At 43.6% G+C, this 72,089-nt stretch overlaps 2 protein-coding genes across 2 annotated transcripts; both read right to left on the minus strand.

Moving 5' to 3' along the window:
* Positions 1-7,661: 7,661 nt before the first annotated feature.
* On the minus strand, positions 7,662-20,056 carry ccdc3b (coiled-coil domain containing 3b; the record flags this gene model as incomplete). Its single annotated transcript, XM_084440959.1, has 3 exons — positions 7,662-7,952; positions 13,177-13,351; positions 19,701-20,056. 3 exons carry the CDS (start codon positions 20,054-20,056, stop codon positions 7,662-7,664), a joined length of 822 nt encoding a protein of 273 aa, XP_084297085.1.
* Positions 20,057-30,215: 10,159 nt separating this feature from the next.
* LOC311311465 (protein FAM107B) lies at positions 30,216-42,376 on the minus strand. The gene is made up of 4 exons (XM_084441190.1): positions 42,177-42,376; positions 36,716-36,929; positions 32,310-32,469; positions 30,216-32,144 (listed from the first exon to the last, which is right to left on the minus strand). Exons 1-4 carry the CDS (start codon positions 42,250-42,252, stop codon positions 32,028-32,030), a joined length of 567 nt encoding a protein of 188 aa, XP_084297316.1. The 5' UTR covers positions 42,253-42,376; the 3' UTR covers positions 30,216-32,027.
* Between the last annotated feature and the right edge of the window lie 29,713 nt (positions 42,377-72,089).

Genomic DNA, 72,089 nt, shown 5'->3' on the forward strand with positions numbered 1-72,089 from the left:
CTGGTTCTTTAGAGATTTTTTACTTTCCTGACACTGATACAGTCAGGGGGGGGGGGCAGGGGGGCAGCGTCATATTTGTGCAAACTCAACATAGAAAGACAGAGAGCCATCCCTCTTAATCCTCATAATGAAATGTCCGAGACCATTCAGTTGGTGTGACAGGTGTTATTTAAAAAGGGAAGGGGATGAGTCCTGAGAAAACAGTATATAATCTTCCTCTGCTGGACAGAACTGACCTCTCCCTCCACCCACGGATCTGTGGTTTACTGCTACAATTACAGTACTGTCTGTATGTGTGTGTGTGTGTGTGTGTGTGTGTGTTGTTTGAGCCACAGTGACAGTTTTTCACTATTTGAGTGCTATGGTCATGAGAAACCTCCTCTTTGTCCTGCTCAGCTCAGGGCAACTTTTGGCTCAGAGTATGAAGAGTATTGTTTGTTTTTTCTGGTATGGTATAGTAATCACCATCACCAGTGAACTTCAGGAATGATAGCAGTCTCGGAGGGAAAAGACACGCTCTCTATTCCTTATTGAAACAGACACGCAATTATGGAAATCTCTGAGTCCTCAGTAGAGCACAGCTGCTCAAGCACAGAGGAGAAAACCATTCGGAGCTGAGCATGTCCTGGTGCTGCATTACATCAAGTTAACCAGTTTTATTGGCATACAATGCTGTAAAAATAAATCAATCAATCAACCAATCAACCAATCAATCAATCAATAAATCAATCAATCAATCAATCAATCAATCAATCAATCAATCAATCAATCAATCAATCAATCAATCAATCAATAAACAAATAAATAATAGCTTGTGATCTATCACTGCTCCAGCTATTATACAAGGTACAAAACATTCATCATCATACTGTTAAGTCTCGTAGTTGTCCAAGCTGCCTGTCAACACTTAAGAAGGAATGTAGGAAAATCACAATGGCATGCTAAAGACTGACACACACTCCATATCTGCTGGGTTTTGATTACTGGAGTGAGTAATTAAAAACATAAAGGAGCTGGGATCCTTGGTTCTCTACAAGCATACATGTATCTGTGTAATCAGGATCAGATGGGGCCCAACCCACACTGGAGAGCTTTCATGTTCAGATGACAAGTGTCACAAGTTAAGTGAGTGACTGACAGTGATTGACCGACTTAACAAATTAATGGACAAATGTTAAGCATGGTGTGATAAACCATGGTTTAAGATGCTATTGAGGATTATTTCTTTCTTCTTCTTCTTCTTCTTCTTCTTCTTCTTCTTCGATTATTACTTCTTTCTAGTTCTAGGTTGATGAGTTGTAGTCAATCTTTGAATAAATGTTCCAAATGCACAATTTTAATTGTAAGCTTTCAGGTATGTCTAACCTCCAGAGAACTGGAAACAAAGAAATACAAGGTGTGCTACAGAAACACATACACCAACCTCAAAAATGACATCATCATCAACCTCTCCCAAACAGCCTTATCTATGTATTGCCGATCCTCTTGAAAAAGGGGGTTCCCTCCCATCCCCCAGAACAGGCACACCTTCCACAGGAACCATCATTTATGACCATATATCTTTGCATGGCATGATCGAGGCGCGAACACCTACAGCACAGTGATGAACACGTTACATAATCAAATGTCTATCAGTTTTATTCACTTTGAGTTTGCTCTCTGGGGCACAACTGCCAGTTGTGTATCCACAGAAACCACATGGTGTTTATCATCACAGAAATCAAGATGATTCAACAATCAAACTCTAACAAGTTTCTTTTTTCCCAATGAAACATAAAAACAACAGCATCCAAGAAAAACAGAAATAAAGTAAGACAAATAAACCAATTCTATAATTAACTTTAATCCACCGGGAAGGACCACCACAACGGTCTTACTGTCCAACATCTGTTTTGCAGCTTGTGAGTGCGCGTAGGGTTTGTGTTAAAAAGGCAGCGTGTATATCATCTTTGGCCTGCATCCACAGGACTATGACAGATTCCTGCAGGCAAAGATGTCTGATGTAGTGCTCTCAGAAAGAAGGGAGGAGGAAAAAGAGAGGGAGAAGGACAAGAGGAGCGGGAATGAAGAGAAGGATACTCTGTAATTGTTTCTCCCTGTCTAAAAATGTCAACCGAGACTCGCTGGGGGATCCCACACAGAGCAAGAGGCCATGAACGTCCCTGACACTCACCCCGACTCGCAGTCTCAGAGGTAGTGATATGTTTTTGTGATTGTGCTAAGTTTTCGTGACTGGGGGATGGTTAGTCTCTGTGAAATCTCTCCTACACTTCCCCCTCCCTCTAACTCTCATTCTTTCTCTTTTATGAAACATAGCACCATATGGAAAAGATTGGACAGAGTTCAGTCTTGGAAATCATGTTGAAAAGTTAATAGAGGACAGTCTGCCAAGAGTATTTCACATTTGAAATGATCCTTTTCTCCCTCACTATGCCCAACTCTGTTCAAATCCCTTTGACGAGGAGGTCAATATACATGTTTTAATGTTGCTTTGTACTCGCTCCGATTCAAAAGTTGGTTGATATCACTCACTTATTTGTATCACACTGAAGATCTATTAAATATCACAAAGCATTTATCATCAACAATCTTACATAGTCTGCAGGAAATGTCTTGTGTGTGGTTTTGGATTTTTGAGTCGTGTCTGGAAAAAAACAAGCCAGTTCTTAAAGGTTTTGACGTTGGTGTCCTTTGACGTCTATTTAGCCCTTATGTGACCCCAGAGATATGCTGTCGCTCCTCTAATCTGGGGTCACGTATATAAGGATATAGAAAAGGGTGACCGGGCTATTCCAAATGGCGAATTTCAAATCTGACCACCGCTCACCATGCATTCCTGTAGATGTCTTTTGTCATGTCGGGGCCTTGTCGGGTCGTTTATAGGTTAAATAACCACTGTTATAGCCTATTTTTCACTCACTGTTCCTTCGTTTTGGGGTTTTCTGCTTCTTCTTCTTCTACTCTCTACCGGAAATAGCGCGCGCTCCGTGCGATACGTCACAGTGCTGCCACCAATCGGTAACGTCTATTTTGAAACACCATGGCCATAGATAAAAGGCCATTAAGAAAACTACACCCAATCATGGGAACAAACATTTGGAGTTGCCTACAGGCAATGTGAAAACCTAGAGGTGATATGGAGTTAGACACTAACTGAGGTTCGGGAGGAGAAAAGACAACACCACCACCGTTCCAATCTAGCGAGAAGCACTAGGCCACGCCTTGCCAATCAACTCAACTAGACACACCTGTTACCACCATGCCGGCGAGGTAGTTTCCTGCCCGTTATCCACAGTAACCTGCCTCATCTACTCTTCTCTCACTGTGTTCGGAATCGCTCCCTATTCACTATATAGTGCACTATATAGGGCGTCAGCCATTTTGTTTGTAGTGTCCGAATTCTCCACAGAATTTTCGTTCCCTATATAGTCCACTATTTATTACCCACAATTCACCTTGGTTTGCAGGGAACAGTGCATGTACCCTATATTTTCTCCGTTCCCTAAGTAGTTCACTACATGGTGAACCCTATATAGGGAATAGGGAGTGAGGGAACGAGGGAGCGATTCCGAACACAGCTTCTCTCTTGTTCATGTGCTTGCATCCCACACCCTCCCCATCTCCTCCGCTGCTCTCGAGCTCCTCTATCTGCCATCCAGGTACCATGCAGGGATCCAGGTACCACGCAGGGATCCAGGTACCACGCAGGGGTCTGCCGCGCACCTCGAGGCCCGGCCGATAACCCGAAGGACTCATCTGTCTCACCCAGAGTCTCATGCCTGGAGATACTCATCACATTCATTCATTAACACATCATGTAACTTTCATTGTCAATCTGTTCATTATTGTCATCTGTTCATTCCGTCCATCCCAGTAAACTTCCTTAAACGTTTCCAGTCGTTGTTCTCTTTTGAACTTGTGAAGTATCACTTTGTAAACATGGAATCACAATGAAGATTGGCCAAGCCACTACAATAGCTATATTACAGGAAATATTTTTAGTTTCAATACTCCAGGTTTGACACCACACAAATCTACTCCCAATGGTGTTGTAGAGAGGCACATGGTGTTTTCACAGCCTGGTCCAACATGGAACTAATTCTTCTTGATCTGTGTGTTGAAAGCTCCCTGGCTGACACTGCTGCCATGTCTGTGCAGTATATCAACCCTGTCTCTTGCAGCTCGTTGGCACTAGGAGGTGATAATCAGTGGATTTATCTTGTTTTTTTTGCGTGGCTGTAGCGCACCATAAATAGCATTTGTCGGGTTATCATTCCCTCCCCCCCCTTACTCCGTTGAATGTTGACCTGCATTTCTCTGTTGGCACAACAAGAGGTTGTAGTCTCAGCACACCAAAATAAATAAGGACACCAAAATCAACCTGCCAATGTCCACTGCACAAGTAGAGTAGCGGTGGAAGCATCGGACTCCCACCCGGGAGATCAGGGTTCAAGGCCCTGGTGGGGATGATTTTGGGAAACCATACCCTCTGCTAGCCTGTGGGTTTATTCCTACTTTTACTTTCGGCCTTTCCGTCCCTCTCCCTCCCTCCTTTCACTCTCCTTTTCCCTTTTTTGGAAGTATGGGAGAGATTCCATAGGAAAAAAAACACTATGACATCCCACACTTTCAAGTTCCTCGGTAGTGTAGTGGATTAAGCATCCGACGATCAGGAGAATGCTCGTTTTTGACAACCTGGACCTTATTTACGGCATATTATAAGACGTTTCACTCACCGAGATAACTTTGGTGTAATTCGGAGGCCTGTAGAAGAAATTTAAAATCCAGCGCGAGCCAAGTATATCCATGTAATGGCGGCGGACGGGGCACTGAGAATGCAGCTTCTAAAAAATCTATTTTCGGCCGCGAAACGGTTGTTTTCATCAATCTGTCTTTATGAATCGCTAGTTGTGCTTACATAGAGCGTAGGCCTGTTGTGGTTTTTCACATGCCTCTGTAATATGATCTTTAGAAACGTCTTTAGAAACGAAATAGCTTCCCCACTTGCTCCAGCACGCATGCGCACAGCGCGCAAGCGTTGGTTGCCTGTGTTTTAGTACTGCACATACTGTTATCCTCGACTATCTACTCCCATACTTTCTGTGTGGCTATGTATGTTGTCTGTATGCTGCTGAAAGAAATGGAATTTCCCCCTTGGGGATAAATAAAGGCTATCATATCGTATCGTATCACAGCTATTTCAGTGGCATGACTATCTTCCGTCCTACCAGTCCTGAACAGAAACAAGCCAGCCACGCACATAAGCCAGGCTGGACCTGGCCTGGTTCTTTCTTTATCTGTGTTTTCTTCCCAAATCTCAACATATGAGAGAAGTGATGGTTTGGCTCACTGAATAAGGGATGTTGAGCTCCCATGCTTTAGAACAGGTCCATGGAGACGGAGCGCCAGATACTAAAAGGCTCCAGATTTTGGGCTGATGATAATAAGTCTTTCTATTACATTGATCTCCTCAGTGGCCTTTAATCTTCAGAAGTCGACTACCATTTTTAATGTCATGACACAAAACAATGTCTTGTCAATGTCAAAGTGATTTATATATAGTAATGAGAAAGTGTAGTAAGGAGACATATTAGAAAAAAAAAGTATTTTCATGATTTATCATATGAATGTTACAGTTAAAGAAAACCAGATGCTTCATTGTTTGAATAGAACGTAATACATGAAAGCCCAATACAGCTCTTTTGATAACACTTATGGAGACTTGGGAATTCTCTCAATCGTGAAACAGAGAAACATTACTGTACCACATCATGCTTTATTGGCCAGTGGTTGTACATACTGAGTGCTCAGCACCCTGTTTTAAAATTAAAAAACTACATTTTCACTCAGTAACACTGTATACAACCTCCCATAAAAAGATGGAATCCGAAAAACAAATATGAAAACCCTTGTGATAAAGTTATTCTTTGCAAATAAAAGCCATTTAATCAGTCAATGAAAAACAGCTGGATATTTAACATGTACTACTTTCAAACTTTAAAACATCCCTGGCCTCATTGAGAAATGTTTACAGAATGCCTGTTAAAATTGGACAAACAGCCTCTTTAACTTTAATAGCAATCATATGTACAACAATCTACAGTACATAGGGGGTGTCTCTCTTATAAACTTTGTTTGCCACGGCCAACCTCTATGCCATGTTTACAATGCTGGTGCCAGGTGTTTGGTTGCCAATAAGTGCTGAGTCAGAGTGAAGCTATGCTACGGCAACATGTCAGTTGTGTTGAATACTGTATATTACAATCAGTACAATGTGCCCTAAATCTACTGGCTCGCCATGTTTCCATCCACTTGTCAATCGAATTGTGTGAGGATCGCTAAAAATATGAATGCGAATAAAGCCGGTGAACGTGCGTCTCCATCTAGAGCTTTAAATCGGATAAAGCATTTATCACAAAAGACTTTTATCGAACAAGAGAAAATCCGATGAGATCGACAGTACAAACTTTTTGTCGATTTTCATGACTTTTAATCGAATTTTACTGTTTCCATAAGGCATTTTTTATTATTATAAATTAATTATTATTAATTCGCATAAAACGTGTGGATGGAAACATGGCTACTTTTACCTTTTATGTTTAGTCAGAAGCTTAAGACTGGGGCAGAGAGATGATTAGAGGACAGTCAGTAGATGCTCTTTGCGGCATAGTCAGGGCTGATAGTTCAGCCAGAAGAGGCATCTTCCCAGTTAAGTAGCTATGGTATGCAGAGTCCAGGGTGGTGTACCTTGGCATGGTATAGTCAGCACTGCCTAGGGGGCAACAGAGCATGTATTTCTAACTTGGATTTGCCATAGGTACCCCACATAAGGTGTTAGACACCATGGCAGCATTTCACCTGGCATGAAGAGTACAGTAGCATCTAACAGCACATGATGGGAAAAACCCTGCCAACAGGAGGGGTTAGCCTGTGCTTGTTTTGTGTTTGAGAGATGTTTGTTATAATGACAGGATGAGGCAGTGACCTGCCGGCAAAACTCACACCTCACTACATGCTTGTAAAGTATTTTTATGGTCTGCAGAGGAGAGAGAGGCTAGATAATGTAGAAAGCAGGATGGGATAGGTTTGACAGGACAGTGACAGACAGGGTGGCTTGCTACCATATTGCAACGAATGCCTTTTGGTAATGAGAACAGATTTGCCTTAGCCGTGAGTCAGAATAAGGCATGATGGTTGCCTGAATTTGAGGTTGGAAATCACATTCGATCCATTCCAAGCCAACATTCTTGTGAAACTTTCCTGCTTCTCTTTCTGTGGTAGCAACAGGATGGAACACTGTGGTTACGACAATAAGGCTTTCTGTCACTTTGACGTTGGACTGTATTGTAGGGAGTCACAGAACATGAGTCAATCTGTGAAATGAATGAATTGATTAGAAAGATAGAGAGACATTCTATACAGCATGATAGTAAATGATTAGTGAGTAAAGTCAGGACGACAATATAACATCAATGCATACTTCAGAATATAAAACATTCCTTTCTGCAGTGCACAGGTACGTTTGTAACCCCAAATATGTGAAAAACGATTACACTTCTTGAACGTCTGACATGATACACGATCGTAAGTTCTCCCCCGTCTTTTCACACCTTGCTGTGTATAAAAACGGGTGGCGGGTGAGAAAAGGCTGTTTTGGGGTCTCAGTTCTTTAGCTTCTTAGTCAGGATCTTTTTGCCGGGGGCTCTCTTCTGATCCTGGGTGGTGTCCTGGTGGGGGTGTGCCTGTGGGGGCTCCGGGTCCTGGAGCTGTTTGAGGCTGAGGGTCTGCTGGTCCTTGGTCTCGCGTTTGGCCTGGCGTAGGAGGCGTTTCATGGTCTTCACCTTGTCCCGCAGGTGGCTGTTGGCCTTCTCCAGAGATCGCACCTTCTGGGAGAGAGTCTTCACTCGTTCCTCCTCCTCAAACAGGGCCTTCTGCACCGTCGAGCACAGCAGCTGGAGGGGCAGGCAGGAAGCAGGAAGTGAGTTCACAGGAAGTGAGAAAAACACATATGTTGCTTTGGATAAAATAAGTGTAAAGTAATGTAGCTAAAACCTGCAGCTGCATTGTTTGTTGTCTTTTTGAATTTGGGCCATATATTATTATGCTGTGTAAAGAAATAGACCTTTCCTATTTAGGCGGCAAGTTCCGCCCCGCCTAGTTACTGTTGCTATGCCCCACAAGCTAAGTTGATAAAATGTCTACTGAACAGCACATGGGCTACCTGGTTATTCTCTCAAGGATTTCTGACAATATTGCTGCATGTTATAACCCATTTATTCAAAACTTGGCTGAAGCACTTTGGATTTAACCTTTGGATGCTTTGTTCACTGATGACTGATCCAGCCTTCATAATATGCAATCAATCTCTTATCTTTCATTTAGTTCAAAAGCAGGGGTTTAAACTGTTACTGAAAATCAATTTATTTCCCCTTGGAGGCATATGCCAATCCGATAAGGATTTAATTTAGCCTGATCTGTTCTCAGCTGCAATAGAAGGGAAGCAGAAGCCAAAACCATTTCCATTTAGTGGTACAGTGGAAAATACAAAATATAAAGTTTTTAGCTCTAACATATGCCATGAATTTAAGGTGCTAAAGATAACATTATTATGTAGATGTCTTTTATTTTTGACATGGAGATTGAAAAGGGCAAATACATCTGCTGGGAATGAGGTAAAACTTTTTGGACATAGTAGTTAAAAATTACCCCCATTCATTATCAATGGGAGGAATTTAAACGGACATATCTTGACACGGGAAGGTCACATAGACACGGGGTTTGGACTGGTCTAAAAATATCAGGGGTGGTTCCCCTGTGTCACTGGGGCGGAGGCAATAAGACGCTGCCTCAGACAGAAATGCATAGCAATGTGCCATCATGGATATTTAAAGACGGCCTCATCAGCAATTTATGGTTAGCAGTTATAGAACAGGGAATGGGTAACTAACCTGTTTACGTATGGTATGAAACCATTCAGGCAGTTTGGTTTAGCCATAGACTACAGAACACAACCTGTATGATATTTAATTTGTTTTAGATGAGAATTTGAACCACACATTCAGGGTTCTGGAGTGCAGCGTTTCCTTGGCCAGACCAGCAGAAGCAACGGCTCGTATGTCTTTCGAGTATTCTTTCTTTTTTTTTATAGGGAGCCACAAGAGGATGGATTCTTTTTTTTCTTTACCAGCAAACGTGCCTGTGGCATGAGGAATAAGCGAGAGAAGGGGAAAATACAAAACGTCATTAATAAAGATGCTAATCTGACAGGAGTGGTCTTCTTACAGAGAAGGAGCCTAAAGATGTGAAAATATGAAGTGCCTGGTACAAAGATTGCTTAGGACTATAGGCTAAGAGTAGAAGGTGCGTTGGTGCGTTGATGCCTACTGTATGGTCCTTACATGACCTAAGTGTTATGTTCATGTATCCACAAAGCAGTGCTCAATAACCTGAAAACATTAAAGGAGTAGTAAAGGGAAAAATCATGTTTAGCCCTGTTTTAAGGTTACTTATGATCATATACAATGGTTCAGATCAAAACGTTGACAAAACTAGCACTTTTGAGAAAGTCTGATAATTGCTCTACCACCGTTTAGGTCATACAATGGATGTGGGTGGGCACTGTGAAAAATAATTCAAAAACATGTTAAACTCTTGTATATGATCATAAGTAACCTTAAAACAGGGCTAAACATGATTTTTTTTCCCTTTACTACTCCTTTAATCAGACCATGAAATGAGCAAGTTGGGTCTTAGTCAGCTCATCAAATGAGTGTAGTTCACCAACTCTGCTACACTCTAGGAAAATGTACTGGGAAAGTAGGTCTTCGCAGGGGATGGAAGGGCAGACACAACACAGGGTACCCGGTTAAATAAGGCTCAAATCTGTAGAAAGAGCCCTCCATTTTAAATTGGCAACAGATGACAGTGAATGTGTATCCCTTTCTTAAAGCATGGCTTTCCAATGCTTCCACATGGGATGGAGTGAAGCAGTGTTGTAAGTTCACTGTCATCTGATAGGACTGTGGAGAGGTAGGAGGAAATGCTGAAAATGTGGTGGCTGCTGCCAGCCTGCCATCACTGGTCAGTCCATTATTTTGGCAGATATTCACCTCAGAATATTTCCAGTTCCAGTGTGGTTACAGTTCATACATATAACCCTCACCCTGTGCATCATGGGACAGGCTCTTCTATGAACAGAGGGGACAGGGTGGCGGAGTTATGTGACAAAGACCGTGGTTTAGGGTCCTGCAGTCCTTTCCAGCTCCATGCTTTTGACATATGAATTATTTTACAGAAAACTGAAATGAGAGTTGTTTGTTATTTGTTTTTAATCAATAAAGCAAACAAATTAGAAAACAAAAAGGCCAGTTATTAAAGGATTGAAACTTTGTATTGGAACGAAATAGCTTGCATGACTCAGCAGCAAACTGTCAACATGTTGGACAGATATATATCAAGTGGTCCCAGAGCTATTGAAAAGAAAAGGTTTAAAAATGACAATTAAAATTCATGTTAAATCATTTGAGATTAAATCGGACAAAATAAAAGGTGTATCTCCTGCAGACAAGGTCCCTGAACAATATGAGTCTTTTTGGGGTGTTTTGGTCACGTGGTTCCAGAGCTATTGAAAAGAAAAGGTCTAAAATCTAAGATAAAAATTATACCATAAAAAAAAAAGCATACCCCCCTACAGTGTCAGAGGTCCACCCCCACAGTCTCACACTGGGGGCAGTAGTTTGGTTTGAGAGTACAGCTGTTTTGCAAAAAGAAAAAAAAACTAGACAAGATGTGAATTTCAAAATATGAGGGGGACATGTTTACAATGACAGCAGGAAATAGAAGTTGAATACTGAAATTCTGTTACACACCGCAGATCAGTCTGGATATCCAAACGTTCTAACTGAAACAACTCAAACCAAGATTGGTTCATGCCAATCACAACCATTTATCTAATATGGGGTGGGTTTAAGATGACGGAACAGAGGAGCGCCAAGGCATTTTCGCCAACAACCAAGATGGCAGCAGCTGATGTTGAATCTGCAATCGCAACCGTATTAAACAAACTGAATGGTGTATTTTCTCTAAAAGAAGAACAAAGATCTGCACTTAAAGCTAAGAAAGATGTGTTTGCAGTACTTCCGGGTCTGGCGAAACCAGGCTAGCACGCTGCTGCTTGTTTACATTTTCTGTCGCTCAGTGCTACGTCACACGTTTCTTTGCTCTGATTGGTTGTAGGTCTATCCAATTGCGTCCAGAGGCATTGTGATCCATACCCATTGGTAACGCCTCTTGGGAATCGGAAAGCAACTGAGTTTCCAGACCCTTCGTATTTTTGTGAATTGGGTCTCATGAAGCCAGGCTAAATGCCGACACCAATGCTGCAGAAACATTTGTAAACAAACAAGGTGACAGATACAGTTATACTGTTATACAGATCCAGTTCTACTACTCTCGTTACTCCTGATCAGACAGCTCTGGAGAAACACAGTCAAAACATGAAACTTGATGATTCCCAGCATGTCTTGGAATTTTCTTTGAGAGAAAACAGATGAGTCTGAGATGAGGCGTTCCCCCCTGGGCATACTGCATGGGTAAAGTCTGGTTAAACCAAGGAGATTGCCAGCTAATCATTCCAGTACGAGAGAAGTAATAATTACCATGTGTTTACCATGTGAGGACTCGGCTCTGTCACTCTGCAGAAGGCAGTCATTCATCCTGCCTGTGTGTGTGTGATGACAGGGTAGAACTGATTCATACTGCGTGCACCTCAGCCGACTGCAGCTCGGCACTCCACTCATTCTTTGCCGTAATAGCCTAATAGTAGTGTAATCATAGAAATTATGTCAAGCATTGCCGTGGCTTTAGCTCTGATTGCAGATCTGAGAGGAGACCTGGTCATTATTGGAAACATAAACCCATTCGCTCCCCTTCACCATGACAGACAGCTTTTATGTGAAGTCCGCACATGATTGAAAACAGAGAAAACTGTAAATCACCAGTTCAATAAATTAGCACATAAACATGGTTATGCCATATGATTAACTTCTATAAAGGGAATGGGCAGGCCTGCAGGATGAGAACACAGCTAGTGATCCTGCAAATGGACACGGTGGCTCCCAGATGAACCGTGGTGAGGTTAACAAGAAATATGCAGACTTCCGTGTCAGCTGGAGAGTTCTTCCAATGTCTCAGTATGTAAAGAAGCATTAAGCGATTTTACAGTGAGTGTTAGGTATCAACCAATCTGAACTATCTTTTATCCCTAAGGAGGTCTGCCCAGAGTCCCTGACCAAATACTTTAAACTCCACCACCCAAATATTCTGGTCCCCTAAACCACCAAGAACATATCACACTTAAAAAGCTTCTCTTCGGTACTGCTTTGAAGACTGTGGTTAGCCCTGACCAGAAAACCAAATACTTTCAGGATGTCATATAATTTCAACGCTTGTGAAGTATTGTGATCCAATTCGTTGCAGTAAACAAAGTTTCCTGATTGGGGCTCAGGGCATGTTAAGTTAAAGGGGAAAGCTGTTTACTTTGATAACGTGGCCCCCTACAGTACCGGTTTCCTGGTGCGTCCGAACAATCTGTGGGCAGGTTGCAGTATTTCTTCCATCATCTTATATAGCCTCCAGAATAATATCTATTTTTAACAAATGGCCATTGTTCCCCTTTAAGTATACAGTATTCTGATACACTGCCGTTGAGTTAAATCTATCTGTCCAACACTGATTCCTGGGTATTAGGACTGTGCAATTCAGCAGAAAGGTGTTGCCTGTTCACCCTTTAGTAAACAGTTTTACCCTATACAAAACCGTTATATACTAAAGCCTAAGCAATAAACCACGAGAGGCCATGGGTTACAGTGATTTTAGAACAGCTAGGCGTTATTGGCGACGTGAAGCCGAGTGCCTAAAACCTCCCTAGCTGTTCTAAAATCACTATAAACCATGGCCTCAGGTTTATTGCTTTTATACTAGAATATGTGAGTAACAGTACTAACCAGTCTGCCCAATCAGAATCTGGGGGGTAAATCCAAGTTAGTCATGACTGACTTGGTCATGACTTCATGACTTACTGTACAAAGTCCTACTGTATAACATCATCACCTATCACCTCTCTACTGTCTTTCAAGCTCTGGTTCTGGCGGTTCTGGTGGATGTGACTAGGCTCACCCGGCTGTCCTCTTGGGCCTCCCACTCCGGTGTGTAGGAGTGGACCTGGGTCCCGCTGGAGCAGTTGGAGAACTGGAAGAGGCTGGCGAACATACGGTGGTTCTCTGGAAGATCAGGGAAGATGGCGTCCTGGAAGTTCACTCCATGGGGGATGATGCTGTAGTTCTCATCCATTCTGTGGAGGAGAGATAGAGATAGAAATATTGACTTAAAGGGGATGGCAGGCACGCATGTAAGAGAGAGAGAGAGAGAGAGAGAGAGAGAGAGAGAGAGAAAGAGAGAGAGAGATAAGTACTCTGCTCAGAGCTAGGGAAATACCCACTGTATTAAACATTGAGTCCAAAATATTATCACTCCCTTAGAATGAAATTTGACATATCAACGGCATCCTAGACAACCAAGGATGGTTTTGTGAAAGTGTTGTGGTCCAATATTTAATTTGGATTCATAATTTAGAGCTATCCTCAATATACTTATTTTTTCTCCACTCCTGTCCTCTCCAGTTCATATTAGTTTTAGGGGTTTGAATCCTGTCACTCATCACCACACACACACACACACACACACACACACACACCACACACACACACACACACACACACACACACACACACACACACACACACACACACACACACACACACACACACACACACACACACACACTTCCCTCGGGGGGGAGGGGGATAAAGGAGTTCCTTAGAGTGACTCAGAGTGGTAAGTGAAGTATTAATACAACACCATGGCTACTCTGGCATAAAAGAAGAAGAAACAACATACTTGTTTGGACTGTCTTGTTAAATGAAGCCCTCCTTTCCTCACTTTGAGCTTTGGCTACTCTCAAAAGCCAACCTGGTGAAAAGTTGACTTGTTTTTTATATATATATTATTTTTTTTAACTCACATTCATGGTTGCTTTCCTCAGTAGCATACGTAATGGCCTGGGGACTTTTAAAGTCATCATCAAGCCTATACTTCAGTGAGGGGAGAAAGGAAAGCAAAGTTGTTCCATGGATGTTTCCTAAAACATGATAATAGGAAACTGGTCTACTGTTACAGCTCTGACTTGAATTTCATCTTTGGAAATTAAACAGCTGGAAGGAAAATTGTGTGTTCATTTCAAGTCCAAATAGATTGTTTGTTAACCTGATTATCAAGAGCCTGACAGCTGTGTCATTCCCATGGCTGACAGCATGGCCTCTCTTGATATTGTAACTACTGGAGAAATAAAGGCAATTTAACTTAATCAGGCTGATGCAGTAGTGGTGATAGGAGGAACACATACAAGCAGTACTACAATATTTTTGTGTTTGTGAAGAAGAAACTCAATCTTCAGGACAGATTCCTCCACACCTTCAGTCTGAATGTGATTAGGTGTGCAATGTTACAATGCCATAATTGCCTTATCACAAGTTGGTTGAGACAGAAAAAAGATTGGCACCCATTCTCCAGGTATGAAATCAAATTAACTTCAACTAAAGATCAGTGAGGTGAAATGACATCCACCTGTACTGGGAATGTGACAGAGGGAGAAGTTCTGCTTCTGAAAGCCCATGCATCTGGACTCCATCTTCTCTCCCTAGAGGGACATCAAAAGCTTGATTATTATTTCTCTGTCCATCAAAACGCCAGTCAGCGACTAAGTGTGTGTATGGTTATGGGTGAGGAAGAGAGGTTTGTGCGTAAGAGTGTATGATTGTGTAGGCATGTATCTGGACAGTCTGTGTCCGTGCATATGTTTACATGTTTTGTCTGACCCGGACAGGCTGAGACAGTCAAAACAGTGTGTGTGTGTGTGTGTGTGGGGGGACTGATACTGTTGATGGACTATAGCAGCCATGGAATATAAGCAGAGGTGTCAGAGGGTCGATGCTGAGAACTGTGGGTAGAGACAGAGGGAAGGTACCCCCTCATGTTCTAACGGGTTTAATTGGAGTCAAATGACCTCACGCGCAACAAACTAACAGACTTTTCCACACAGACCCAACACACTCATAACAGACAAGGGTATAATGTTATTATATTTATTTATTATTATTATTATTATTATTATTATTTATACTATTTATTATTTATTTTGTGTGTGTGTGTGTGTGCACTGTGTGTATGTTTGTGACAACTTTAGTCACTGGAAATGGGACCAATGTCACCCTCAAAAGACGATACAAATGAGGCAATGCTTTTAAATAATCCAATCATCCCTAAATAGACATGGTTCATTCAATATTCTCATACTACACTGTAGATGTTGCTTTGTGGATGGTTTCTTGACACATTCACATTTCATGTACTTGTACTCTCTCTTTTTGTCTTTCTTAACATATGCATGCACTGATGGATGATGTAGCCAGAACTCCACTCTCTCCTCACAAGTCTAGCATGGAAGTCCTGGGACATTTCGCCCCTATTGGATTACAACCCGACATATAAACCAATCAAATAGTCATAGATGGCACAGTATACGTCAACCAACGCTAGTAAATGCAGTTTAATGGCTGATGTTTCCACTGGGTGTCTGATTTCTTCTAAGCTCTCACAGCTTCCATCTCACTTAACAGACACATAACTTAAGTCTGAACCACTCACCCCTTTTTGTTGCACATACAGGCCTACCTAATCCAAGCCTGTATGCTGGTGTCTCTCTCCTAAGCCAGCCATGACTTGCCTTGACTCTCTTACACTGCTTAGCTTAAGCTGTTTACAAGTCAATAACACTGCAGTTATGTGTATTATCCTTTGTTTTTAAAACCTAATGGCTTCCAGAGAGGTTTCACCACAGAGTCTGCAGGCTCTCAGACCTGCTTTCCACAACTCCACTCAAATTCCTCAAACTCCCTTACCACCCATCCAGAAAACCCGTCTAGCTCTCCATAGGAAGGCTGGTCGTCTTCCGTCCTAACCTTGTTTAGTCAAGAGCATGTTGCTTTAATTAATGTTTCCATGCAGCCTCTCTCCCAGTTATTTTGCTTTCTTGTGATGCTTTTACTGGTGAAATTTGCCCTCGCCAAAATGGAACCAGCTGGCTGGTTGGTTCATGGTTCAGCCAAATGCCAAACAGTCATGGAATGAGATAAACAATGAGGGAACTGCTGGGATGTGCAAGATACCTGAGCCAAACACCCAGAATGGAGATGGAGAGCCTGATCCCTGCCTGAGCCAAGGTCTTCCAATGCCCCTATGGATGTTCTAAGTCTCTCTAAACCTTCCTGATGGACATTTAAATTGCGCATGGAGAAATCAAACCAATAACTCTACATGTAAACAGCATATTTCAACCCAGTCTGGTGCAGACTACAGTAGCTAGCTCTTGACAGAGTGGAGAGGGGGTCCACCTGTCTTGGCGGCTCTTAAAGCTCTCCAGCACACCTCCGCTGCACGAAGATTTATTGACTGAACTTGTGGAGACACCCTTGTGATTTAAGAATGAATCGCTGTCATGACCCCTTCACTTCATCTGCCTAGATGAAAGCAAAAAGATGAACAATAAAGTCTTCACTAAGACACAAACCTCAAAGCCGTGAACACACGCTGACAGGTCTCGCAACGAGCCATGGGCTAGCCAACATGTGGCAAAGACAGGCAGACCGCTCAGACGTGCAGTACATTCTGGGACCTGTGGGAGTTCACCAAATGTTAAACTACCCTTCATCCTGTCCTGGGCACCAGTACTTGTGATTGATTTAAAGAGGCTGTTTCTGTTCCAGACAGTGTTGTTTAGGGGAGCTTTTACAGGAAATGGGAGCCCACTGGAGACACTGATGGAAACTTTTCAGCACTTGGTTGCTGATTCAGCGCCTGAGAGCCAGAGCACTGCAGAACTATGAGAACAATATCTCTTGGAATGGTAGACTCATCTGTTCAGGGTTTACAACTAGGGTTAAGGAAGGCTACAGACAGGACTAACACACACAAAGACATCTAACCACCCCCCGCCTTCTCATTCTGACAGAAAGTTGTCATGACATGCGTCAGTGGAGGGCAATGAAGTTTTTCATGTAACTTTGAGTAAATGCAAACAACAGGACGCTGCATTGGACTGTCCTTGTTTATTTGACTCTTCATTGCAGCCGTAAAGCCTTGCATGAGCATGTCTGCAACTTAACTTAAAGGTGTAGTAAAGGGAAAATGCATGTTTAGCCCTGTTTTAAGGTTACTTATGATCATATACAATGGTTCAGATCAAAACGTTGACAAAACTAGCACTTTTGAGAAAGTCTGATAATTGCTCTACCACCGTTTTGGTCATACAATGGATGTGGGTGGGCATCTTGAAAAATCTTTCAAAAACATGTTAAACGTGTCAAAGACAAGAAACTCACCGAGGTGTTAGTTGGCGTTCTGACATATAATTCGCCATAAAGTAAGATTCTAATTCAACTGGAAAGGCTTTTTAAAGCACATACGTGTGTAAACTTCCGCAAACTAGGTAGCCTAGCAACATAAACAATAACAATAGCTACCGTAAGTAGTTCCGCTTCCTGAATCCCCTCTGCGGATTGATCTACACATCTACAACGGTCGCATCAATACAAGTCAATGGATTTCATAAAATGATCAATAAAACCCTACAGGATTAATACTTTGCGGCAAATTTGATGTCAGAACACCAACGGACACCAATTAACCCCTCGGTGAGCTTCTTGTCTTTGAAATCGAGAGTTTAACATGTTTTTGAAAGATTTTTCAAGGTGCCCATCCACATCCATTGTATGACCAAAACGGTGGTAGAGCAATTATCAGACTTTCTCAAAAGTGCTAGTTTTGTCAACGTTTTGATCTGAACCATTGTATAAGATCATAAGTAACCTCAAAACAGGGCTAAACATGCATTTTCCCTTTACTGCTCCTTTAATAAGGCTCCTATGTGACACTTAACAGGTCATGTCCTATGATACTCCTGGAGCTGACGGCAGTGTTATTGCTGGCATGTTTGGAGTTGCAGGATGAAGACACTATGACCTAGGGGCATTCTATAAACTGACACTTGTTACATTATGACAGACTCGGGGGAACTCCCTCTTCCCAAAGTCTAAGTTTTCAATCTTCCCAAAGACTTATATTTCTGTATGTGTAGTAACACACAAGCAAGCTTGGTTCATCAAACCACCGCCATTGAGTGTGTGAGTTGTCTGATAGAAGGGGGCCCCCATGAAAAACAATTTGAGCTGCAGTCATCCAATCAGCCCATCAACAAAGCAACCTACACCCCCTATAAACACACAAACGCATGCACGCACACATGCGCGCACACACATCTGAACACACTGTGATTGTTATTGATCTTGGCACTAGACCCGCATGTGAGATAGCTCCAAGCTGGAATTCTTTTGAAAGACCCCCTTTGAATGACTGAGCACTTATCTGTTCTAGATGCTGAAAATGTGAGGAACACAGGAGTACCTGACATTTTAGTGAAACATGCCAGCACTAGTTCATTTCTCGGAGCAGAGGGCTGTGGTGTCACACAGCAGCTCATTGTAGGGGAAACAAAAGACCCTGCTGTTTCATGGTTGGTGTGGTGATAGCACCCTGAGTGCAAACTCCCAGCTTTGAGGATCTCCCAGCTTTGGCCTCGAGCCGTTTGGGAACAGCCAGCCATAATATAATTATAATTACATGGCCTTTAATTAATGTTTTCCCCCTCTCTGACTGTTCCTCTGTATTTCCATGAGAAGTCAGTATTGACCTGCCAATCATGTTCATCTGTGGAGAAATAACTTCTTGTCCACGCTATTACATGTTCTTACACATGTGACCGTGATGATATAGTATAATTTGAAATTCTCCATCTTGTGTTCCCAGCATGTCAGGGCATGTGACAGGTGTGGGGTCTTGAAGCTAATCGATGCTGCTCAACTGCTTATCTGTACAGGGTGGGTATTGTTCCATCAATACTGTCCTGTCTTTGCACTGTCCTGTCTCATCACTCCACCCTGTCCAATGTTGTCTCCATGTTATGCACCACGGTCCAAAAGCAAATTCCTAGTGCGTTGAAAAACTGCATAAAACAAATTCTGATTCTGATCAATACAATCTGAAACAAATCTGCTTGCTTCAATCTGTTATTTTTCATCTGTCATGAGAAACTATGTGGGGAATCTGCCCCAACTGACAGGTGGTTGACAAGGTAGGGATCGAACCATGACTTTCCATATGGGAACCTAAGCACCTACCACAAGACCCAAATCCCAAAGAGGATGCTCCTGCTACCTGACGAACCTTCTGATATGTGTCAGAAGAAAGGCAGGTGTCTAGGGTAGATATAAGTGACCTGGTGCTACAGTATCTGGGCTTTCAGTCAGCTGATTGAAGGGGAGGAAAATAAGCATCTAAAGATACAAAACACACACACACGCACACACACACACACACACACACACACACACACACACACACACACACACACCTTACACCAGCATTTTTATTTAGAACACATCGGCGTGACGGTGTCCATATATTTGCGTCTTGGTTGATATTTTAATCCTGATAAACACCCAGACTCACCTGCTGTCCCTGTCCCTTACCTGAGGAAGAAGTAGTAGGAGTTGTTCTCCGTGACGCTGTAGGAGTAACAGGGGAAGTACCCCAGTCCGGTGACATTGAACCGGGATCCAGCGGGAACCTCCAGCATGCTGCCCCACGCCTGATCGCATTGCAGCTCGATCTCGGCTGAAAAAAAGAGGTCAGTATCGTATTGCCATGGCAAGTAGTTGTAAACACTGTACGCGTCCTTGTGCAATGCGAGCACCTTTGCGAAAACTATTATCTCCGCGAGTTCTGCGCGGCACGCCTCTGTCTGCGGTCTCCAGTCGTGGGGTAGCTGGCATCCCCAAAGTCCGTTTACGCAGGTCGCCAGAATCAATGCCCAAAATAAAGCCATGGCAAGCGACTGCGTGTATCAGTGGCAGTCACTATGAAGACGCAATTCCAGAAAAGTGAAATTAGTACAGTAGGTTCCTCAACTAACTGTAACAGAACTGCATTCCGTTTGCACGCAAATGCGCATCATCAAAGTTGAGCAAAATTCCGTTGAGTGAGTTTCCTTAGGAAATAATTGCGTGGACTTGACATATAATCACACGCAATGGAAACAAAAACAGTAGGCTACAGCATCTCATTGAGTCAATTCTCTTTTGTCCAATTGTCAGTTTTCCAGCATCTCCCTCCTATGCGCTCTACAGCCTGTGGTCTGAGATTACGCGCGTTCTCCAGCATCCCTCCGTCTGTGGGCAGAGCTGAACTACATTGTCGACGTCTTCCACTTTCGGCAGACACAGGATTCAGAGGACAAGCTTCTTCACTACAGCTTTCTTTTTTAAATACTCAAAGATTCATCATAGAAACCAAACATTCACCTTAACAGCTTTCTTTTTTAAATACTCAAAGATTCATCATAGAAACCAAACATATAATCCTACTGTATGACATCTATGATACCCCAGATATCAGAAAAAAACAATCGAGCCAACAACAGGGAGATAGTCATTAAATATTTATTTACTTCAAAATAAAAAAGGGACGGTGCAGACCCAGAGGCACTCGTCCACTTAATTGCTGTAGCAAGCAGTTTCTCCAAACCACCATGGCTGTAAGAAACAAACCATCCTCCCTTTATGTGATAGTGGTTGTACAGTATGTTCTCTAGTCTATATAGGTTTTTATTTGTTAAGACATACATTATTTGATACCAAGTTTCACCCAGCAGATTTGGTAGTGTGTGGTAGGCCTAATGACCACTGAGTCAGTGAGTTGTACTGTACAGTAGGTGTACTGTATATAGGCCAACTGTACTGTGTGTGCGTGTGTGTGTGTGTCTGTGTGTGACGAGAAAGTGTGCCAGGAACAAGTAAAATGAAGCGTGTCAGAATTGTAATTCCCTGATTCAGATACAGATTTCTTGTCACATGTAGTTGGTACAGTGTACCAGTGTACCAGTGTACCAGTGTACCAGTTTGATCCCAGCTCCCGGCATTGTGCTGAAGTGTCCTTGAGCAAAACATTGAACCCCAAAATCTCTCACGTGTGGCCCGGTGGTGCAGAACCTAGTACTGTTGCTGCACAGCGAGGTCTGTGGGCCTTTCTGTGCTGAGTTGGCATGTTCTCTCTGTGTTCTCTGTTTCCTCCCAAAGAACCATGAACAATGGCTGCCCACTGCTCCTGGCTGCCCCTGGAGGACGATGGTTTGGATAGGAGAAATGCAGGGAACAATTTCCACCGGAGACGCCCGCTTACTGTGTGCAATATGTGTGTCACGTGTGGCCAAATAAAGACCCCCCTCCCTTGGGTCCTGTAATTTGAAGGGAAAAAAAAGAACAGTGAAATGTTGCTGTCAGCTCTATGATTTGCTCTAAAGATTAAAAGTAATTACAAATACACCATTTTTAAGGGGGTGGGGTGCACTGTCAGTACAAATAGGGCATGGGAGTTTGTGAATGTCCTTGAGTGGCCCAGCCAGAGACCAGACTTGAACATGCAGCGACGCTCCCCATCTAACCTGACAGAGCTTGAGAGGATCTGCAGAAAACATTGGGAGAAATACCCCAAATACAGGTGTGCCAAGCTTGTAATGTCATAGTCAAGAAGACTTGAGGCTGTAATCGCTGCCGAAGGTGTTTCGACAAAGTACTGAGTAAATGGTCTGATTGCTTACTGTATGTAAACATGATTTTTCAGTTTTTTTTATTTTTTATTATATATTTTTTATACATTTGGAACCCAAAAAACACTTTTTTGTCACTATGGTGTGCCCACCCACATCCATTGTATGACCAAAACGGTGGTAGAGCAATTATCAGACTTTCTCAAAAGTGCTAGTTTTGTCAACGTTTTGATCTGAACCATGATCGTAACCTTAAAACAAGGCTAAACATTTTCCCTTTACTACTCCTTTAAGAACAAAGCGCTTTACAATGGCCTCTCATTCACCCATTCACACATACATTCACACACCAATGGCGACAGCTGCCATGCATGGAGCTAGCTTGGGAGCAATTTGGGGTTCAGTGTTTTGCCCAAGGACACTTCGACATGTGGACAGGAGGAGCCAGGATTCGAACCACTGACCCTATGATCATTGGACGACCCGCTCATCCTCCTGAGCCACAGACGCCCTTATCCTACCCTGTACCATTACATTCCATTACATTCCAGTCATTCAGCAGACGCTAAAGCCATTTAAAGTAATTCCATTTAATGTAGGTAGTCAGTGTACTACTTGCCAGTACTCACAAGTGCAACTCCTTTCTAAATAAGTGACTAAGAGCATAATCTAGTGCTAAAGTCAAAGTGCAAGAGTAGCAAAATATAAAAACAATAGGTACTTAAGAGGAAGGATCCGGGTAGTACTTCTTGAAGAGGTGAGTTTTGAGCCTGCGGCGAAAGATGGGCAGTGACTCTGTGTCCTGACGTCAGGGGGCAGTTCATTCCACCAGGACAGAAAAGAGAAACAAGAAACTTTTCAAACTGTAAATACATAATTGAACGTTTGTCGTCCCACCTGAGGAAATTTGAGGGTAGTTAATAAAAAGGCCTCTGTCCAATTTGCAGTAGTCCACAAATTGGGAGGGAGTTGCAGTAGTCGGCAGTAGTAGATGATAAGAGCCTGGATGAGCACCTGTGTCATTTCATCAATGAGAAAAGTGCAAATCCTCCTGATGCTGTAGAGCAGGAATCTGAGTGTGTAACGGATGTGATATGTGCTGAGATTGACAACTGTCAATACGGTCACACCCAGATTTTTCGCAGTCTGAATTGGTATCACCACTGTGTCGTTAATGGTGATGGCCAGGTTGCGGTGCAGGCAGCCCTTCCCCAGGAGGAACAGCAGCTCAGTCTTGTCCAGGTTGAGCTTGAGGTGGTGTGCCACCATCCACTCGGAGATGTGTGCCACCGCTTGTGTGTCAGAGGAGGGAAATGACAGGGACAGCTGGGTGTCATCAGCATAACAGTGGTAGGAGAAGCCAAGTGATTGAAGGACAGAAGCAGAGATGTAGTGTAGAGGGAAAAAAGAAGAGGACCCAGGACTGACCCCTGTGGAACCCCCGTAGTCAGACTACATGGTTCTGACACATACCCTCTCCATGTCACCTGGTAGGAGCGACCTGTCAGGTAGGGGCTGGTGGTCAGAGTAGTGACACAGTATTGCCCTCATTCTCATACTCGGCCTATACGGTAGGCTATGTGTATTTAGTTGCACTTAATCTATTTCACTGTTATCACACACAGATCACAAACCATTTATCTGCGAAACACTAGCAGTAGACTGTGGTTGAAAACGGAGTTAGTTACACTAAGGCAGAATTAGGTCCCTTTCCAGAAGTTCATACTATAAACGGAAAGCCCTGCACTTACAGTAGGCCTGTACAGTATAATAAACAAACAAACAAACAAAACAAAAAATATACTTTTGTCTAGCACTGTGATTGCTGGTGACACTTCTTATGTAAGGTTTTACCGGGATGTGCAGTTGTTTCACTTTAGCCAATTTTACTTAGTAAGTCGCTTTAGATAAAAACATCTGCTTAATTATTAAAACGTAAATGTCTGTTGATCAACTCGCCATGAGTTCCCCTCTCCTCGCTTCCTCCCCTCCTCCTTTCTCTGTCTGAAAGATAGATTTGTTTTTAGTAACACAAGGTCAGAGGCTAAGTATAAATCTCCTAAATGTTTCAGGCCTTTCCCCCCAGGCTAGGCCTTTGGACCTGAACATGTTGATTCATGCTACTGTAGCTTTCTTGTACCCACTTGCTTTGCAAATGTTCTTCGCAGTAAGCCTGTATACAGAACATCATATCCCTCATAATCCCGGGTGCATTACAGACCTTGTTGTAGAGCTCTGTAAGTCTGTGATCTACTCTGAATGTGTAATCAGAATAAAAGGCATTGTAGTCCTTTCATCATAGAGTAGAGGATAAGGCCTCTACCAGAAGGTGGCAGTTGTAGACCGTGCTTGAGTTTCTTCAATGCAAACTGGTGAAGTGACTGATTCCACCTTCAACTGATATCAAATGTCTTTGATAGGCTAGGTCAAAATCTCTTTAGATAGTCATGAGGTAGACATAGCTTATACACTTACATATGATAGACCTAAATCCAACTTTACAGGTAAGCTAAATCTCCCGGCCCTCCATGTGTTTTTTCAGTGGCAGTGATATAAGTGACATAAGTTCCCTCCTCCTCAACCCTCTGCAAACACTCTAAAATAAGATTCCTGCTGTTCACATTTGCCTGGCACAGGGTAGTCGCTTATGTCTTTGATCAGCCACACAGCTCATATCCGGATACCCAAATACCTGTGACTAGCATAGCCTACATTGTGAAGTCTATTGTCATTGTAGGAGAAATACAGCATATTCCTACTCACATATTTCACATACCGCAGAATGCCAGTGGTTCACTAATGTTTTCCTCAGGATGTCATTTGGTGAAACCAAATAGGAGAAATAGCTCTTCATTAGGTTTCGGGCCTATTAATGTTTGTACTGTAGTAGTCAGTGAGTAGGTTAGGTCTAAGGGGCGGCTGTAGCTCAGTTGGTAGAGCGGGTCGTTCAGTGATCGAAGGGTCAGTGGTTTGAATCCCAGCTCCAACTGTCGAAGTGTCCTTGAGCAAGACACCTAACCCCAAATTGCTCCCAATGAGCAGGTTAGCACCTTGCATGGCAGCTACTGCCATTGGTGTGTGAATGGGTGAATTTAGGCTATAAATGAATCAGTATCTATCATTTAGCTTTTTCCTCACTCATACTATATGTAGCCTACATGTGTTTCAGCAGGAGGGTATTTACAAATACGTAGTAGCCTGTCTGCAAATAAGACTCGGTAACATCAACTAATGTAGGTGGGTCTAAAAACATGTTCCCTAGAGTTCGACTAGCTGTGTTCGGAATCGCTCCCTCGTTCCCTCACTCCCTATTCCCTATATAGGGTTCACCATGTAGTGAACTACCTAGGGAACAGAGAAAATGTAGGGTACATGCACTGTTCCCTGCAAATCAAGGTAAATTGTGGGTAATAAATAGTGGACTATATAGGGAATGAAAATTCCGTGGAGAATTCGGACACTACAAACAAAATGGCTGACGCCCTATACAGTATAGTGCACTATATAGTGAATAGGGAGCGATTCCGAACACAGCTTTAGGAGGGGAAGAGATTACCAAGTGGAGGGTGGTTCAGTCAGGAGTCTTAGTGCATATGTAGAAGTGTTCTGCCCCCTAGAGGACAAGCGAAACAGGATCAGGAACAGCCTTTTGTAGAGGCACAGATGATAGGCCCACATTGCCTCTACCCGGCCTACCATAGGCCTAACTGTTCCCGTTAAGCCCCTAATGACACAACCCCTCCAGCCTCTTTAGAACAAAATAACAACAAATTATAGAATAATTTGGCAGCAGAACAGAATAAACACAAACGAGGCCAGCAACATTAGTATCGACTTACATTTATTTGCCATTTTAACCTGCATGGGACTAACATAGACTCACCATAAACTGTGAATGGAATGAGCAGTTTATTCTAGAAAACCAAAGCACCTTTCATGTGTCCTTTTCTCCCCTTCTGTCCTGGATGTGTTTTTTCGTTCAGACTGCAACCTTCTCCCTCTCCGTTCCCTACGCTTCTGAACTTGGTCCATTTCCTGGCTCACTAAAGCTTTTGCTGTGTTCGGAATTGCTCCCTATTCACTATATAGTGCACTATATAGGGCGTCAGACATTTTGTTTGTAGTGTCCGAATTCTCCACGGAATTTTCGTTCCCTATATAGTCCACTATTTCTTTCCCACAATTCACCTTGATTTGCAGGGAACAGTGCATGTACCCTACATTTTCTCCGTTCCCTAGGTAGTTCACTACATGGTGAACCCTATATAGGGAATAGGGAGTGAGGGAACGAGGGAGCGATTCCGAACAGTCTCTCCCACAGTATATCTGACAGACTCCCATACCTCGCTCTGAGGCATCACCTACCCTGCAGCATCTCTAAAGGGATGGAAGGTAGCCTAGCTACAATGCTCCAGGGCCAGGTGTAGGCTATTTACTGTATAATAGTTCTACACTTTAGTAGATGGTCTCTTCAATGAAATAATAAACATCCATGTTGTGTGTTTATACCAGATGAGTGCAGCCCAGTAAAAAAAAGTCCCAACATTTGTTTGCAGTATGCATTTTAATGGAATATTTACACTTGTCATATTTACTACATTTCAAAGTAGATTTTCAACCAAAACACACTGTACCCTGTCACTCAGTCTCTTTTTTCCCTTATCATAATTTCATGGATGTTCCAGAACATTTTCATGCATCTAGTAGAGGTTAACTTTAGAGACTTTGTATTGGCAATTATCTGGAATTGACTCATTAAAATTTGACTATATGATTTATTGAGACATTTTTACTTCAACATCATATATATATATACAGTATATATACTGTAAGGTACAGTACTACGCCTACAGTATGTGATTTTATGTGACAATGCTACAATGATACATTTGTTAATAGTTGTAAAAGGCATGGAGCACCATTCTTACAAAACACAAAGGTGCATGTGAGCAGTAAGCAGATGTAAACTGGTCTTTACAGGATTATGACAAAAGTAAAAACTTGTTAATGTTATCAAGTGTTTTGAAACCATAGAGAGACAAATAGACTACATATATTCCAAAAGGCATTCGACTTTCAGCAGTTGGATAAAAAAAAAACACAACAACAACAACAACAACAACTCAGTAACGTGTAAGATGATGATAATATTTAATCACTTAAGTCTTTTTCTTTCTGATTGAATATTACCCAGGTTTCTCCTGCTCTCCATCTTCTTCAGTACTCAGGCCGAGACATGATGCTCGGTGGGCTACATTCCAGAACCTTCCTCCAGCATCCCTCCAGCAGGACTCTGATGGCAACACACAGAAAATGGCACATTTCACCATTTGTCATATAGACTTGGACTTAATCTGACTTGAATTTAACTTACCAGGTTCACATCTGGCTCGGCAAAACCTTTTAGCTGCATCTGTGAACTGTCCTCCTGTGAATGACATAGGTCTTTCAAACTACATTCCAAGTTGCCCACAAACAGCATCAATCTAAATACTCTGTATCCCAACTGTGTGACTTCCACCCTTTGAGCAGTCAGCCACAGTTGCTCACATTCAGAGGTAGTAACAGCCCTCATGGTAGTAATGTGATCTTTCTAACAAGTCACAAAGTAACAAAGTCAGTGTTAATGGACTGACCTGTCTTTTGTGTGAGGCCCTGAGCTCTGCTGCATGTCAGAGCCCAGGGCCCCACGGCCCTAGGAGATTATATTACATACTTTGTCCCCGTGGAAAACAGCACAGTCCTCAGGCTGAAACTGCTGTGTTGGATGTTGCTTTTATTTGTCCAGGTTAGTCTTAATGAGATGCAATCTCTTTTTGAGGGGAGACCTAGTTTTTCAAGGCTGAGGCTGAGAAACTGAACTAGAACTTGCCACACAGTGTCAACACAGATTGCGTTTTTCCTAGACAATGAACACAGAATTCTTCTGGAAACTGGATACTTGTTGTTACTTGCAGTTAACTACGACCTTCAACTGAATTCACCTCAAAATACTGCTTTCATGAAAATCAAAATATAGTTTTGTTCTGACTTTAGATTTAAATCAAAGCCTCTCTCTCATAAAGGATGATGTCAATGTGTTGATCCTGGGCGAAATCACACAAATTATTATCCCCACCACACCACAGATGTATGCCCGTGTGTGGCACGGTGAACTCACATAGTCAGAGTTGACCTCTAGCATCTCCTCCATCTCACTGTCCTCCATACTGCACCCTGCAGGGGAGCACTCAGCAGAACGCTTCTCCAGGGCCGGTCTGAGGAAGGCTGCTGCTGTGGACTTCTTCAGCAGAGCTAGCGAACACATGAAAACACTGCCTCAGCTCTGTGCTAACATGATGCCTTTGTTGTTGTGGTTGTTTTGTTTTGTCTTGTCTTTGTGTTGCGTGTAAAATGTTGTCTGACTGTAATACATGTTGTAATTGTATGTGGTTAATGTTACGACTTCAAAAAATTAAATAAAATATCAATTAATATAACATGATGCTTACATTACTGAAGTTGATAGCTGGCTTGCTCACTTGTTTCTGTGCCACTAGTGTGGAGGTTTATGAGTAAGACATTGCTGAGCATGTATAGAGAATACGGGATGCCTCACCTGCCTCACAGATGTAGGTTGTGATGAGCGCCATAGCCAGCAGCCGCACAGCCGTATCCACCCCCATCGTCTCTCACACACTCCTGTGTTATGCTCCTGAAAGCCCTAGCGATGTGTATGCTACCTGAGAAAAACACCACGCCCCCTAGCCATCGCAACAACAATGTCCATGTAGGGAGAGAGCGTACAGGTGTGTGTGTGTGTGTGTGTGTGTGTGTGTGTGTGCACATCCGTATGTGTGTGTGTGTGTGTGTGTGGTGTTTATTCTCTACACAAATGGAATGGGGCCAAGAAGAATGCTCTAATTACCAAACTGTGTCGTCTATTCACCTGGTGGATGAGCTGGGAGCAACTTAGTATTCATGTCAAATTAAACTATTTAATGAGAGGAGAATTATAAACAATCCTAAGATGCCACCACCACCAAACAGACAAACTGATGAGCAGTTGGGCAGATGTGGAGTGATAAAAAGGTAATAGTGTACAATATCGGAGATTTGGTATGAAGGACAATTTAAGGTGGAGGTCATTATACATGTAGAGTAACTTCTAAAACCTTAATGATACTGTAGGTTGCAAGGATGCTACTTTGTCTTGAATACTGGGGGAATTATCAAGAAATTAAATTAACTGGAAACAGCTATTTGACAACCATTTCCCCCCAAAATCAAGAAATCTTTCACATGCCCCCTGATCCCGTAGAAGGGCCTGGATCTTGGAATAAATGAACATAGACCCCCAGTTACAAGGGGAGTCCACAGTGACATCAAAAGAGGACATCATTTTATCCATAATTTTTATCAGTGATGAAGACAGCTCAATTTGATGTTTCAGAAGTCATATGAGGTGACGACAACATCACTGACCTTGAGGAAGATCTGTTTTGTTCAACTGTAAACGTATGTCCGGTTAGTATTCAGTTCAGGTTCACCGAGGCTACACCAACAATCATTTGGGCCCTGTTAACTAGAGCACTAAAAACCAGATCCTGGAGATTCCTTTGGATTAGGCCCACAGAGGAGTGATGGAGTGGTTGGCAGACAATGGCTCTGCTTGTGATGCAGGGTGTAGCATTACTCTACCTCCATAATTAAGGGGCCAAAGAAGTTAGCGAGGGCAAGGAGTAATATGTCTCGCACTGCCCTACCAAACTCAACAAAACACTCCTGCTCTGTCTCCTCTCCCTGACCACTAGTACCACAAGCTGACCTCTGGATTTCACAGTCATCATCATTAGAGGGCATTAGAAAATGGCTGCCTCCACCCATACGGTTTGTTTTGAATTGTTCCCAAGGGCAAAATTCTCATTAAATTGAAAACCAAGGAGGATGGATGTTAAGGATTTTATACTGTCCATTCCAAACCAACTAGGAATCTCATATAGTCATTACCAATTTGGGTTTAAGGAGCCTGAGTTAGAGGGAACTGAGTTTAACTCTCACTCTGTACCCCACATTTGAATGTGCGTTTACCTGTTCAGGTGTCAACTGACCAGATTTCCATGCCCTGACCCTGTTGCTAAGAGTTCCACTCTCTGGTTTGTAACATTCCATGGGAAGTGGCGCTGCATTGACTCCACTATGTTCTCTCTCCCTGGCAGAGAGCTCTCCCTGGCTCTGTCTAAATGAACTCAATAGAGGCGCCTTAACTCGATACGCTATAGCAAACCCACTGGTGCGTGCTCAGGGATGGAACATTGTTTTCTGGAAGCTTCTGGAAGCTTCCGCCACTGTGCTAGAAGGCTGAGACAGGGATGTATCCCTCTCTCCTCATCAATAGAGGTGAATGAATAATGTTTGACAAGTCAGACCTTTTCCAGATCGAAATAAAAGCACAGGGTAGTAGTGTTAGTCCTTTATTTTATTTTGTAGAAAGTAATGTAACCTTGTTCCAGTTCTGTGTACACCATTGTCTGTATTGTAATGTGATATACAAATGTTCATCATAACCATGATGGTGTAATTGTAGAAACCATTTAGATAATTATAGAATATTTTAGCCATTTTATGTAATGCCAACAATACTGAATGAGTAAAAATAAAGAATAAGAATGAACATATGTTTTTTTGTGTGTCTAGTTTTAAATCAATATAAATCATCTTAAGTGGCTTCAGGATTCAGTAAAGGCAAAAGGTTTTGTAATATCTTGTCCAGAAAGCAGTGGTCATTTCTACTTTTATCAGGATAAAACCATATAAAACTGAATGCTATCATGAAATCATTAATAATATGAATTCATAACCGTCAGAAACATTACATGTATTTTTGACCTGATTTCAATTTCTAAAGTATAATTTAATCACTTTGAAATTAAATGGTTCAAAACCATTCAACTCATTGCATTTGACTGTGTATAGACAATATACACTATAGGTAACTAGAGAGAGCGTTCATATACAGTAGTTATAAGTATATGAGAGCATACATAACTATTAACTGTATCTTATTGTAATTCCATGTCTCTGAAACATACTGTACACACAGGCACACTCACAAGCCTTTCAAACAGTGCTAGAACATATACTGTAGATCAATTAAGTTTTGATTTACAATCATCACGTGATTACATGATCCATGGTTGGTAACATAATTTGTTCTGATGGCATATTGTTTATAATGAAGGCACTGATAAGAACAGGGTCTTTCTCAACGAGGAAACACATAAGCAGATCAAGTAGACTTAGAAATATGCCATTAGCGGAAGGCAAATCCTGAACAGTTACCCTTGTAGAAGTTCAAACGTTTTCACATTAGCTTCAGTGAATATGTACATGGAAGGATAACATTGATTGGTTGACACATTTTTGACATACACTGGCTAAAAACAAAACCCCTCGGTTTTAGAAGAATTAGCTTCTACAGACACTGAAGCTCTGAGCTTTAGCCCTATCGAAAAAGGAATATAATATAATATATAATATAATACTGACTCTTTTAAACACAGTAACACATTTCAGCTCACACTCCTGCAGGGCAAAAATGTGGATCTCTCAATGCCATACTGTGAAAGTGAAACATTCAGCGCAAAGATGAATCTTAACAACCAGCAAAGTGTTTTAGCTCAAGAACTTGACAGACACATTTACAGAACACCTGCGTGTCCCCGTCACAGTTCACGAGCTCGCTCCCTCTCTCTCTCTCTCTCTCTCTCTTTCTCTCTCTCTCTCTCCCTCTCTCCTACTGCTTTGGCCTTGTGCCTCTTGGACCGGAGATAGCATCTCACTACAAATGTCATGAAATAAGTAGCCGTTCACACACATGCTCTCACACTGGGCCTGCTTGTTGTACTTCAGCCAGTGTGTGTATTCTGACATACAGCTAATCTTTCGGGGATTGAAACGGGACCACTGATGATACAGTAGCATTTTATCAGGTCATCATTTAGTAAATAGCTGCCAAATCCCCCTCTTTCTCACCTTCTCTGTCCGAATGTCCGGCAGCCACCGTGCAGTCTATCCTCCTCTCTCCTCTTCTTCTGTGAGAGTGCAGGCGTTGGATTGTGGCCTGCAAGGCAGTCCTCATAGCAGGGAGAAGGGCCGTGCTATGAGGACTGAGTTGTGTTTCCACTGCAGCACAGCGGCAGTGTGTGTCCACTAATACACATCATAAACTCCAGCAGATCCCAGCGAGTCAGATCTTGGGTGGGTTTCGTCGCTACACTTCTTTCTCGCCGTTACCATGAAAGGACGTCCGTCTCAAGTTCTCCTTGACCTTGACGAACTCCGGCGCTCTCTCCGTCTCGTCCTCCAGCCTCTCCTGCTCTTTCTCCAGCTGGATATAAAACCGAAGAAAGGTTCGACCATTGTGTAAGAAGAAATGGCATGTCTGATGGATAGCTATGGTTGCTTAGTATATAACCTTTGTGTACACATACTGTATCAACATTCATAGACTGACTTTGTGACTGCTAAGGTGGACTGCTGTCTCATACTGTACCTCTTCCAATTTCTTGTGCCTCTTGAGGAGCTCCTGCTCCAGAGGAGAGACCTTCTTCCTGGCCTCTTCCTCCTCTTTCTTCTGTTTGATCATCTGCTCTCTCTTCCTGGCCTCCAGAACGCGCTGCAGCTCGGGTTTAGCCTCCGCGCTTACCCCACCCCTGGTGACAGAACAATGATCAGCCATCAAACACTGAGATTCATTTAAAACATTGACCCAAGACAGTTTGGGAAAGACATGGTGTGAAGGAAAGAGAGGTCAGAGAAAAGAGCCTATCAAACTATGTTTCAGGGAAGAGTTGTGACTTTTTTCTCAATGTTACTTGGTCTCCAGCAGGGGGCAATCTTGACATATTTATTGTCAACAAATTTATGATTTTTGGTCCTGCTTTGTTAAATTATAAAAACTAATTTCACTATAGAAACAAATTATACTTTGAAATAATTATGACACAGTAGCTAGTTAGATAAACAACACTGTAACTGCATTACATATTCGAATAATAATAAGATGGACATCTACCGAGTCTGATCTTGGCCAGTTGTCTCTCTCTCTATGGTGAAGCTAATTCTCCACCTTCATGGAAACATATTGACTGATTTGATTTGAAAAAAATAAATAAAAGAAAGCACACTGCTGAAGCTTCTCTATTTACCAGAAGTGTGGTGGCGATTGGAGTGAGCAAGATACGTTCTTGTCCTATAATTTTGAGATCAATTCCTCTGGCACCTCAAATGACTGCCTGGCTCATTCATTCTTGATCTAAAATAACACGTCCTACGTTCTAACATTAAGAGTTCTATACTAAGCAATTTTATAATTCACTAGCTCCTCTTGTCTCTCCTTCTCCCTTTCTCACGGTATCCCTTTCCTCACCTCTTTGTGTGACTGTTAATTGAAATAACTCGTTCTTTGAAGATGTGCAGTCACAGCCTTCTATAGCGTGGGATGGAGAGGGGGGGGGGGCTGTGGGAGGTGTGATTATGGGATGGAGAGATGTGGGAGGTGTACTTAGTGATTGGTTTAATTTAGTCTGTGTCCATCACATCAGCACAGAGGAATGAACACAACAAACATGGAGTCAATTACAGATTTTGTCACCTTCAGGAACCCCCCCACACACACCTCCTCCAACACTGAGACAAACACACACACACACACACACACACACACTGGAGTGCCAGTGGAGAGGAGTTTGTATTAGCTGTGTGAAATCGGGAACACACTACATACAAATCGCCGCATCCATCCAGCATGACCTGATACCCACAAGGCGAAGACAAGAATAGAATTGTTCTGGAGTTGACATCTGAACCCACTTTATTACTGTTGTTCCTCATGTCCATAAGTGACCCTGGGACCACGGAATCCGTACTTAAGGAAATCCATAGATAGGCTCCTGTTTCCCTTCAACCCACAGAGTCTGGTGAGCTGGAAGGACATCTGAATCCCACCACATTTTCTCCCCTCCCTCTACTAGATGTTATTGTCCATGTTTTTGTCCTACTCACTCTTAGGTTGCCTTCCCTTCTCCACCTCAGATTACAGACATCAATGCCAGTCAGTGGCTGGAAAAGCCATATCTCAAGAGAGGGGAGAAAGAGGGAGGAACAGCACGAGAGAGAGAGAGAGAGAGAGAGGGAGAGAGAGAGAGAGGGAGAGAGTGACTACTCAATCTGGGAGACTGTGTTCAGTCTTGATGACCCAATTCTTGAACTCCCATCACTGTGTTGAAGCTTATCTCCCAAGTGCTGTTAGCCCCCCCCCCCCCCTCTCTCTCTCTCTCTCTCTCTCTCTCTCTCTCTTCTCTCTCTCTCTCTTCTCTCTCTCTCTCTCTCCCTCTCTCTCTCTCTCTCCCTCTCTCTCTCTCTCTCTCTCTCTCTCCCTCTCTCTCTCTCTCTCTCTCTCTCTATCTCTCTCCCTCTCTCTCTCTCTCTCTCTCTCTCACTCTCTCTCTCTCTCTCTCTCTCTCTCTCTCTCTCTCTCTCTCTCCCTCTCTCTCTCTCTCTCCAGTGCTCAACACAGATTGCCTCCCCTGGGCATTGACTCTCACAGCCGAGTCTCTCTCTGTTCCAATCTCACTGCCAGCCCAGCAGATAGTAGATGCTTAATTACAGGCATGGCACCCTGCCACCTTACCTCTGAGAATCTGTCTAATGGTAAGCAAAAGTTGTGTGTGTGTGTGTGTGTGTGTGTGTGTGTGTGTGTGTGTGTGTGATGCATACATTATGGGCAATAAAGTGATGTGATCATGGTCTGGCATGCCCTCAATCTGGTGCTTTGTATAATATAATATTAGTATAATATTCAAGATCAACACTGGCAGGATACAGTGAGCCGAGGGTAAGGGCGATGACTGATAGCATACTATAGACCTGGCAGTATCCATTCTCCCCACTTCAAGAACTGCTCAATTTCATTGTACTGCTTCTCTGTCTGTTTCTGATCGATACTGAGATGTGGACATATTCAATAAAGTTCAGATTACAGGAGAGAGGGTGCAAAAGATGTGAGTTCCTATTTCGTAACAGATACTTTTACAGTGTCGGCTATCATTGATTTCTGGAGCTGGGAACCATGACTAATCGGTCTGGCGCTACTGAATTAATAACATTTGCCTGTACATCCAGAAAAAAAAGTTCAGTTCTAGTTTTGATTTAAAAAGTGCCTTTTCTGCTTTTCTATAGGCCTAGCAGTGAAATGGCAAGACTGGAGGGACATAACTCCTGGCCCCGCAGTGGTGGAATGAACTGCCCACTGATATCAGGACAGCAGAGTCGCTGCCCATCTTTCGTCGCAGGCTCAGAACTCATCTCTTCAAGAAGTACTACAACAATCCTCCCGCCTAAGCACTTATTGTATTATATTATATTGCACTGTACTTAAGATTGATATTCTTGCACTTTGCCTTCAGCACTAGATTATGCTCTTAGTCACTTGTTTTAGAGAGAAGATGCACTTGTGAGTTCTGGCAAGTAGTAGTACATTGGCTCTTCCTACGTTAAATGCAATTATTGTGAGTCGCTTTGGATAAAAGCATCTGCTAAATGACTGTAATGTAATGTAACATAATAGACCCTCTATTGGCTGTTTTCTGAAAGGTTGGTGTCGCCAGTGTCCTCTCATGGAAAGCCTCTGGATGTTTGGGTCTAAATTAGGCTATTTATTTGCACCATAAAAACAAGAACATAAAAGACAATACAAAACAAAAAAAAGAAAGCAGGTGCCGGAGAGGTTTGAAATCCAAGTGGTCTTATAAAAATGCCTAATTGAATAGAATACGTAGGCTACTGTACCATAGAAACAACAATAACAACAAGAAAAAACAGTTGATCAGTTCACCAATGGCACAGGCATTGTGGTGGCTATTATCTAGCAATAACTGGGCCAGGAGTTAATTTTGGAGCTGCTAAAGTATAGAAAGAGGAACATTTGTCAGATAACAAGTAGTGCTCCAATTTATTGGGCTCTGTTTTTGTACATTCACAGATCTATTTGTGATTACTTCAATCCTGCAACATAGTTAGAGCTGTGTGACAAATCTACATTTTCAATTCTCATTTGTATTCATGTTAACATGTGGACCTGGTTTCTTAATGCATTTATTACACATTTCCCTAATGATGAACTGTTCAGTAAGTTATTTGTCTGGCTTCGTCTGGGTACAGTGTGGAACAGAAGTGCATTCCTCTGTCCGACAGTGCCACACCAAGGAGCTAACCCCACCAACATCTCAACCACAGCTGGACTTGTGCTGAACATGCACATTTTTGCTGAATTCTGTGGCATGTCTCTCTTCAGCCCAAGCGTCAAACAGAGCCCATTCCCTGTAGGCCATTTACTATTCATTTTGAGACGTTTGAAACATGGTAAGGCGGGCGTGCCCCCTCTATCCCCCATACCCAAATCTAGCTATGAAACATTCGGTTTCTTTAGTTTTGGATGGAGTCCTTTGCTGCTTCAAACACTGTTTGTCCATAATTCATAGAGATAGACTTAATGGCCTTACTGTACATATGTAGAGATTGTTGTACAAAGCATTTGTGAATTATGTTTTTTAAGGCATTGCCAGCAATACAGTATACATGTGCACATCATAGCTGAACGGTAACCTTAGACTGTATGATTACAGTGGTATCATAGTGCCTTATTGTGACCTGTTCCTGCTTAATGTGCAAATTATGTACATGTATACAAAATCCCTGCATGTTGAGGCATACATAATCACTACTATGGTTCAGCATACTGTATCACAGATTGGCCCTTGTCATGCTCACATATACACATATACACAAACATGCACACACCCACACACACACTCATGCACATCGCTCATCCATTTGTTTGTTTGTTTGTTTCTTTCCAAAGACCTCACAGTGGACCTCACATTGGACATTTTTCAGTACCGTTTGTGGCTCATGAGCAGCTCTCGATGTAGATCCTGGTGGCTCTTGGAGGCTTTGACTGGATTAACCAGCTTTTTGGGCTTGATGAGATCATCCTCGTCCTCCATGTAATCCGGCTGGGGGGCGTAGCTGGACAGGGGGGGCGGGTCCCTTTGGGGGTAGCCTTCACCATGCCTGGGCTGCTGCTCCCACTGGAGGTCTGCATAGGCCGACGCTGCAGGACAGGAATGGTGGGAGAGAAGAGAGGGGATAGAATGATAAATGGTAAATGGACTGCATTTATATAGCGCTTTTTTTTTCCACCTTAGCGGCACTCAAAGCGCTTTACAATAGCCTCTCATTCACCCATTCACACACCAATGGCGGTAGCTGCCATGCAAGGTGCTAACCTGCTCATTGGGAGCAATTTGGGGTTAGGTGTCTTGCTCAAGGACACTTCGACATATGGACAGTCGGAGTTGGGATTCGAACCACTGACCCTTCGATCACTGAACGACCCGCTCTACCAACTGAGCTACAGCCGCCCCAGGAGGAGGAGTGGAGTGAGAGAGAAGAGAGGGAGAGAAATAGAGTGATAGAGGAGTGGGAGAGAAGAGAGGGAGAGAGATAGAGTGATAGATGTTACCAAAATGTGAAACCAGAAGAGAACAAATCGGGGAAAGAGAAAGAGATGAGATTCAAATTTCATTGACGTCAACTTTATTCATCAGGGTTCAGAGAGATACTCTGGTTAAAATCGGATCTTTATCGGAGAGTTGTCAAACTGGACTGTCTAAACTGCTGTCAGATTGTGTGTGTGTGAAGAAAGTACAAAGTGAAAATACACAGTGTCAAGGAAAGGGAGACTCAAAACCGAACGCTCCGAAACATCATAACAGAGATATCAGCAGAAGTGCGAATGAAAGAAACCATTGTGGATGACGTAGAACAGAATAGTAAACTATCCAATGAGGTCCTCAGGGCATCAGGAGGGCGCTAATAGCAGGCGTTTCATCCTCACTCTCTGTCCCAACATGGGGCTCTGACATTTGGACCAGCTGGGGTCCTGGAACACATTCTCCTGCTCATTCACATTACCCAGCAGGCAGCTGAGCAGCGGCAGGTGATCCACCAGCTCCGCTCAGTTTGTTTTCCTAAGAGCCGATAGAAATTCCACATGCCTCTTTCCTGCTCTCTCTCTCTCTGCTACTCTCTGAGAGTTAGGATTGCGACATGCTAGGCTACACCCTATCAGCTCAATGTGACCCCCGCAGGGAAGGTCAGGTTCAGCAAGCCTTGACTGGCCGAGTGAATGATTAGCCACTCTGTAAAGGTTGATCTCCAGTGACATCTGTGGTATTAATGGGACTCTAGGGCTCGGGCCACTCCCCTGTACTCTAAATGAAACTATGGGACACAGAGATCTCCTCTTAGAACATGAAATGGATCAGGCACACAATCCAGACCTTTTGATTCTGTACTGTTCTCACCGCGTCGACAACTGTAGGCGCTACTGTTCTCGCTCTACTGTATTGCTCCTGTGTGTCTTCAAGAAGGGCCAGATTATGAAGCACCTGATCCCAGCCAGAGTGATTCTGAAGGGACAGATCAGATGTCATACGCAAACAGGCCGGGATGGAACAATGACTTCCTTTCTCAAGTGCAACCAGAGCTATCTCCGCTGCTCAATATTTCATAAGAAGTAAATGAGGTCTGCTTGTCTTGTCTCAGCACTTCCCAATCAGGGCTGTGGACAGGCTATTGGTGATGGGTTAGAGACAGAGAGGAGAGGACTCTGATGTTGGGAACACCGGCATGATGATTCATGAACAAATAATGTAAATAAATGGATCAATCTGATCTCACCCTTCCTTCCGGCTTTCGTTCAGAGCAGACGCTTTTGTTGCTTGCTCCTGCTCTTGTATTTTATAACTGCCTTGTACTGTATTTTGTATGTCGTAATTGCCTTGTATTTTGTATGTATTGCATTTTGTATGTCGCTCTTTCTTCCCTTTTTATGTGTTATTTGTATTGTGAAGCGCTTTGTGCATTCGTGCTGTGAAAGGCGCTATATAAATAATACTTACTTACTTACTTACTAAATCTGTACTAATCAGGTTGTGTTCAGACAGCTAGTTCTAAGGCTGGGATTCAATCAAGAATGTGTTGGTGGGTAATGTTTTTCAAATTAAGGGTTCTGTCTTGCGGTAGTTACAGTACAAGGTAAGCTTTTCCAGCCTGGTAGTTCCTCTTGGCAATATATAACAGTCTGATACTAACTAACTAACACTGATACGCTGGAATGTGTGTTTAGAAGCCCTGCTGGGCAGTGGTCTCACAGAGAAGAGCAGGGATCCCAGTGGAGCAGCACCACAATTATAACAGCATGGCTAATCACTGCACAGTGTGTGCCTGCCTGCCATCCTGTAGAAAGATGAACTCCAAGATGTTCATCTGAACGGGACAGACAGATGGAGAGATAGAGAGAGAGAGAGAGGGAGAGGGAGATACTGGTACAGTAGAAAAAAAGAGAGAGTGAGGTGGGAGGGCAGGGTGTTTCCTGCATAGAGGATTTTTTTTGGCGCCCCCCAAAGAGATTTTAGCCAGAGCCAAAGGAAAATCACCAGTGCCAAAATGCCAAAAATTGAGAATAAAAATAGCAATTCAAATCTTCTCCAAATGTGTTTAATAGCTTGTTTCAAGTGCAGCCCACCCCTCTTTTTCGCATTGTATATGGTTTGGACCACTATGATTATAATCAAGTTAATTAATAGACAGGTTATCAGTATCTTAAACAGTTTGTCTTCATATCCATTTTGTGTCCTGTCGGCAGATTTCTCGAGATTAGTGAGCTCAGTCAGAACAACAGCACAGAATATAGGCCTATCTATATGCTGGTAGGCTACTTGGCATAAAACGGAGGTTTCCACCCAAAATTTTGTGCGCCTCACCCCCCAAAGACCCATTCTGAGCCAGGAGAAAACCTTGGAGGGTAATCAAAGAAAAGGGAACTGCAAGTGTCGGAGGACGCAAACCAAGCAGACCTGGATAGAGAATGAGGAAGAGAGAGGGAGAGAGAGAGAGAGAGAGAGAAGGAGTGAAAGAGAGCAGGAGAGAGATAGTGACTGAGAGAGAGACAGACTGGCAGATGGAGAAAGAGGAAGAGATGGAGATAGAGACAGAGAACCTGCATCATTGCTTTTTCAGGACTTCTTGTCCAGAGAGGCTGACTGTAACGAGTCACTGCTGGGGGACTTCTGGAGATAGATAGCCACAGAGGAGGGAGGGGTTTCTTTAAAGTAATTAACCTCAATAATGGATTCCTGTATAGTCACCTTGTTCTCACTATGGATAGAATGTGACTTCTCAACATGCTAATGAAAAGGGTAGGCTAAGTGTATGCATTTCATGAGTGTGTTTGTGTATAAGTGTGTGTGTGTGTGTGTGTGTGTACCGTTTGAACACAACTGGAACAAACAATGTTTGAACAGTTGCACCATATGTTATGTAAGTGAAGTCCAGAATCCTCAGCTTGGAATGTTCTGGCAAGGTTCATAACAGCAGACAGGTCAGGCTCAAAATATCAATACTTGTTCATGCAGGCAAGTAGTAGGAGACACAGAGTCTCTGGTCACTGTATCTCAAACAGATTTGAAACATAGCTTAAAGGCATCAGTATCATTCAGTTATATATGGGAAGGGCCTTTAGAGGGTCTCTGATAACCTGGGAAATCTAAGCCCATTAACCACACTGTCCTCTCGAATCTGTTCTGCAAACCATTTATTCTCAACCATTTCCCAATAACAAAACATTCCAAATTACTTCAAGTGGATGCTTCGTATAGGTAAACAAAAAGCAAAAACACTATTTAACTTAGAGTGAAGTGTACTCTGTTCTGTTTAATAAACACCACCAGTGATGTGGTCCCCAACTCAGCTGGAGATTTAATTCCTGTCTCGTCTCATGACGCTATGCATCTTGGGGGAGAAAGACAAAACTGAGCATGAAAGAGGTCTCAGCTTGTATACAAACAGAACACTGGTTGTCGCCTTGGTAACGCTAGTTTAGGCCCTAAGACGCCCAGTATTCCCAGGCTCCCTTGGGGCAGGGCGGGAGAGCACTTTTCCCATAATACACTCTGAATGCAGATTGAAGATACACCATGAAATTCAGACTGAGGCTGTATTCATTATCATCTAAACGACAAAGAGGGTCTTACCTCATATCACCAGCCAAAGACAACACTTGTTTTAAATCCCCTAACATTCATGGAGGACAGATTAATTTTTTTCAAGAATGTTTGCAAATTGAGCACAAGCACATTCAGCGTTATTTATAAAATCTGTTCAATTGACACTGAAAAGCTGAAACTGATCAGACTCATATGACTGAACAGTATAAACACTCATTGAAAGTATTTGTAAAGTGGCATGCTGTGTTTATTGAAGTAGGGTTAGTAACTGTTGCTGTACTGTACTTAGCCACACACACACACACACACACACACACACACACACACACACACACACACACACACACACACACACACACAACTGTTCAAAATGTGTAGCGGTGAGGCTGCACAGTTTATTTTACTGGATCACAACCGGACCATTCTACCAGAGGATACAACGTTTCTCTACTTATACAAACACACCCTTGAGATAGTGTTACAGACAGGAGGTTGCAAAAGCCAAAGTCTCAAGCTGTTTGAAACCACTGCGCTAACAGAGATGCCACTGACCATTTGAAAGTGCTAGCTAGTCCTGTCCATCTGAAGGGACAGAGGATACAGTAATATTCTGACTGGTGAGGTTGTAAACCTGAATACTCTCCAGAGAACATAAAAGAACATGCCAGACACATCTCAGTGCAGCCTCTGGAAAGGTGTTGACATTTTTCTAAATGAGCCGGCTCCTTCAGCTCTATAGAAAAGATCAACATTTTCTGTAGCAAGCCACAAGAAAGAGTGTGTTGCCGGCTACAGAAAGCAAGAGCTTGTTGCCTGCTACAGAAAATGATTCAGAGGAGCTCAATGATTGAGAGGAGCTCTCCATGATGTGTTGGAATCAGGGGGCAGGTTAGACAGATCCGCTTGTCTTTCCCACTGAACTTGGCAGTTTGCTGTTACCAGCCAGACAAACACAAGTGCTGTCATTGTCGATTCCCTGTTACTTTCAGCTGCTACAGGGTTGTCCCCATGCGCACACACAACTCACTGCCAACTCCACGCTTGTCAGCATCTCTCCTGCACCAGCCACTTAGACAAATTTCCCTGTAGCTACCACAAACTGTCAGAACAATAACATTCCTCAAAAACCTGCTCCAGTCGCTTGTACTGTAGCGTCGATATATCAATGTAATACCTCACTTCAGTAGTACTTCAGCCGTGCGGTCGAGTCTGTGAGCTTTTGACTGAAGCCTCTCATCTGGCAGTCAAGCAAAGAGTCGGAGTGCAGCCTGCAGGGTTCAGCGTCTTACCTGACTTGACCATCACATCCCTGGGTCTCCCAGACTGGCCAGGGGGGAAGAGGCTCTGGGTGACTCTCTGTGCCATCTCTCTACCACACGCGTGTCTGGTGTGTCCTGGTGTGTCCCGGTTCTCAGAGAGCTACATGTCTCTGAGGAGAGGCCCGTCAGAGCCAAGGCAGTAGCAGCACAGTCCTTTAAACATGCCTCCCTCTCCCTACCCGGGCTAGTGTAAATAATCACATGACCACCGCCAGGCATTCCACGGCCCCGCTCCTCCCCGCACTCTGCCTCTCCCCTCCCCTCCTCTCCGTCGGACCCTCCCTCCCACTCTGCCTCTCCCCTCCCCTCCGCTCCTCCCCGCACTCTGCCTCTCCCCTCCCTCCCACTCTGCCTCTCCCCTCCCTCCCACTCTGCCTCTCCCCTCCCCTCCTCTCCGTCGGACCCTCCCTCCCACTCTGCCTCTCCCCTCCCCTCCTCTCCCTCGGACCCTCCCTCCCACTCTGCCTCTCCCCTCCCCTCCTCTCCTCCGGACCCTCCCTCCCACTCTGCCTCTCCCCTCCCCTCCTCTCCTCCCTCCCACTCTGCCTCTCCCCTCCCCTCCTCTCCTTCGGACCCTCCCTCCCACTCTGCCTCTCCCCTCCTCCCCTCCCTCCCACTCTGCCTCTCCCCTCCCCTCCTCTCCTCCCTCCCACTCTGCCTCTCCCCTCCCCTCCTCTCCATCGGACCCTCCCTCCCACTCTGCCTCTCCACTCCCCTCCTCTCCCTCGGACCCTCCCTCCCACTCTGCCTCTCCCCTCCCCTCCTCTCCTTCGGACCCTCCCTCCCACTCTGCCTCTCCCCTCCTCCCCTCCCACTCTGCCTCTCCCCTCCCCTCCTCCCCTCCCTCCCACTCTGCCTCTCCCCTCCCCTCCCTCCCACTCTGCCTCTCCCCTCCCCTCCTCCCCTCCCTCCCACTCTGCCTCTCCACTCCCCTCCCTCCCACTCTGCCTCTCCCCTCCCCTCCCCTCCTCTCCGTCGGACCCTCCCTCCCACTCTGCCTCTCCCCTCCCCTCCTTTGCTCTCTGTTGTTTCTGCCTCCCTCCTCTACTCCAACCCTCCCTCTAACCTGCTCTTTCTCTCTTACACTTTCTCTTCTGCACTCTTTCTCTCTCTCTCTCCACTCACTCTGTGCTCCCTCTCTCACCTCCCTCTGCCCCGCCTTCATCTCATCCTCTCTCTAACCCCCCACTAGTGGTCTCTTGCTGGTGGGATTTGTTCAGCGCCTAAGCTCCCATGCTCAATACTGATATTAACTATTCGTCACCTGGGTGCTAGCTCTTAGCGGTGTGTACAGTAGCCAGGCTCTGAGAACCAGAGAGGTAGCCTACCGCTCACACAGCCTCTCATCATACCTCTGTCTTTAATGGGCTGTCATCTCTGGATGTTTATGTGTGAATTTCACTGACAGGAAATGTACAGCACGCTTCAATCAATCAAAGCTTTATTTGTATAGCGCATTTCATACCCAGAGGCAACACAATTGAGGGAGGTGGGTATACGTCCCACCCCTACATATTCCAGAGGGAAGCAAAAAAAACAGTATCACCCGGGGGCCAGATAAGTGAGCTGTAAAAATTCTTCCCTGACCCCTCTCAACAAGGCGATCGAGCAAGCTCCAGGAGTATGTTTGTCTACCGGCTAAGAACATTTATAAAGCAATAAATAACATTAAATTACATTTTCAGAGTAAGAGAGGCTAAAAACATCATAGGAGAGACATGGCGTAGCCTATGTCTGTGTGTGCGTGAATGTGACGCTTGCACATCATCTCTTCCTTATACAGGTGTCACAGGTGTACAGTAAGTGTGTCGCTCATCAGTACAGTGTACACACTCACTAACCCACGCTGGCTTCGATCTTGGGTCCTCTGACTTACCAACACATGTGACCGCCTCTCATAAACACCGCTTTAGCCAGCTACACTACTGAAAAGCTATTCGATGGCGCGGGTGGGAGGTATTTTTGTGCATTAGTTTGTGGTCGGAGGTGGCAAGTCGCAAGTGGGAAAATACCTACCTCCGACCTGTGTGCATTCGAGCTATATACCATTATATCACAGTTACCTAGTTATATCTATATACCATTATATCACAGTTACCTAGTTATATCTAGTGCATTCGAGCAACTGGCGGCTGAGAAACATATCCGAATTTGCGACGAGGAAGTGCGAGTTCATGAGGTGTTTTATTTAATCATTCCTAGTAGCAAGTCGCAATTTACCACCTCCCAGTTATAAACGAACGCACCATTTATACTGAGGAGCGAGTTTAACCAATTCAACTCGGTTACACTCGCACGGAATCATGAGACTCTTGTGTTAAGTTTCTCTATCAGCATCGGAAGCGTCAGACCCTATTAAAGTTGTTTCCACGCGTGACACAAACACTGTAACCAGACCGCTGAACCGACTGTGGGACGTGCCAAGCTTGTTGGAAGTAGTTCCGGCAGGTAGTGTCACAGTATGGAGAGGGAACAGGTCCATTCCGCGTGTTCACGTGTGTAGCCTACAGTACATCCAGAGGGAGTGATAGCACAGGATAGTCATTTAGACACGCCTGGCTCTGCTTCCCCAAAGGGGGCGTGGCTGTGACTAGGAGACGGTCACCTGAGAGGGTCAAGCTTACCTGGGCCATTCAGGGGCTTTCCGTTTTTCACACACTGTTGTTTCTGTTGCGGATCAATGCTGAAGGCCTTCTGTAAAGAGAACGGGGTGGGGGGGGGTGGAAAAAAGAAAGAGAGATGGAGGAATAGATTCAGAAAGGATAGAGGAACAAATTACAGTGGGGTGGGGGGGGGGGGGGGCAAAGAGCGAGAGACAGAAAGAGCAAGAGAGATCAGTTGGGATCATCAGTCTCTGATCATTTCCATTGCTTACATCCGCCCATCCTGCTTGTGATGTGGTTTGTGTCTGTTCATTGATTTTAAATTGACAGTACCGGCCTATTAGCAGACTGATACTACAGCCCAGTGACAGCAGACATTAAACACTCCTGGCCCCTCACTTCTCCTCTGCCTCCGACTCTGTCCTGTGCCCTACGGTACCCAAGCACCTGTTATGCCTATTCCTCTCCTCTTCCTTCAGCCCCGCCCTCCCGTCTATAGCCATGTTTCCATCCACTTGTCAATCGAATTGTGTGAGGATCGCTAAAAATATGAATGCGAATAAAGCCGGTGAACGTGCGTTTCCATCTAGAGCTTTAAATCGGATAAAGCATTTATCACAAAAGACTTTTATCGAACGAGAGAAAATCCGATGAGATCGACAGTACAAACGTTTTTGTCGATTTTCATGACTTTTAATCGAATTTTACTGTTTCCATAAGGCATTTTTAATTCGATATAACTTAATTCGCATAAAACGTGTGGATGGAAACATGTCTGTACCCATGTCTCCCTCTCTTCGTCCGCTGTCCCCTCAGGCTCTCATTGGCCGGGCCCCAGAGGCCTGTTCTGCTGTTCCACACTGGAGCCCTGAAGCCACAAGCTCTCCACAGGCCTGAGCTCCATTCAAAGGAGGGCCTTTTGGACGCCCTCTCAGCTGGGTGAAAGGGATTGTGTGGCCGTCTACGGTTGCTAGGAGAGACCCTCTCAGGCTTGGGGTGGTGACAAGGCCCTTACTGTCTTCAGCCACCCCCCCCCGCCCTCCCCGAACACCCACCATCGCATTACAGGGGGTTTGGGGTATTGAGAGACCTATGTGTAATTCATGGTGTGTGTGTGTGAGAGAGAGAGTTTGTGTGTGTGTGTGTGTTCTTGATAAGGATGGCTGGATTTGGGAGTGGACAATCTCTCTCTCCTAAATGTGCCTCTGTCACTGTTGGGACAGGGTGTTCCTCATGTTCTCTCAGCTCCTAAAATGTTCCGTACATCAGCCAGACACATGAATAATACATGAACTCACACAGAAAATACATCACGAGTATTGATTCCATCATGTACCTCTTCTTTCTAGACAAGATCAGGATAGAGCTTTCCCTTATCATGTATAATAATTACATTAATATATTATCTCCTGCCAGTTTTCAATTTCATGACAGAATTTGTGTTGAATAAATGGATTTGTAGCTCGGCATTCTCAACGTGCTTTGAAATACAGTGGATCTGCTCTAAGCAGTGTTACGATTGAAGGGGCTCCTTATGAGGGTGTACGTCTGGGATAATAACACTAATCAAGTTTTAAATGAACTTACAGTAGATGGAATAAACGTCTCTTTGTTTATAGTCACTCTGTGTAAGCCCCTTTTTGATTGATAAGTCGCCTCATCATATCGCAGGAGTGTCCGGAATAAGCCTGGATAAGCTGCGTGATTTAAATAAAACAGAAGCTCTGAATTGGTCTCCTGAGTCTCCATAGCTCTATCTTCTTCATATTCATAACCATTGAACTCACAATCTCAAATCCAAGAATAGACTTGGCATAGGCCATGACAATGTCTCCTGGAGGCACAATTTGAGCTTTAGGCTGTTTAGGCTGGCTGACAAGGCTCCTACCGTCCGGGTATTAACCAAGCTCAACCAATCAAACCTTTACCCCAAGTATCTTCTTGACCGGTAGTGGTCATTTGACCTGTCCAATCACAGCCCTTTCTGATTTCCCTCATGGTTTATTAACCATACTGAGAAAGTAAATGGTAAATGGACTGCACTTATATAGCGCTTTTTCACCTTAGCGGCACTCAAAGCGCTTTACAATGACCTCTCATTCACCCATACACCAATGGCGGCAGCTGCCATGCAAGGTGCTAACCTGCTCATTGGGAGCAATTTGGGGTTAGGTGTCTTGCTCAAGGACACTTCGACATGTGGACAGTTGTTGCTGGGATTCGAACCACTGACCCTTCGATCACTGAACGACCCGCTCTACCAACTGAGTTACAGCCGCCCCTCAAAGTGATTGTGTCCAGGTCAGACATTGCCGTGGCAATGATGTTATGGTACACTCCATAATAAGCAGAGAAACACACAGGTTTGGTTGTTGTTTCTCTGAACCTGAGGTGGAGCCTGGTGATTTGCTGATCTGGTTCCAGACCCAGGGGCCTCAGGTTACCTGGACATCACAGGTGGTCCCTGGAGAGCCAGAGAAGGAGGGACTGTGTGACTGTGTGACTGAGTCCTGAGAGAACGGACACATGGCACGATCCCACATAAATCCCACCATATTGAACCATATACTGTACTGTAGCTATGTTTTTAATATATGACCTAAGCGAGCCCATCTTGGATAAAAAAAATCCTGAATGTTTGCATTGTAGCCTCTGTATAAATATTTCTCCACAAGAGCTGGTTGACCTATGAACTTGAGCCTTTTCAAACCTAAACAGAGCTAATAATGCACTGTTCCCAGTTGGGTGCACTTACACAACCAATTCCCAGCTTGACTAATTGAGGTCCTTTAAGTACATAGTGTGTTCATAACATGAGGCATGTCGTTTCCTCAGAGTGTAGTAGTTTATAAGCTGCGGTGGCCTGATGAGTTGAAAGAGCAGGAAAAAACAGTGATCTTGTGAAGGGCTCTCAGGGGTATACCATAATAAATGGCAGAGGAAACTATTGCGTTGTGAGTTTGGCTTAGTACACCCTGTCAATAATTCTGATTTAACATCCGACTCCTGGAGTAGCAAAGACTCATGCTGGTCAGTAGCTTTTTTAGCGACAAGCAGCTCTATTAATTGCTCTCTGTGTCGATTGGTCAACAAAATTTGATCTGGCTGCACCCGACTAAGTGACTAAGCAACGACTGCCATCTAGTGGATGAATGTGTTCATTACACATTTTCTCAAAAACACTGACAACAGATAGTTTGCTAGCTTGACTGAGGTGTAGTGAGGCTCTGTACAGTAGCCTACCGACTGAGGATAGCTGTTGCAAGCTCAAAAATAGCAGTTGATCTCAAGCACTCCTGCTCTGACCATATGTGACAAATTACAGCTGTCATCTCTCACGTGTATAGCCGAGACTGGTGTATTACAGCAACTCTGATAGAGCCAGAACAGCCATCAACAGTTGCACATTTCAAACAATTTGAGTGTACCTGTAACTGTCGATGTTGTTGATAGGCTGTGTGGTTTCCATAGTTTTAGGGAGGGAGGTTGGTGAGTGTAATGAGGATACCTCCATGTAGGTAAACAGCAACACTGCCTCACCCTGCCTATCAGCAGCTGGTGTTGGGTCAAAGGTCAGGACCAGGACTAGACCGGGACTAGGACCATGACCAGGACTAGACTGGGACCAGGACCAGAGCAGGACCAGAACCAGACTAGGACTAGAGCAGGACTAGACCAGGACCAGAACCAGACCACGACCAGAGCAGGACTAGACCAGGACCAGAACCAGACTAGGACTAGACCAGGACCAGAACCAGACCACGACCAGACCAGGACCAGAACCAGAACCAGACTAGGACTAGACCAGGACCAGAACCAGACTAGGACTAGACCAGGACCAGAACCAGACCACGACCAGACCAGGACCAGAACCAGAACCAGAACCAGAACCAGAACCAGAACCAGACTAGGACTAGACCAGGACCAGGACCAGGACCAGAACCAGACCATGACCAGACCAGGACCAGAACCAGACCACGACCAGAGCAGGACTAGACCAGGACCAGAACCAGACTAGGACTAGACCAGGACCAGACTGGACGAGGATCTGGATGAAGACCAAGTCCAGGGTGAGGGGACCAGGTTTCACATATAAATCCACAGTGGCTGACATCATCCAACCACTAGTTATGGTGTTAGAGTTAACCCTAGTCTGACTCAACGGATGTAGGTTTTGGCAATAAACCTTGTCATTCGTTGTCACACTGCCCAATCAGTGGCGAGACTGGCGACACAAATGAATCTGATTCGGGCCGAGAGATTCTCTCGGCACCAATCAGATTCGATCCAGACTATTTTGCAAGAGCACCGTCGCTGCGTCCGGGGCTGGCTCCGCCCAAGACTGTTTGGTTGGTTTAAAGAAATACTGCGTCACCCCCCCGCCCCCCCCCCCTATTGCAGAATGGTAATGTGTCCAGCCAGACCTGTCTCCGGCGCTGGCACAGCATAAACGAAGTGTGGAGATAGATCTGGCTATGCGTTAACCCTAACCCCTAAGAGACAGAGCTCTCTCACTCCTGCAATGTACATAATAGGCTACATCACACATATCAAAATTGCTGTAATATTTTCCACAGATCAAACATCAGCAGCATTGCACGCTCCCCTGTTTATATAAAGTATAATGAATATCATCATCTTTGTGTTAGGTACAGATATATAGATATGGAGATGAACTCTGCATACTGTAGGTCTTGATAGCAATAAGTCACTATGGTTCATTGAATTGATGTGTTTTTGTTAAAGCACAGTAGCCTACTCTGCATGCAGCTTATAAAGACGTCAAAACAGAACAGATCCAGCAAAAACATTCTAGTCTTATCACCTCCACGATAGGGAGACTTGAGCAATACTGGAGCGTTCTGTCTGTTCTTTGTCCTACTGATAAGCATTGGGAGTGTTGTGTGTGGATCCGCAAGTGTATTGCATTTGCTTTGTGTCAAACTGGGGCTGCCGTCACATCTGAGTCACAGCCAGGTCACAGCTAGGTCTCAGGGAGTGACTGTTGAGAGTTTGATATGACTTGCCAGATATCAGACAGAATTGTCAGCACTGTTACACTCCGTCAGTGGAGTGGGCTGATTGAAAGGTCTGGACCCAGGCAATGACACTCGGCTGGTCACAGCTCAACATGGATTAAAGGCATACAGGCAAATGTCAGCATTCTGATGGCAAAGGTCAATGCCCTACATTCAAACATATACACAATAAGACCAGATACCGACACCCATGCCTAACTGGATTATCTGTGACTACTTCACATTTTCTATTCTATGTTCTTTAAATGGAATGGAATTGCCCCTCCCCCCACACACACACACACAGTCATTATTTAAACTGTTTTCCAGATCTCCGTAGCACTAGGACTTACCCAGAATTCCTCCTGTTTAATGAAGTCTTACTGACACTGAGAGCGCAAGCTGTGTCAATCCTTTCTTTTCCCATCACACTCAGGGAAAAGACTTCTCAAGGATCTGAATACTGCACACACAGTCCTACATGTGGATTATCAATCTCGATCATTACCATCAGTCCTTCATACTGTATATACTGTACCTGTACATACAATACACATACCTTCTGAAGGAACAAGAGCCCCCCAGCCCCTATTACCATCCAGGTGGAGGAAATTGAGATAGTGGACTCATACAAGTTCCTGGGAGCGCACCTGAACAACAAACTGGACTGGACAGACAACACTGAGGCCCTCTATAGGAAATGGTAAATGGACTGCACTTATATCACGCTTTTCCACCTTAGCGGCACTCAAAGCGCTTTACAATGGCCTCTCATTCACCCATTCACACACACATTCACACACCAATGGCAGTAGCTGCCATGCAAGGCGCTAACCTGCTCATTGGGAGCAATTTTGGGGTTAGGTGTCTTGCTCAAGGACACTTCGACATGTGGACAGTCGGAGCTGGGATTCGAACCACTGACCCTTCGATCATTGAACGACCCGCTCTACCAACTGAGCTACAGCCGGCCCACTGAGCTACAGCCGCCCCAGGACAGAGCAGACTGTTCTTCCTTAGGAGGCTCAGGTCCTTTGATGTGTGTCACAGGCTGCTGCGGTTGTTCTACCAGTCTGTGGTCGCAGCACACTGTTCTTATCTGTGGCCTGCTGGGGAGGGAACACCAGGCGGGGGAGACTAACAAGCTGGCGAGGAAGGCCAGCGCTGTCGTGGGACAACAACTGGACAGCCTGTGAGGCTATGGTGGAGATAAGGATGAGGTACAAGTTGAAGTCGATCCTGGACAACCCCCCCCCCCCCCCCCCCCCCCATCCCCTCTATGAGGAGCTGTGGCAGATGGGGAGCACCTTCAGCCACAGGCGCATCCCACCCAGGTGCAAAACAGAGCGGTTCTACATACATACATACATACATACATACATACATACATACATACATACACACACACGCACGCACGCACGCACGCACACACACACACACACACTCCCCTTATTTTATCATATATTTTACATTTCGATTCTAGATGATATACTGTATATATATTTTATATATTTATTACATATTTATTTCTATATTTTATTTATGTATATACAGTATTTATCATTTTAAATTAGTTCAGCTTGAACTCTATTCTATTTTTAATTGCTGTTTGTTATGTATGAATGCACCGTCAGGATTGATATAAATAAATAATAATCGAAAATAATCGAATCTAATCAGGATGAGACACGGATCGTGCTCCTACTTGTTGATATGTCAACCTTTAAAGGAGAATTCAAGTCTATGATTTTGTAGCCTCTAAAAACATGTAATATGTTTACAATTAACTTAAACCAAACCAGACAATTTCATTATTTTTAGTAAAATGTGACTGAAGTGAAAAAAATCTCACTCCAAACGTTTGGTCAAACTTGGAAGCCCTGCTATATATATATATATATATATATATATATATATATATATATATAGCAGGGCTTCCAAGTTTGACCAAACGTTTGGAGTGACATTTTTTTCACTTCAGTCACATTTTACTAAAAATAATGAAATTGTCTGGTTATATATATATATACATACACACATAATGCATTTCTTAAGTATCAATTTGTGCAGTCCAAACATATTGGAATGATGGCATGTTGGTGTAGCCATGATTGCAATGCTGAAGTCTGAAAATACAGTGTCAGAATACTTCTAGTATAGTAAGTAATAGTAAATAAATAAATAGTATACCCTGCTTTCCTGAGTGCTCCTAACTGGTTACTTCATAGTTAAGATCTTTCGAGGAGCGAGCCTGTATTTTTAGCCTGTCCACTGGATAACTTGGGCGAAGGGATTTTCTTAATCTGCCTCAGTGGGTCTTTGGTGCAATATGGCCTTAACTCAATGTGATGTCCCAGATTGCAGTAGAGTAATCACACTAGCAAACAGCCCTCCGATCAGAGAAGACTGAGAGCTTGAACCATGCATGACTTGATTCTTATTTCTCACTACGAGCACAGCTAAATCAAACATCCTGGTGTCACACCCATCCTTTCCCCTGCTGTGTTGTAGTACTGTACATGTGTTTATTCCTCCTGGTATAGCTGTCTCAGTGTCGGTAGATATGGTTGAGCTGGACTCAGCCTGTGCGTGAGGGCCTAACTAATATCTAAAAATAAGAGGTCAAAACAAAAGTGTTAGGAATGAATAGCGAACACGAATGTGCTTTAACATTTTTAGAGGTGTGTGGTAAGAGTGAGAATGCGTTTTGACCATGTTTACCCTCCAAAACGTAGAAATTGCATTTACAGAGATGCAATCCCTTGAACCTTCTCACCCATGCACCAACTTATTCCAGCAACATGAGAAGAAGGGAAACTACAGCCAAATAGTTTCTTCCTCCTTCCCCCCTCCAGTGTCTCTGCGCGTCTGAAAGGGAATGCTGTGCTGGTGGGGTTGGTACCGGCGCTGTGAGGTCCAGACCCAGTATTCATACAGTGCCAGGCTGGGCCCGGAAACTGGCAGACGGGGTGAAATTACAGCCTGGGGGCCGGCTGACATTTCCAGCAGAAAGACCTGCGCTGCTCTCTCCCTCTCTCTCTCTGTCCGCTAGAGTGTCATGGATGTCTGGACCAATGAGAGATCATTTCATGTACAGTATCATTCAAATAGGTACCAACATTGTGACCATTTTGAGATAAAATTGTGAGGAGTGGGGCATAACCATAACCATTGATATGGCTCATTTTATTGAATCAATCTGCGACTGTGGGTAGCAAGTTAGTCCTATATTTATCATCAGTCCAACTCGCACCTGTTCACTAGACATGAGGCTGTGTCACTAAAGCACAAAAATAGATTAAGTCTCACACGACATAACTGTACTTGATGTGACCTGTAAATCACATGCCCATAACGCCCCCGACCCCCCCCCCCCAGGGGTGGGTGAGCAGAGGACACATGGATACATCCCATAATACTCCTGTCATCTACTCGGAAACCCAGCTGGCTGCTGTCATTTGCTGCCGACTTACATGGAAACACGCCCAGTTCACACCCTCCAACAGGCACGGCACCCCGCCCCATAGCTCAAATATTTGTGAATGTGAACCTGCAGCACCCTCTCTGTCCAACATGGTCTGGTTACTCAAACAGCTAACAATGGGGTTAATAAGAAACCCCTAGGATATGTGTGGAATTTACATTTTCTATGCATGCTTTCTTGTCCAACGTCATGGAAAGTTACTCTGAGAAAGAACTACATGATGAAAAACAATGATACAGTCAAGGTTGCATATTGGTTACTTTTCAGAGTAGCTATCATGACAAAATGTCCAACCAGTTGGTTGACAGTTGTATCACTGTCATAGTAGAACTGCAAGCAAAGTTCTACTATGATCAAAATAAGATGAATCACTGTCAAGTCTATTAGTGGCAAAAATGACATTGTAAATAAACAAACAAGTGCCAATAAAGGTAACTTGTAGTCTGCATATTCTTTGATAATATGACCAGCAATGAAATAGCACAGCCTTTCGTCTTCACTGTAATACACACTTGGCCTCCCCCAGAAATCAGAACTCCTTTCTACAGGTAAATACTGTAGATTTGCATGTAAACATACGTATATATACAGTACACAAACATCAGCAAATCCCCCCACCCTCCAACCCACAAATAAACAGCATCCCCTCTTACTTTCTTTCCATATGTCGTCCCCATGCTGCTGGGCTCTCAGGTCTGCCAGGTCTGTGTGTCCGGTCAGGTGTAGCTCCGATAGGTCCCTCTATCGCACCTCCACTACTCCTTATCCCGTCTTTGTCCTCCCAGCCCTGCTCCAGGGAGGGGACACAGAGAGAAGAGCTTCCTCGCTCAGTCCCCTACTGGCTCGGTGACAACACAGGGGAGCTGCGACTGTCCACCAAACAAGTCTAGCTCAGAGAGGGGTGTGTGGGGGGGGGGGGGGGGGTGATCTTCAGGACGGGCAGTCCAGCAGGGTGGTGGTGGAGAAAAGATCCACAAGATGAAAAAACAATAAACTTCAGATATGAAAGATCATCCTAGGGGGTCAGGCAGACTGTTTAAAGTGACAAAGTGATGCAGTGTAAGAGAGTGTGTGTTTGGGTGTTGCCTTGACTATGTGTGTGAGAAAGAGTGTGTGTGTTTGAGGGAAACCACCTATCTGAGCCCAACTAGACGAGCAGACCCTTCCCACCCGCCTGCCCACGCTGACTCCCTACTCTTAGCTGAGTTAAGGACAGTAGGGGGATTATGCTAATTGCGCTTGACAGATTAGGAAGGCTTGGAGAGCCGGTTGGCTCTGGGTCAAACAAGCACAACATGGCTAACAGGAGACTGAAATAAGAGCACTGGACTTCATGGTGCCTATCCAAAGTGTGTGTATGTGTTTGTTGTTGTTTGCTTGCTTGTGTTGTTTGTGTATGTGTCTGTGAGAAAAATACAGAGGATGTGTGTGTGTGTGTGTATTCTGTCCCTCAGCCTCCACCCTCTTTGTAAACAGAGGTTAAGGATAATACTGATTTGAAGGAGGAAAGGCAACACACATTTGGAATGGAACACGGCCCAATGTTGGGACTTGGGAGGCTGGTCTCCTTCCCATCTAGGAATCGGTCCGCAAGGAGCAGCAGCCACAGTGCAGTGGGTATGTGTCCCAGGCAAGAGCTGCCTTATGATATCACAGAGAGGTAACCATTGTTCACTTCCTCATCTTCACCTCTTTCTCTATTCTCTCTCATTTTACAATAACTTAGCAGCGTCTCTAAAATATGTGTTGTCTAATTTACTTCATTGTCATCTTGGCACAGATGCATGTTTTTGTGAAGGGATGGGAATGGGTTGTCTGCCATTTCGGAAGTAGATAAATCACATTCTTGAGATCAATGCACAATTATTTATATCAGTTCACACATTTACATAGATCAATTAATTTGGCAATGAAAACAAGATTGTGACAGGGGCTTGTCAGTCAATGTCGTCCAATAACATGTCAAACAAGAACAAAGATTGACAAAACAAAAGGTTGACAAAAACAAATAAAGAATAATGTAAAAACACTGCAAATAAAAAAATTATAGGCCTAGCCTACTGTGCAAAAAAAAGCCCAAACGAATTGTACATTTGTGTTCGTTAGGCCTGTAAGCTTTATAGGCAAAAAAGAAAAATTCTGACCACTATAAAATACACAATTTCCTAATCCTTGTATATTTTTGGTACTTTTATATTCTGTATATTTAGCATTTAGTATGAAAGGAAGGAAGACACCATCATTTTACATTTTCATAGGCTATTTATATAACATTTCAGTTCAAGTTATACAGTAGTTTTAAAGTGGGCATGCCCATTTCATCTGAAAGATCCATAGTTAGCTCCCCAAGGAGGCCTTTTACTATTTTATACTATTTACTTTTGCTATTTACAAACAAGAATGCTACCTGTTGACTCAATCAAGCGTCCAGATAAACCACTGTGTCTTGGTCTACTTATTTCACCATCTAAAGGGAAGTCCATACGGCAGGTAATGACTTTTGTCCAGAAACAGAAGTTGAACCAAGAGCAGCAAAATAGCTAACGTTACAGGAATCATTAGTGTAACTGCTTTAACCACCAACAGCTACCGTTATGTTATGGAAGCTGCTGGACCTGGCCTGGTTCATTATGGGCAATGGGAAACAGGCTATTTGCCTCCAAAGCCTGCAATACTGAGTTTGGCCACTATGCAAGCTGGCTTCATGTGTTAGGTGAGCAACTTCCATTGGAATGAACGCAACGTCATTTTTAACACAGTTTTTTAACACCATACCTCCATAATACTGAGTCATGACTAGGGCTGGGTTTAAAAAATCGATTCATCAATTCTGAATCAAATGATTCAAATGATGATCACTTGACCGGGTGACATCAATAAGTCTGTGAGGGTTCATGGCTTGAGGGTTTAGGGGGGGCATTGGGACTGGGCCTTTGAAGGTGCCAGGAATCACATTACAACACAACTATATCATCAACCTTTGTGTGAGCCCTGTCTTGGAATGCAGCCTTCCATCTCGATCTCCCTTGGCCAGCCATCGTACACGTTTGTCTTCATATCATGTTTTACAACCTGTGTGCATGACAGGGATGGAAAACATAATACAACTGTGCAATTTCAATACTTCACAAAATCAAACTTTCCATGATGAGGGAGGATACTGTACCTTCTCAAAGGGGCTCGGTTCTGTCTTGCCATAAGACCCCACAAAGACCCACCCATCTCTAAATTCCAGTGACCTTACTGCCACGCTCCCAAGGCCAGCAAACTTCTGCCTGATCTCATATGTCATCCTGGAGAGAGTAGAGGCACACACCAGACCAGGGTGAAACCATACTGTATACATGGGGCCTCTCGGTCCCAGCACCCACAGGAATACTGTAATAGTACAGCAAGGACATGATATACATTAGATAAATTATATATAAATTAGGGCTGTCAACGTTAACACGCTAAAATAAATTAAATCAAATTAATCATATTCCCAAATGTACCCTCCCGTAGCTCCAAACACGAGTGTTTACCTGACTGAATTCCTGAAAAGCATGTGAAACGTGGATAAGTTATCTGCACAGTTCATGCCTTTCAGTAATTCAGTCAAGTAAACATTCCGATAAACACTCGCTGAGATAACACGATGACTGAAGGGACATCCCCTGGTGTGCTGAACAGCAAATTTAGTTTGAAAAATCTTCCAGATGGAAGTTGAGATAAAACCGAAGTTCTGTGCACACATTGCAGTGATGTAGGCTACTGTTTTCCCACCGAAGCAAGTTCAGCAGCCTAATACCCAGGCCATGTTCAGCCTGGCTTATGGGCGTACTCAGCTGTTCTTTTGATATTTCTAATCACTTTGTCATGCATCTGTTTATTGTAACATTGTTTTATCATCCCCCCAAAATATTAATACAATACTAGTATTTTAAACTTGTGATTGATCATGATTAATCACAGCCTATTAATGTGATTAACTCAATTTTTTTTAAATCAATTGACAGCACTAATATGAATTACAGTCAAGCCGAAAAGTCTGATTCATATCAGTATTTAGTATTCATGTTCAATTGATTACTTTATCGTGGACAGTTCAGCGAATCACATGAGCAATTATGGACTATTTTGAAGAAATAGAATAGAATGGAATTTTTATGACAAAAAATTAACTCAATCTATTGTAGAATAAGTCTGTAACGTAAGAAAATGTGGAGTTGAAAGGAGTGTGCAGACTTTCCGGCTTGACTGTATATTAATACTCATCACCCAATCCCAGCACATACAGTACAACAACATAGCATTATGCTGTAACGAACCTTGTTGTTGTGTCATCAAAAGAAGCCACTAGAACAATCATGTTTGGTTTGATCTCCTCTAAGAACTGCAGCAAACAAGTGGGTGCTGTATAAAGTGGAACATGTATCACTCAGTATGCCAAAAATCACAAACCAAAGTCTTAATAATAACAAAGGTGCAGAAATGTTTTCCTCAACCACAACTTGATGGTTGATATGACTTACATTCAGAATACATGTTAAAGGACCCGATCCTGCTAATCTTGCCACTTTCACCTGAGAGGGATGAGATGAGGTCTATGATATGGCATAGGGTAAATTCAAGATGTGCAGTATGTATCAAAAACGTAGCCAGGTTACGGGGCACATGTTTTAGGCTGAATGTTCAGAGAGTAGGTGAAGTGTAGTGCAGTGTCAGGTCATGGGCGTGGCATCGACAGGTTCATGTCCTGGCTGAATAACTGCAGAGCGTCACTTGGTTGTACTGGTTATATACATTCAACACAATTTACACACCTCACCTGTAGCCTACATTTAATAAATGGTAGGCCAACATAAAGCCATAAGCCTATTGTTTAAAATCAGATGAAGCACAAGGTTTCATCTTACAGCTGGTTCTACTTACCATTCACCACGACAATATTCAGACCGAACCCGATGTTGTTGAGAGCACTGCTCATGATGCTGGAAAACCAATTTCAAGCCAAAAGATGAGAGAGAGAGAGAGAGAGAGAGAGAGAGAGAGAGAGAGAGAGAGAGAGACAGACAGACAGACAGACAGACAGACAGACAGGGAAAGGAGCCTGGTGATTATTATTATTTCTTATTGAAGGACATTCTGCAGAATAAGTCACCAAGTGTGGTCCCAATAAGACAGTCTAGGATAACATTGCCATCTGCTGGTGGACATCTCCATCAGCTTCAGTGTACCACTCCTGTTGTTGCCTTGTACACACATCTTGCCATCAAAGCAGATCTTTGGTCCAATCGTGTTGGCAGTTCCAGTTCTCAAATGGAAGCGGAAGTGATCTGGTGGACATTGGTATAGACTGCACTTGGTTTGAGGGTTTCTTGGTTTGTCACCGTCTTTTGAGGAAGATAGAGAAAGTTCCTTACTTATACATATTATTACATGATGACATTTGAAGTTCTGGAAAGTATGCTACTGTATGATAGAAAAGTAATACTGTAGGTTAAACATAAAGCCTAATTTATACTTCATAAAACGGCTCATGGCTCATATCTCATGGCTCTTGGTTGCCATGGAATGGAATGCCTGGGCATTTCTTTAGCTTCCATTCCATGGCAACCAAGAGCCATGAGCCAAGAGCCGTTTTATGAAGTATAAATTGGGCTTAAGATACAATAATTTGTATCAACAACCATAAAAAAGAAAGTCTATGAGTGCATGACACACACACATGCACGCACGCACGCACACACACACACACACACACACACACACACACACACACACACACACACACACACACACACACACACACACACACACTATACACTTATATAATAAAAGATCCAGTTACCAAGATCGTCTTGGATGTCTCTGATCTGGATTTGTTTCATGGAGGGCTTGAAGATGAGGACGCACAGGAGGAGCACAGCCAACAATAATACTCCCAGGTACACAGTTTCTGTTGTGACATTGGAATATTTACTGGTTGTACTGTATATTAGCTGGTTGCTTTTCATAGTTGGCTGATTGCACAGCAACAACAATTTTTTTCATAGGTGCATTTAGACGACTTGAATTGGTTCAACACAGTCCTTGGTTAAAGTACTGACCACCCACCCTGTATAATTGCTAGCATTTCAGTGGTATAGTTGGTTAAACGGTAGTTTTATCCATAGCAACAACAAACTTTAATATCTGTTTGTAGCCAACTTGAATTGGTTCCATTGTATTGTACTGTAATGTTTGTGTGTGTATAATTAGCTGGAGACTAAGACAAGCGTACATTATTGTCTTTACTATTATTGCCTTGATCACATAAGACATTTGGTGAGGAGTACTACCACATTAAAAACAGATCAGTTTTAAGTTGAAAATCAAATATTGATCATCCAAACTTACCCTTCATCCCCATCTCAACTGTATCCACATCAAACCTGTTATAAGGATAATGTATACAGTGGTAAGGTCTGACATTATTTTGTAGGCTGAAAGGTTAACATTTCTGCCATCTAGTCCAAAATCTCTATGAGAAAAATTAATGGAATTTGCCAAAAAATGCTGAAAATAAGGTGTTTAACAGAGACTCACTGAAGTTAAAATACATAATTGAAGATGAGTTATGTGAATTTTGAAGGCCTTAGTTGCTTCTGATGTTGATGTTGTGATATGCTAACCATTATTCAAAGTAGACTAACACACGAGTCGTGGTTTATATGTGTGTGGCCTGAGCTCGAGATTTAAATTGAATAAATATCTACACAAAACAACCTTCATATCTCTGCCTTTTGTGATTAGTATATTGCAGAGGTAAAAATCATGATAACGATTAATGCACAAGTAATTGTTCAACCCTACCCTAACCCCCAAAGTATAAGTGTAATAACTATATATAACATTTGTAAAAATGTGATGGTCCGAAATGAATGTTGTGTTTATCTCTGTCTGAGATGTCTAAGGTTTGGTTCCCACTTCTAAAAAGGTTTGTGAGCCAATGGCTTAATGTTCGAACCACATGGTATCCCTGTTTGGATCGTAATATTGGTTCACAAGCATTATTAGAGTTGTTATTTTGTCTACATAAATGTTGTCTATATTACCTTTAATACCAAGTTAAAAGCTGAGTAAAAAGGGCTCACAATCAAAGCAATACCCCATGCTGTAAACACTGTGAACATTGTTTAGACAACTGCCACCAACGCCACTTTCATATAATGTTTTAAAATACAATTTAGATACTCTAGACAGTTACTAACACTGGAGGCCTACCTTGCCAGAGAGAGATGACTGTCTTAGACTCCAGCCAGCATGCACATTCAATGCAACAGCAATCTGAAACTTGTGAATCTCTCTAGATATTCAACGAGTAAATACCTATAAACCTGAATGTCTGCACTACTGCCACACCCACTCCTCACCATTCACCTCAAATGCCACACCCACTCCTCACCATTCACCTCAAACATTTCCACTAGCAGAAATTTGTGAAGGAATAGTTGAAAATACAAGTTAGTCTGGTGCGGGCGACGTCATTATGCTGTGAGGGAGAAACATCAACCAAATTGAGCACTAGCGTGGCAAGCGGGGAGTATGTCTTCATGCATTCAGAGGTCGATACAATGCTGCTCTTTGCCTATGCTAATCTTAGGACCAGGAACTAAACTGGAACTGGTTGTACTAGACTGTGAGGACACGGACATGTTTGTCCTCACAACAACTCAGGTGATCTGCAGATTAAATGCAAACATGCCTTAATCAAATGCCGTGCTATGCTTTCAGAAGAGGCAGCAGATACTGGATTATCATAGCTCTCCATGTGAATGTTTATGGGTAAATATCCATAAACCTGAATATCTGCACGATGCCACACCCACTCCCTCACCATTCACAGCAAACCTTTTCCACTGAAGACAATTTGACAGTTGTTCTAACTTATATCCTATGGCAAGCCTAAACCAAATAGTCAGTTGACCCGTTTAAAATATTGGGTGACATCAGCTAAATTGTGCCATCAGGGGCATCAGGGGGTTTTCACAAAAGGCAGGGTGTGCTGGCTACTATTGGTTCCAGAATTTCCTGAAGCGCAACCCTGAGTTGAGAATGCGAAAGCCTGAGGCTCTATCAGCCGCAAAGGCCACTGAGCTGAACACAGAAGTGGTACATATGGAACTACGAGTCTGGTCTACAAGACCAGTTTTGCTCAACCAAAGTGGGCGGACCGGTCGGGCGACCATGCATGGAGGTCTGCTCAGGAGAAAAGGGAGAGACGACCACCTATCTGGCAGCCTTCAATGCCGAAGGGACATACAGCCGCGCCATGATCATCTTCAGAGGGAAGCGGCTGCATGCTGAATGTCTCCAGCAATGCCCTGAAAACATTGCTGTCAGAAAATGGATGGATAAATGCTGACCTCTTCCTTGAGTGGGGTCAGATGTTTGTCCATTCCACCCTAGGCCCCGCATCCTACTCCTAGATGGTCATAGCAGCCATGTTTACAACCTGCAGTTCCTCAATCTGATGAAGAGCAGGAATGTCCACATCCTATGCTATCCTGTCCACACCACCCGTGCTCTTCAGCCTGCAGACAAGGCACTGTTCCGGAGACTGAAGCATCACTGGGACCAAGAGGGAAGGAAGTGGACCCGGCTGATGGCTGGACAGAAGAGTTTTTCTCTGTTTTCAGCCGGGCATGAAGGCTGCCACCGTGGAAAATGCTCAGGCAGGTTTCAGAGGGACAGGGATGTTCCCTCTAAATAAGGACATCCTTCCAGAGAGCGTTTTTGCCCTGAGCAAAACGACAGAACGACCCCTGCCATCCACTCTTCCGGCCCCGCCCACCAGACCACATTCTCTTCCGGCCCCGCCCACCAAACCACATTCTCTTCTGGATGAGGAACAGCCTTCAACATCCACTGTAAGTGAATAACCATAATATTCAACACTTCTCTCTTTCACATAAAGGCCCTAATCATATCAAACAGATGCAAAACATAAACGTTATTGTTTTGTTTTCTTTTTTGTTTCCTCTGGTCTGTCACTTTCAGTAATTTAATATCACTGCCGAAACGGAAGAGGGCCACCAGAAAAAAGAGCAGGCCGCCGTCGTTCCTCCTCACAAGTGAGGAACACCTGCAATACATCACCGCGAAAACAACCAAAGCCAAACAGCTTGCTATATTTTGTTAGTGTGGCACTGATCGGCCCTACAGTAATTGTATAATTAGAGGTTGTGCTGTTGAACTTTCATCTACCCCCACCGGGCTCAGCATCACCTGGTTGATGTCAGTCCATCTCACACTGTACAGCCTGATGACTGACATTCGCTGGATGAAGGGAGGGGTCTGGCAGTTTAGACAAGACTGGTGGCAGGGTCTCCTGGAGAGGCTGTCCGCATTGCTGTGCAAGCGGCCGGGCCGATGGACAATCTCAAGGTCGTATTCGCCGAGTCTCTCGAGCCATCTAGCGAGCTGTACTTCAGGCTCCTTCATTTTGGTCAGCAAGGCGATGTGAACTCCACCATGGCCAGTAGTTCACGCCGCGTTGTGCAGTAGTTCTGCTCAAATTTGGACAACCTGCGACTCACATAGGCCAGTACACGCTCGATGCCCTGTTGAATATGTGAAAGGACGGCACCGGTGCCAAAATCGCTTTTTCAAAAACAAAAAATGGGCAGACAAAACTGAAAAACTATCAAATTGAAGCAGATAAATTGGTTCTCAATTCGTAATGTATTTTCCATTTACTAAAGAGCTGGAGAGATCCCCATTACCAAACATCAAAATATATCACTTATATAGCGCCTTTTAATTTTACTGTACATCTACCCATATAGGCTACTCACTGTTACTCTACATCTATTCATATAGATTGATAGTTTATTCATATACTCAGGGTTGGTAGACTTTACATAATATTCATATATTCTGTAGTGTTAAGACTACAAATATATTTGATAGATTGTACTGTTCACTCTTCAGAGATACCGTGCAGATAAGGCCAGCAGCTCAGTATTTTATCTTTAACTGGGTTTGGTTCTCGACGTTCATCTTATAGACATCCTAATAAGCTGAATATGTAGTACTGTATAACAACTCTAAAAGATCACAACTCAGTTGATTTCCATGACATCTTTAAATCATGCTCTTCAAAAGAGGCACAGAGCATCATGTTCTTGTCCATAAGAGCCACACAGAACATATCATATCGTATACGATCACATTCAAAAGTCAGGATCCCACTCCTTAAATCAAAGTCCGCATTAAGACAACATTGCTCAACCTCACACTATTTTCTGGTTGGTGTTTTTCACGACATGTATGGGTGTTGCTGGACCTGAAAATGTCTTTTACTGTAAACTGCAAACACACCATTCCTCACATCAATGCACTCACAGGCCAGAAATCTGTCCTTGGACACTGTTTCAAAGGAATCTGTATGCTTTCTTTGTATATGTGTTTTTACTTTTTTTTTTTTTTACCCCCATGAACCGGTATCATGTGGGAAAAACTGTGAACTGTAAACTATTAGGCTACTATATGAGGACATTTCAGACAAGATACTGCTGATACTGCCTATGGCAACATGTCACTCAAGTCAACTTGGAAAAAGGTTGGAGTACTGTTATCACCAGGTTGTTTTGGCCCTGGCATAAAGACATTCAATTTGTTGTTTTTTGGGATAAACTGGGTTAGATGAAGATGAACATTGTTTTGAGGCAGTAGTCTAAGTAAAATTAATCTCCACTAGGAGGCAGTGATGAACCATTTCAGAAAACTATCCAGGACCACCCTACAACATGTAACCAATCATGGTTCTGTTTCAGTCTAGATGTACCTCATTCTATTGTTGCTGGTATTAAATAGGGAATTTTAGAGGCAGTGCGTTGCCACCTGGCAACTGTCAGCCTACTTATCACAATATGGGCTGCCCACGTTGAGTTAACAACAAAAAACAACGTTATCAAGCAGATCAGAGGGGTCATAGAGAGAAAAGAGAACAATCACAAAAATGCATGAGTGAACACTTTATGCACGATTGGGAATGCTTTGATACGCTGCATGTGCCTGATGCTTTATATATTTGATTTATTATATATATTATATAAAAAGTAATTATGTATGACTAGAGGCAATATAAAATATCAGCTTGTCTAAAATTGATATTATCTAGTCTACTACTACTACTACTACTACTACTACTACTACTACTACTACTACATGTACCTGAACAAAATGGTTATCAGACTGTCAGGTAGGATACCATAGTAACATGCTTAGAATGAGGGCAAGAGGGAAAAAGGACACACACACACACACACAATAAAATGTAACATCTCTATAGCTGCCATGCTTCTTTGAATTAAGCACAGCCCTGAGACAACACATCCCTTTCATAACAGTGTTTTCAGAAGATTTCCGAGGCTGTTTACAAGCCAGAGGCAGGCAGCTGACATAGAAGGGGAGGCGGCGCGTGCCTCAAACACCATCCCACTCTCAACAATGAGACAGCTTTCCAGAGACATATGACAAGGAGAGGAGGATGTCTGACAAAATGGTGGCCTTAGATGTTCCATCAGACAATTCCATTCAGCCTGTTCTGTCATGGGGAGAGGGGCACACCAGCTTCCTTCTCTGTTTGGCCTTGGAGTAGAGGACACACAGTTACATCACAGGAGAGCGAACTCCTTTGAACAGCCATTATGAAGGCCTGTATGAGCTGATGGATTGAAAAGAGAGCAAGCATTGACAACTTCAATGAGTTGACAGAGAAAAACAAAACATGTCGCTGTTGTCAACATCAGATGAAACTGACTGGTAGATTACAATAAGAGCCAAACCTGGGTTGAATTTACTTTTTGTTTGTGTCTGCAACAACCTGCCAACCTGGCACCTCAGGCAGATTCTAGCAAACAATAAAGTAATTGAAAAGATGACAAATATATTTTGAACTAGGCCTGCAACAGAGATATTTGTTTTGGGGCACTGTTACTGGTAAGGAATTTCTATGCTGGCCTGGGGCCATATCCCAGTAGTGTCAAGAAAACAACCTCCATGTGAACGTCAGCGAGACAAAGGGCATTCTGGTGGAATTTGCGAGGAAGCAGGAGAGGAACTACACCCCGTCTAATCATCAACGGGACCCTTGTAGAGAGAGTGGACAGCTTCAAGTACTTTGGCATCCAGATCACCAAGAACCTGACATGTTGTGAAGAAAGCACGTCAGAGACTGTACCACCTCAGACAACTGAGGACATTCAGAGCGTCCTACCAGATTCGACAGAGCTTCTACACACTTCTTCCACAATCGAGAGCATCCTGACTGAGAATATCACCACCTGGTAGAGGAACAGCAGCTCTCAGGATCGCAAGGCCTTAGTGGTACTGTCAGCTGAATGTACCCTTGGGGGGCAATCCCCCACCTCAGGGACATCTACACCAGAAGATACAAGACCAAGTGGCTCCTGCGCTGACCAACTGGCTCCTGTGTTTACAGTGATATTCAACCTGTCCCTGTCCATCGTCCCCACATGCTCCAAGACGTCCTCCATCATCCCCGTACCGAGGAAGCCAAGACCAGCCTGCCTCAATGACTACCGCCCAGTAGCTCTCACCTCCGCGGTGATGAAGTGCTTTGAGAAGCTGGTCAAGGAACGCCCCCTGCAGGTGGATCCTGGACTTCCTGTCAGACAGACCCCGGGTGGTGAAGGTAGGCGACCACACCTCATCCCCCCTCACGCTCAACATGTGAGCCCACCAGTGCTGTGTGCTGTCCCCACTAGTGTACTCCCTGTACACGCACAACTGTACAGCCACCTTCGACTCCAATGCCATTGTCAAGTTTGCTTACGACACAGCAAACTTGACGCATTAAGCATAGGCCTGATCACCAACAACGATGAGAGGGCCTACTTGGAGGAGGTGAGGCTCCTGACCCAGTGCTGTCAGGAAAACAACCTCCATCTGAACATCATCATGACAAAGGGGATGGTGGTGTCCCTGTAGAGAGAGTGGGTAGCTTGAAGTACCTTGACATCCAGATCACCAAGGACCTGACATGGTGAACACACATAGTCACTGTGGTGAGGAAAATACATCAAAGACTATGCCACCTCAGACAACTGAGGAAATTCTGAGCGTCCAACCAGATCTGACAGAGCTTCTATTCAGCCACGATCAAGAGCATCCTCACTGAGAATATCACCACCTGGTACGGGAACAGCAGCTCTCAGGATCGCAAGGCCCTACAGAGAGTGGTACCGTCAGCTAAACATACCTTGAGGGGGCCACTCCCCCTCCGCGAGGACATCTACATCAGAAGATGCCAGACTAAAGGCCAACAGGATCCTGAAAGACCCCAGCCACCCAGAAAATGGACTGCTTTCTCTACTACGTTCAGGGAAGAGATACTGCACTCACACGGCGAGCACGGAGAGACTCAGGAAGAGCTACTGAATGACTAACACCCCCCTCTCCCCACCAGAATTGTATTTATTATAGCTAAAGCATGTACATAACTCACCCATGCCCCCCCCCCGGGTTATTTATTTATTTGTTTATTTTATTTTTTATTATTAATATCCATATATAGCATGCACATAATTCACACAGACCTTTATCCCAGCTTTATTTAAAAATCAAATCATAATTTTTGTAAATTGTTAATTTGTAATTGAGTATTAGAGTTTACCTGTAGCATAATCTTGGAGTCGGCAGCAGCATTTCACTGTGACTACACCATACATTGCATGTGACGAATAAAAGGAATCTTGTCAATCTTGAGTTCCTGTTACACTTGCACACAGGAAGTGGACAGTGTTACTACTTGTACGCCTACTCCCACAACTTCTACTTCTTTAAGAAGTCTGGCTGCTTTTACTCCAACTAAATATCTGTATTTACAATCCCTTCTTGTGGGCAATCCCACCACTACAGTACATTAAACCCCCAGTCCATTATCAGATCTTATACCCCATCTGTCTCTTATTCTTACACTGGTGCTTAGTGAACAACTTTCCACTGTTCAGGGGATAAATTGTATCAATTTTCTGTGGAAGGGGCCAGACTGGGTTTAATTCTGTAAATTAACTAGGACGAGACAGTTGAATATAAGACCTGTATCCTTAAAATATTCTGGGGAGCACTGATGCAGTGAGCAATTACACCAGAAAAAGCACAGCACTCCAAAGTAATTACAAATACATCTGGGTGAAAGAGGAAACGGAGAAGAAGGAAAATCGCCTCAAAAACTAATCTTTGGCTAATGGTTTCTCAGATGTCCGACTCATCCAAACATGTCACAGTGTCTGTACACAAATAATGAAAAGAGAAAGAGAGAGAAAAAAACAAACTCAAACATCCTTATCCCAACATTGTTCCATTATTAATATCTTCATATTATTTCATGCTGATAACAACAAGAGAGAGAGAGAGACCGAGGGAGAGGGAGAGAGAGAGAGAGCAAGCATGAGATTGTTTTCATCTGATAGCTTTCATCACTATAAGCCCTCCCCTGTGAACACATTTACTCAGGAATAATGGGACTGGGTGTCATTGGGAAATAGGAAGTGTTAGGTTATTAAGATAGTGAGGGCTGATATGGGCAGAGAGATCCTTTAAGAGCTGTCATTGTGTGTGTGTGTGTGTGTGTGTGTGTGTGTGTGTGTGTGTGTGTGTGTGTGTGTACGCGTGCGTATGTGTGTGCAGATGTGTATTTGTGTGTCTGCGAGATAGAGTGCTAATAACCAAGCTTAGGTGGATATACTGTAATAGCAAGTGTGTGCGTGTGTTTATGTGTATGTGTGTGAGGAGGACGGACAATAGAAGCAGAACCAGATAGTCGTACTGCAGACCAGAGCTGAATTTCAAAACAGGGTCAGTTTTGTACAGTATCTTAGCATAGCATGGCACTCAATACACTTGGGCCAGAGCATGTATGCATACGAATGTATGTATCACCACTCATTATGTTGCCATTGGAAAATCTATGCAGGGAATGTGTTCAGTAGCTTTTACCCAGTACTGTGGTTTGACTGGCTACCTCAGTCAGCCTGTCAACAAAGTGTTAGTCATGTTGTGAAAATGTCTGCCACTGCCTACGTGCTAGGGGCAGAGCTGGGTGACTCATTTCACGAGCAACAGACTTTAGGCCGGGGTCGGTGTATGAGGAAGTAGGAGGCGGTGTGTATTTAGCGACCAAGGGGGTATTAATCAAATGCAAGGGATGATGGGTAAACACTAAAGACGCCGATGACAAGGCGTGTTGATAGCAGGAGGATGGGCCGGGGGCCCGGGGTGTATCTGGTGAAGTAATCAGATGCATGTGCATGAGCGAGGGTATTGAAACACAGATGGACCTGTCAGCTACCCATCCAACCAGCCATAGCAACTGAGCTCCGTGGAAACGAGTGCACAGTGAAACAGATAGCCAAGCGTGCAGTAGACGCATCGGTGTAAAGAAAAATGAATATCTATCTATCTATCTATCTATCTATCTATCTATCTATCTATCTATCTATCTATCTATCTATCTATCTATCTATCTATCTATCTATCTATCTATCTATCTATCTATCTATCTATCTTTCTCTCTCTATATATATATAGGCTATATATTTATAGAGAGAGAGAGAGATAGATAGATAGATAGATAGATAGATAGATAGATAGATAGATAGATAGATAGATAGATAGATGTACAGTAGATAGATAAGTTATCTCCATAAAAGCCCACATGATCTGGGTGCATGATTCACAAACATCCCCATGAACAGAGCTCAAATAACATCCAGCTGAAAGATGTGATATACTACAGTATGAGCATGACTCAGTTGCAACAAAGATGATACAATATATACGGGGCATACTTTAGAAATATGTCTCTGAAACCGAGACATGAAGCTGACTGCTCTTGCTGCAGGAGGGAATGGGATAATGCTGACATAAAAGCACTGAGCTACAGAGAACATTCTAGTACACAGCGGAGTAGCTGACTCTCTCTCCTGGAGGGAGACAGTGAACTATGCAGAGGGACAGGGGTCAGAGAGGAGAGGAAGAGCATGGACAAGCACGGGATAGGGAGAGAATAAGGAGAGAGACAGCAAGAGGGATGGATAGAGATGGGTTACATGAATACCCACTTTGTGTGTCTTTCTCCATGCCGTGTTCCAGAAAGTGGCTCTGCAGCAGGGGTCATAACAGCTCTCCGAGGCCCCTTGTCTGACACAAACAAAGCAAAACCGCCATTACATCTCCAAACCAAACACTTATACATTAACACGGGGCTGGGGAAACAGACGTGTGTGTGTGTGTGCATACTCTATGTGTGCGCGCACAATTGATTCCTCTCTTTTATGTGGTTGATGTTCTTGTTATTTCTCTCAGAGCTGTTAATACCTCTCCCCTGTGTTTATCCCCTGTGTTTTCCACTAAAAGCTCTTTCATTCCAAGTTGAATCTGCTCCCCAGATTGTGGATCATTGCCCACGTAGGTTTTCATTGTTCACCTCTGGATAGGGGAGGACTGTGACGGTGCACCTGTTGGAGGAAAGGTTAAAAAAAAGAAGAGAAGAGAATCAAACATCACAAATGCCTGGGATATCTCTGACAGTGTTCTATGGCGAAGGCAAACCCATTTCTTTCATAAAGCAAGACAGATAACAACTCCGGCAGGGAGAAACAAGACATTCTGAACAATGAATTTATGCCAGTGTTTCAGGTAAATACAATTTTCAGAGTGTTGCCTCACAGGACTTTATACTCTCTGCAGACCATTCAGAATTTGAATACGAGATGAATTTTAGCCACCATAGTGTTAGTGAAAGCACAATCTCTTTGAAACTAAAGAGATCACGAATAGAGATTCAAAGATTCAGAGCTACAATGCTATTGCTCCCCTCCCTGTGCCACAGCTCAAACAATGGCTCTGATACATCACAGAATGATGCCTTCATAACACCCACGCATGCACATACAAATGCACACACACAGGCCAGTAGAATTAATTTGAGATTGAATGAACACACACACACACACACACACACACACACACACACACACACACACACACACACACACACACACACACACACACACATGCTCTCAAACAGATCCTTTACATTTTCTCTCTCTCTCTCTCTCTCTCTCTCTCTGTCTGTCTGTCCATTCCAGAACATGAGGACAATGGCATTATAGGCACAGTCCACACTGTAATTCACTCTGCCACGGCTCCAGAAACCAATTCGGCCTGGACGGCTGAACTCTATCTCTCCCGTCCGAGATGGCTTCCTCGCACTGTACACGCGATCAATATTTGTAATGATTTAATTCAGACTGCATCTAATCTTGGGTGGCGTAAGGAGCAGGTTCTATCTCAGCACACTGCTTACTAATATAATCACACCGCGGTGCCTCAGAGCAGAGCTGTGGACGAGACTACACAGACTCCTCCAGCTATCCCTAACCACAAAAAATCCCTAACCCCAAAAAATCACTTCATTTGAGGCTAGTGAGGTAACAGTGAACATGGTGGAATGTTGGTGAATATTGCTTAATCAGTCAGACACATAGAAATTGAGTTTCTTTTATATGTGCAGTTTGTCTCCTCAGACAATGACCTGAGGAAGGTAGGCCTATTTCGCTCATATTTTCTCTACATTGTAATTTCAATGATAAATCAGTGTGCCTATTGGTGGCAGTGTTGGTACATTTTAGACATCACGACAAGCGGTGCCTGTTTACACATTGAAAGTCTATGAAGAACACCTTGCTCACTGTCATAAACTGAGGGACAACAACTTAATAGGGTTGATCGTGTCCAGGAGAATAATGGGCTCTGATTATTTCTAGTGAGAAGAAATTATTCATTTCCAGTGTTAACGTTACCATTACTGCGTGCTGATATCAGAATTGAGCGCTCTGCTACTAGTGATGCAAAGAGAGCTGTGGAGAACAGTAAGTGTTTGCGTGTGTGTGTGTGTTTGTTTGTGTGTGAGTATGGGTGTGACTGCCCATCTGCATGTGTTTGTATTTATGTGACAGTTGGTGTTTGTGTGGGCCAGTGAGTATCTACTAGATTAATAATGATAAAGGGATTCTCCAAGAGAACTGTACATTAATCTATACTGTATATACTGTATAATGGCATGAGTATGAGAATGACAGGTCATTCAATTAACAAGTAATGCAACAAAGCATAACAAATCTAAATGGCTGAGGTGGAGAGATGGGCGTGTCTATCCTGTCACCCTGAGTCCACCCAGAGCCCAACATAGAACATACTCATAGACACCACATTTCACTTGGTTTTAGCATTAAACTATATGTGCATACCAAATCATTTCAGTCACCTCTCTAGGCTAATTCCACATAATCATTAGAAAAGCACGAGCAGGTGGAAATCTTAATGAAGTACAGGTGGCTTACTTCACTCCGCCAGCACTCATCAGAATGATTCTGAAGGGCAGGAATGACTACTAGCACATATTATTTGGCAAAGTACCCAACTCAGAATAAAAACAAATATGTGTCTTATTTCTCAACACGTTGGTTGTCTGGAATTGAAAAGATAGACTTGAAGGCATGAATCAGTTCCCAGTCATTATTCATTGTAGTAATGTCTTTTGTCTCAAATTGTGAAGTCAAAAAACTGTCCTTGACAGAGGATTATCTGTTCAAAGAGACTATCAATAATGAAGTGGATTTTTGAGAACCTGTGTACACAACTCCAGCTGTGTTTGTATGTGATGGATTGTCTTGCATCTAGGAAATACAGTAGCTACAGTACACACAAGCTATACATACAC

Source organism: Borostomias antarcticus (assembly GCF_949987555.1).
Source record: "Borostomias antarcticus genome assembly, chromosome: 7".
NCBI lineage: Eukaryota > Metazoa > Chordata > Actinopteri > Stomiiformes > Stomiidae > Borostomias > Borostomias antarcticus.

Bases quoted from the DNA above. Each gene is read 5' to 3' on its own strand.
- LOC311311465 (XM_084441190.1), bottom strand. From the start codon at position 42,252: ATGGCACAGAGAGTCACCCAGAGCCTCTTCCCCCCTGGCCAGTCTGGG. The intron at 32,470-36,715 runs GTACTGAAAAAT...TTCTGTCACCAG, and splicing joins CTGCTCATGAGCCACAAACG to GGGTGGGGTAAGCGCGGAGG. The intron at 32,145-32,309 runs GTACAGTATGAG...TTTTATATCCAG, and splicing joins GGCACAAGAAATTGGAAGAG to CTGGAGAAAGAGCAGGAGAG.